Here is a 72,089-nt window from a genome sequence, read left to right as displayed (position 1 = left end):
GAATTTTCTGGTGCACCTTTAAAGTTGGAAACTGTTGGGCTAGGATGACTTTATGGCCTAAAAACTTGGGATTGATGGTCATATATATAATAGCTTACTCTGATGAACAAATATTTACTCTTAAGGAATTAATTATTAAAGATACTGCATAGATTTATCTTCTACCAGAATGTGTCTATTTTTTCTGGTGATTTTTAAATATGTAACCCCTCATTGGAAACTGCATGTATTGCAGAATTAAATAAAATACAAACAGTTGCTCTTTTGAAAGTCTCTGATACGGCATGTTCAGAATTTGAAAATGAGTAGTTGGTAGTCATAGGAATGTTGAAGAACATATATTCTGTCCTCTTAACAATTAGTCAGTTTTAAAGTTAGGAGTTCCATAGAATTGAACTGTTTTCTGTTTTAGTATGAGACAATACTAAAATAATATTTTTTTCAAAATAATGGCAAGTATATTGTGAAAATATTGTTTAGTTTGATAACATTCAAGTTGATGTCCCTCTGATAAAGAAAGTGGTAATTAATTAAAAATTAGCAGCCAAAATGTTCATTTATTAAAAAGGTAATACACATAGACTGTACCACTACAGTGAAATTATATTTTTTGAAGCTCATTTTTAATTCAATTTTATTGTCAAGTTGATGTATAGAAGGGGTTGCAGTAATTGTAAGGTAGTGAATACATAACATGTCGAACTTTTTACCTCCGCCCTAATTTTTCTCAGACTTTTCCCAATACCTTACAAGTGTTAATGTAAATTTCCAACATGTTGTTTTGTGAGTATTGCTATTGCATTGGTTTGCCCTTTGTCCTTTGTTTTGCATTTTTTGTTCTTCTTCCCTTGCCAAATTAAGATAAATTTATATACAATACGCAGGATACAAAAATCAAATACAACAAGGGATAAAACAGAGGGGAAAACACAAAAGAAAAACGAAATCATATAGTACATTAAAAAAAACAACCACAAAGGAAAGCCTCTGTTTCCATATCCAGGAGTTCATTTTGCTCAGCATCATCTTATATGGTCATATATACATAGCTATTGAGCCATTCTTCTCATCTGCTAGGACTATCCTAGATATTTCCTACTTATTACAAATGAGGAAAACCATGGAATCTGTTTCTTTGTGTATTGTTTATTTTACTTAATAGGATTTCTCCAAGTCTTTCCATTTCTTTATGAATTGGAAGCATAGAATTCCACCATGCATATATAAACCACATTTTGTCAATTTGTTCATCTACTAAGTGGCTTATTGGTTTAAAACCTGATTGCATGTATGTATCACTTAGGGTCATTCAAAAATGACAGTTGCCACCTCACCAGATATACTAAAATCATGCTTTCTAAGTAAGTTAGTATTTCATGGTGGTACAAGTGTTGAGCTATCTGGATGAATCTAATGTATATTTTGCACTGAATTAGGCAGGAAGATATCCAATATCACATAGGATAAAAATGGTAGTGACAAAATATTTCCCTTGAGAAAAATATTGGAGGCTGCCAGAAATATGAAGTAGTTCAGATAATTTTGAAGAATTTAGAAATGCCAGCCCACATATGTCTCTTTAAACAAAAATTATGTAAGTAGAAGTGCAAAAGAAGGGGAGGAGAATAAAATAACTGACAGCAGTACATTGTCCCAAGTTACAGTATAAAAAGACATAATCTATAACTTCCAAGTTAAATAGAGACCAATATAATACATCGCACTTAATTTAGATACATGCAAAATATTTACTTGGCTTTTTCCCACTTTAATGCTCCAAAGTAAATGAATACTTTAAGAAAATTATGTGATTGTCATTACTTCAACCTGAACACTGTGATGAGTCCTCTTTTTCTCACTTTGCTCTTGTAAAATACTCCCTAACTTGATGTTGTTGTGGCTGATAGGAGAGCCAAAGTTAGGAGCTTCTACTTGTATGATTATGCCAGAATGTTTTAAAGCAGTTTTTTTCCCAAGGTATCCACCTACATTATCTTTGAACACACCCTCACAGCAGAGAACATTATTTGAAATTGTTCTTCCTTGGCATTTCCGTGGTACTTTCTACTTTGTGCCTTTGTATTTTTTTTCATGTTCCTTTTGAGTTCACAGTTGCTTTATTTCCATTTCATCTATACAAACTGCTGAGAACATTGTTCAACTACCACTTCTTGTTTGCACATACCTAGTCTATGTATGAAGGTACTTTGTCCGTGTTAAGCAATAGGGTAGTACTCACTTTCTGAGGAGAAAAGTTCCACAATATAACCCTATGCCCACTTTAGAGCATGTAGAATTTAAAGCATTTTGAGACAAACAGTGATACGAGAATTGAAAGACTTCTTTGGGACATTTTCTTGGAGCTCATTAGTTTACCCAGGAGAAATATAAATATCCGCAAAATTTGGAGTGAATTACTAAGTATCCGTTTTAACACTAGATCCTAGATGTTGTGTTATTACAAGTCACCATTGTATTATTGTTACATCAGAATCCTTCCCTACTTGGAAATGTGTATGAGAAGATGAAAGAAAGGCATTAAAGCAAAATGCCATATCTATTTAGGCATTTCATTGTAGTGGTGAGAGTAATGTCTGAACTCTTCCATTCAATAATAGCTTGAAGTTTATAAGAGCACTTCTACATATAAGAATTTGTGGCAGGTTGATGGACAGTGTTATTACAACATGGAGATATCCTTAACAAGAACTTGAATTAAATAGAGCATATGGCAGTTATGATGTGTCATGGCTAATGAGGCATTAGAAAATGCCTTCTAAAGAAGAATCGATTGGAGGAGTCTTCAGTAACATCAGTGAAGCTGCATGGTCAACCTAATATGTGGTGTTAGTTTTCCTACATTTATAACGGATAGGCTGATAAGTTATCCAAACATATCTAAAGATATTTCAGTAAAATTCAAAACGGATGTGGATAAATGGTTAACTCATTAAAACTCTAGGACAAATGAGTATTCTCTGTGCTGTGGTGCAATCTGTAATCTCCTAGCTAAACAAAGTTTTGAAAAATATTCATAGAATACCTCTAAGTAAAGTTCATGAGAGTTACATCTGTATAATTCTTCTAAGGTCAGGATAAAAGCATTTGTTCCCAACATTTAAAATAAACGGGATCTGTTGACTTCATGGATCAAGAATTTTATGGCTTCACATTCATATCTAAAAATTTCACCAATATGACTTATATCTCTACCAGTTCACCAAAACACTGTTCTTATTGAACTTGTCTATGTGTTTTTAGTTTTCAAATCCAAATAGCATATTTCCTTCAATATCTCTGTAACAGTTTTTACCTTTTCTTCCTGCAAATTCTTTCCTTTCTTTACTTCTGTAAATCTGTGTTTATTACTTTCTTGTTTCCTTATTTATCTCTTTCTTCTAATCTTGTCCACACTGGTGCTCACATTGCTCAGAACTTCTTTTGCCTCTTCCCTTTAATAATGCCTGATTTTATTATTGTTTTTCATATTCATGGTTGTCGATAATTTGATGATGTCTAAACCGACCTATCTTTGCATCTGTTTAATATAAACTTTAGCACTATCAGAGTTTTTTTCCCTAAATCCATCGTTTCCACTTGTAATCCTTATCACCAAGAATATCACTAACAGAGTTGCCTGGCCAGAGATATAGAAGCACTTTAGATTTCTTCTTACCTTTCTACTCCACCCATTAGATAAGATGAATGATCAAGATTTTCATAGTTTCTGTGTATAATATCATTTCTATGTAATCCTTTGTTGCCCTGACACCAGCCTGTTTCATGTAAACATCACTGGTCACCTAGTCTTAAACAACCTTTTACAAAGTATGTTTTTTATCCCCATAGTCTTTTCATATTGGTTCTCTCCATCACCAAATTACTGTTCTATATGTACACAGAGTGAAGAGCTCAGACAAAAGTTCTAGTATTAGGGCAGGGAAGGTGGCTCAGTGGTAGAGTGCTTGCCTTGCAAGCCTAAGTCCCTGGGTTCGATTCCTCAGCACCACATAAGCAAAAAGAAAAAAAGACGGAAGTGGCGCTGTGGCTCAAGTGTTAGAGCACTAGCCTTGAGCTGAAGAGCTGAGGAACAGCATCCAGGCCCAGAGTTCAGGCCCCACAACAGGAACCGCCCCCCAAAAAATTCTAGTATTATTATTTACTCACTACATTGATGGTTGGCCTTATATTTCTCATCTGTAAATGGATGTAATTTACCAGTAATATTGAAGAATATATTTTTTTACTTCTAGAGCAAGAAAAAAGAAAAGTGAAGAGTCCTTACATTTTCCACCTTGTCTTACAAATAAGGAAAGAGTCAAATTCAATTTGCTGGTATAAAGTCACAAATTGTTTCATGCAGAAATAAAAATAAATTTTACCTCCTGGCTCTAAGGCCTGTGTCCTTTTAAGGCAACTGTAGATATGTAAGTGGTATTATGTAAATTGTGTCATGTGTTTACAGTTCTATTAAAGATCATACTCTTAATATAACATTGGAAAACATAGGTTATTGAATAGTATCTATATGAGAATATCATTTGAACTAATCACACTAAGTTGAAAACTACATGTTAGTCCATCAAAATGTGGAAATAAATGATTTTATGTATAAGAAAACAATAAGACCAAGAAAAGTGAGGATACATTAGAGAGACTGCAGGAATAACATTAGTGTTTTTACTGTCTACCTGTTTATGTGATTGTATTTCTTGATATTGAAACTCTACTCTGGTTATTCTTATTGTATGTAATCCAATGCTGTTTATTACTATGTATTCAGTGTAGGAAATCTAGTTTCAAAAATATCCAAATATTTTACTTTTCAATCACAACATTGTAATCATCAGGGTACACTGTGGTCATCAACATCTTCATAAAATTATTATTTGCAACATAAGTGCTAACTATTGAAAGTCTTATATGTCTATGATATTACTATTATTTGTTTTTTGATTAATAACTTTAATGTTACTAGTGTTATGCATCCATATTAAAATTTTGAACAAATAAAGAAAGAAAAAAAACCTGGGGCTGGGAAGGTGGCTAAGTGGTAGAGCACTTGCCTTGCATGCCTGAGGCCCTGGGTTCGATTCCTCAGCACCACATAAGCAAAAAGAAAAAAGCTGGAAGAGGCGCAGAGGCTCAAGTGGTACAGTGCTAGCCTTGAGCTGAAGAACTGAGGGAGAGCACCCAGGACCAGAGTTCAGGCCCCACGACCGGACCCCCCAGAAAGAAAGGAAGAAAGAAAGAAAGAAAGAAAAACCTGAACCATATCAGGTAGCTTGAATATGTGCTTATATCAAATTATGGAATAGATTTTTGAAGCATTGCAAATTCCTAACGAGTATGAATTAACTTCTTCTCTCCCTGTCATTACACAAAAATATTTAAGAGTTTGAACAGAATTTATTAAGTAATATAGTGTAAATGTTACTACAATATCATGTGCATATCTAAAATTTCCTTGAAAGTAATAAACTCTCTTTCTATTGAAATATTAGTTATTTTACTATAGGAAAATTTTAGAAAAATAGACTGTATATCTTTGAAAGGAAAAAGGTAAAAATTAGTAGCATAAAATTTTTAGAGGAAATTTGTGTTCAGAAAAAAAATATATATGTATATAAAAGTTATGTGGAGAAAGCCATACTTTTTAGAGAGAATTTGTCATCAGAAATACATACATATATCTAAATTTATGTGTAGAATGATGTACATTATCGTGAAACAAACATCTTAAAACATAATTAAAATTAAAAAAAAATACATCAAACCATGGTCTGGTAACTCACACCTATAATTCTAGCTACTTTGTAGGCTGAGATTTTGGAATTGTTTTCAAACTAGTCCAGACAGAAAAGTACTTGTTAGATTCTTATCTCAAATTAACCACTAAAAAACAGGAATTAGTTCTGTGCTTCAAGTTGTCGAGTGCTTTCCTTGAGCATAAAAAGGCTTAGGGACAATGCCCAGTACTCGCAAACAACACCCACAACAACAAAATATATCACATTAATTTCACAAAAGGATCTTTTAACTGCTGTGAACATTTCTTAGAAAAATTAATACATGCCCTTGGAAAATGTTAAGTAAAAATTACAGAATATTTATGTCTACGTTAAAGACATGACAATTTAGATTGTTTAAGATATTCAGGTAATGATTACGAATTAAGAATAATGATAAGTAGATAATATATTGGGACTGGTCATTTATTCTATTTTATGATAGAAATAAAATGATATTTGTAATGATTCTATAAAATTACCCTTCCTTGGTATTTGAATTATAATAAGTGATAAACATTTTTAAATGATTTCCATAGAAAGGATCATTTGCTGAATGGTATCAATTCTTTTGTAATTTCAAGACAATTAAGAAAATTATTCCAAGGATGGTTCACTGTAAGACTATTTTTGTTTCTTCTTCTAGTGTTCATATGTTCATAGAAATTAAAATTCCAAAAATACAATGGATGTTGGCATTCAGGAACATCTTCATAGACACTAATATTGGACTCACTTAAGTGGAATTGTTTTATTTCATTTGTTATTTTCATAAATAAATCAAGATGGTTGTATATTTTGTTTCTTTTCACTGCTAATGGCTCTTATCTTGAGAATACAGTTTTTCCTAGCAAAGTAGAGAAAAACAATGGATTAAGCAAGTAATATATGCCTTTCATAAAATTCAGATGCATAGATTTGTGTCTTCTGTCATTTGCTAAAAGTTTCTTCCAGATAATATTATCAGTTATAAGTGATATATAATACCTAGCTATTCCAGTTATCACATACACTTGTTGATTGAGCTATCTCTGTATACATTCAAAATAAACAAAAATCACATCTTTGTTTCAAAAACTGTTGTTGACAAAGTTTTTAGCCAACACCAAAAACATCTTTCTAGGTATTCTGCATATTATGTGAAGTATTTTTAAAAATAGTTTTTGTTGCTGACATGTAATTCACATGCAATATATTATTTCCTTTTATTGTATACATTTTAGTGCTTTGGAAATGAATCGTACAATCATAGGTTTTCCAAGCCTAATTTTCACAAACTTGCATTTCTTCAAATAGAAATGCTGTAAACATTAAAACAGACATTAAAATAGACATAATTATTTTATTTCCAGGTATATTTTAGATATGAGACCCTTGTCCATTGTATGGCTAATGAAGATCTCCCAATGTGTGGGCTTTCTGTTGATCTTGTTAGCTATATCCTTTGCCATGAAGAAGCTCAGCAATTTCATGCAATCCCATTTGTCCCACCTCTCTTTGATTTGTTGTGTTTCTAGGTTTCTATTAAGAAATTTTCGGCCTGTACCAAGGAGACCTATGGTTTCTCCTATTCCATCCTATAATGTTTTCAGAATGCCTGCTTTGACTCTGAGGTCTTTGATCCATTTGGAGTTAATTCTGGTGCAGGGTGATATATAAGAATCTAGCTTTAGTTTTCTCCAAGTAGTTAACCAATTTTGCCAGCACCATTTACTGAAGAGGCTGTCTTTCCTCTATTCTATTTTTTTAACTCCCTCATCAAAGATTAGATGGCTATATGTCTGTAGGTTCATTTCTGGGTTTTAAGTTCTATTCCATTGGTCCTGAGGTCTGTTCTTATGCCAGTACCAAGCTGTTTTGATTACTATGGCTTTGTAGTAGAGTTTGAAATTTGGTATTGATATTCCTCCAGCACTGTTTTTTTTCTGTTAAGGAATGTTTTTGATATTCAGGGTCTTTTATTGTTCCATATGAATTTTTGGATGGCCTCTCTTATTTCCTTGAAGAATGAGGTTGGAATATTGATAGGTATCGCATTGAACTTGTAGATAGCTTGGGAAGTATCGCCATCTTCAGGATTCTTATCCTTCCAATCCAGAAGCATGGGAGGTTTTTCCACTTTGTGCCCAATAAAAAAGTGGGCTAAAGACTTAAAGAGAAACTTCTCTGAATAGTAAAGAAGGATGGCCATTAGACACATGAAGAAATGCTCAACCTCCATAGCCATAAAATAACTGCAAATCAAAACAACATTGAGATACCACCTTACCCTAGTTAGAATGGCTATAATCAGGAACTTTAATAACAACAGATGCTAGAGGTGTTATCAACAGAAGGGAACCTTACTGCATTGTTGGTGGGCATGTAAACTTGTTTAACCATTTTGGAAAGTAGTATGGAGGTTCCTCAAAAGACTCCACATAGAGCTCCCCTATGATCTAGCAATCCCACTTTTGGGCACTTACCCAAATGATCACAAATAAGACTATATTAAAGCTACCAGCACAACTATATGTATTGCACCATTATTTACCTTAGCTAAGAAATGGAACCAACCCAAACATCTCTCAGTAGATGAATGGATCAAGAAAATGTGGTATATGTAAACAATGGAATTCTATGCCTCTATCAGAAAGAATGACATTGCCCCATTTGTTGGGAAATGGAAAAACTTGGAAAAATAAGCCAGGTCCAAAGAAACATAGGTCCTATGGTTTCCCTTATTTGCAATAACTAGTATACATGTGACACAAACATTAACTGTCACACAAGTTGATGTTAGGCGACATGGACCCCAAGATGAGGATTCAAATGTTTTATTTCTTTCTTGCGATTGTTTCTAACATATGTATAAGATGATTTCTTTGTTGCTTTGTATGTCCCTCCCACATGGTATAACCCCTGCTTTCACCGTATTTTATGTTGGTATAATTTGTAGAGGGGAAGGGAAAAACGAATTGTTTAAATAGGGATACAGGTGGACCCATTACAACAATGAGATGTATAAGTCGTTATGTCTATAAACGAACTTAACAACTCTGGTGGGGTGGTGGTGGTGATGGTGGTTTTGGTGGTAATGGTGGGGTTGGCGGGAAGGGGGTGGGGTTGGGGAAAGGGGAAGGGATGGGAAGGGGAAACAAAGGAGGAGGCAGCAATGCTTGAACAGAAATGTACTCATTATCTTGCCCATGAAATTGTAACCCCTTTGTATAGTATTTTCACAATAAACATAAATAAATAAAATAGATATGAAATTCACTTACAGGAATTTGTCCAGCATATATCCTCTATAGTGTGTCTTTTCAAATTTATTTTTGGGGATTATTTTCAGGGTCTCATATATACTGTTCCAGTGCACTGTCAATGACATACATTACCTGTCCAAACAAGTTATTTTTTTTTTTTTACTTCTCTTTAATACATACATAAATATCTAATGGCTGGATCATGTACAATTCTCTTTGAGGTTTTGAAGACTTGAAAACTTGCTTGCTAAAATGATTGCAGTATTGTACAAATAGATTCGCTTTGTGGAGCGTATCAATTTCTCCACAAATGCATTACTATATTTTGTGTCGTCTTTTCATATAATGGTCACATCAATGAATTTTCTTTTTATTTGTTCTTAGATATTAAAGAGGAGTTTATTTCATATGCTCTTCCTATTGACTATTAATTTACATATGTTCTTTAACGAAATATCCTATTCAGAAAAGAAATGTATATAGAATTAGGAGATATAGAAATACTTAAGGCTCAGGATAATTGTAGTATTAACATTGTAGCATTAACAAATGGAGAGGAGGCAGAGGGCATTTCCGTGTTTCTGAGTGACTGTGTGTGTATGCACAAGGGAGGGAGGGAGGAAACTCAAAGATCTCATGCGACAGAGCATGTAGGCCACCCGGGCCAATTCATGACATCGAGGTCTCTGTCTCTGTTTCTCTGTCTGTCTGTCTGTCTGTCTGTCTGTCTCTCTCTCTCTCTCTCTCTCTTGAGTTTGAATTCTCTCACCCACCCTCCCTCCCTCCCTTTCCTCTCTCTCCACTTAACCAGTCAATCCTGGGGCTTGAGCTACTGGTGCTCCAAAACACAAAGATCTCAATCTGAGCCTGCCTGCCTGCCTGCCTGCCTATGCATGGGCCCCATACCCCAACCAGGCACATCATCATCCCCACTCCACCCCACCCCTTCTCTGAAAAGAAGGCAGTCTCTCTCAAGGCCAGCCAGCCTGGGCCTGGAAAAGAAGGACTTAGGACCAGTTTTCTCAGTGCATGGTTTTTCATGCATTTCGTGAGAGAAAACTGGAATTCCCAAAACAACCATTAGATGGCGGGAGTTTGCCGTAGACAAGGTGGATGGGGTGGCAGGAGGAGCAAAACATAGGTCTGGTCAGTCAGTCAGTCAGTCAGTCCTCACCAACACGGTAGTGGGTAGTGAGAGTTCTAACAGACACATACATATATGTTATAATTCATTATTATCATCATTTGCTTTTCCTTTTTCCTTTTGGCCAGTCCCAGGGCTTGGGCTCCGGGCCTGAGCACTGTCCCTGAGTTTCTTTTTGCTCAAGGTGAGTGCCCCTTCTGGCTTTTTCTGTTTATGTGATACTGGGGAATTGAACCGAGGGCTTCAAGCACTTTAAGACATATTCCCAGCCCACCTCTGTGATTTTTTTTTCTTGTCACCATAATGAGTCTGCACCGGGTTCTGCCCGCCCAGAACCAGAGGTAAAGTACTGTCCTCTGGGAGCTTGTGTTCTTTCACTACACAGTACTAATTCAGCCTCCAGGAAATCTTCACTAGGGCATTTTCCTCCAAGTCCACCTCCACTTCTGGCGTTTTGGGTGACTCATCAAGATGCACAGTCTCAAAAGGACTTTCCTGCCCGGGCTGGCTTTGAACCATTATCCTCAGGTCTCAGCCTCCTCACTCAGCACCTCAGATGGATTATGGGCAGTGAGCCATTGCCACCAGCACCACCCGGCTGATTAGCCTTTGCCTGCGGTTTTTCTTTACCAACCAAGAAGGTTTTGTGCTCTACCTGTCTTATGGATAAGTTTGCTCTGTTTTTGGTCTTATTTTTGTCCTCATGGATATCCTTTCCCAAGGAAAAGTGGCCTAGGCTCATCTCAGCTTGGGGAGAGAGTTAATTCCTGAGGCCAGACAATCAATAGGAGGAACTTTCTGCCACAGTGTGGTGTGGTGTGGTGTAGCAGCTCCAATATCATAAGAAGGACTGCCACCTTGTGTGCAAGACACCCGGGGGGGGGGGACTGCAGGAGGGGGGCAGAGGCATTTTCTCCTTCTGGAAACCAGATGATGATTGAGTAAAATTAGCCATCCATCCTTGAGACATTCTCAAGGACGTGGGCTGGGAATGTGTCTGGGTGGTAGAGTGCTTCCCTAAAACCTCAGGCCTAAATGGCAGCAGCAGGGAAAGAGGCATCCATCTTGTTTACAGACTGAGTGTCAACGTTCAAAATGAGAAGACTCTAAACTGAGTCTTTGCATGTTCTTCAGCTCATGTGGGCGTTCATGTTCTGTGTGGGTTGACATGGGCTGGTAGGCAGACAGGGTGGGCGATTCATTGGAGATAAGAGTCTATTTCGGGGTCCTGGTTCCTACTCCCTCCTTCCTTTGGGGTCACTGAGGAAGAATTTGCCTCTGGCAGGTTCCAGGCTGGCAAGTAGAGTAAGCAGAGCCCCCTGGGCCTGAAATACAATTCTTCCAGGAGTCCACAAAGACAAGCAAGAAAGAGAGAGAGAGTGGGGGGAGGGGGAGACAGAGAGAGAGAGAGAGAGAGGGAGAGGGAGAGTGGGGAGAGAGGGAGAAAGACAGAGACAGAGACAGAGAGGCAGAGAGAAAGAGAGAGGGAAACAGAAACAGAAAGACAGAGACAGAGACCCAGCGACCGATGGAAAGACACACAGAGGAAGAGATGGAAAGGGATCGAGAGATGAGATCCACAAGTCCAACTAGGTCCCCTGAATCAACAATCAGACAGACAGACAGACAGACAGACACACACACACACACACACACACACACACAGACCAACCAACACACAGGCCCATTAGTGTGACTGATTAGATCACCTGAATAAACTATTCCTTCCCTGTGCTCATGTATTAAGGTAGACTATTGGTATGGAGTTCTTCTTGTCACCAAACACAGGTGAGGATTAGTGACTTAACATCGCACAACCATTCAAAGAATCTCAATTCGGTTAGAAGCTTGTTGGGTTTCACTTCTCAGGCTGCTACGTACTGTGGCTTCCATTTCCATTTTTGTCGGGCACGAGGGGATGCTGTCTCCCTTCCCTCTCTCTTTTGATTTTTACAAATTGTTAGGGAAATGGTGACATGCATAAGGGTTACAGTACGCCAGCCTGCACCTGTGGCTCATGCCTGTAATCCTAGCTGTTCAGGAGGCTGAGATCTGAGGATCACAGTTCAAAGCCAGCCAGGGCAGGAAAGTCACCAGACTCTTATCTCCAATAAGGCACTAGAAAATCGCATGTGGTGCTGTGGCTCAAGTGGTAGAGCACTGGCTTTGACCTGAAGAGCGTAGGGCCAGCTCCCAGGCCCAGAGTTTAAGTCCCACCACAGACAAAAGAAAAAAGAACTGTTACATTGCATAAGTGTGGTAAGAAGAGTAATTTTTTTGGGGGGGGGTCCAGTCGTGGGTCCTGAACTCTGGGCCTGGGCGCTGTCCCTTAGCTCTTCAGTTCAAGGCTAGCACTCTACCACTGGGGCCACAGCACCACTTTCGGCTTTCTTTCCTTTTGCTTATGTGATGCTGAGGAATCAAACCCAGGGACTCAGGCATGCAAGGCAAGCGCTCTACCACTGAGCCACCTTCCCAGCCCTACTTTTTTATTAATAAAATTTTTTTTTTGTCGTTCATGGGGACTGAACTCTGGGCTTGGGCGCTGTCCTTGTGCTCTTCAACTCAAGGCGAGCGTTCTACTGCTTGAACAACAGCACCACTTCCGGTTTTCTAGAGGTTTATTGGAGATAAGAGTCTCACAAACTTTCCTGCCTGGGCTGGTGTTGAACCGTGATCCTCAGTTCTCAGTCTCCTGAGTAGCTAGGATTATAGGCATGAGTCACTGGCACCCGGCTAATAAGTTGTTTTAATTTTGAAAATACGTATGGAGGGGTTACAATGACATGAGCAAGGAAATGAGTACATTTCTTATCAAGCATTGTTGCCTCCTCCTTTGTTTCCCCTTACCATCCCTGCCCTCCCATCTTCCCCCACCCCCAAAATAAGAGTACTTTTTTTTGTTGGACAGTTTCACCCCTTCCCTGGCTCTCTCACAGGTTTTCCCTCCCTCAAGTTGTGTTCCCCACCCACAGGTTGTGTCTTCACTTCCAACGTAGTGTCTAGTGAGTGCCACTGCTGTACTTCTTCACTCTTGGTCCCTCCATTTCTTGGCTCTCATGGAAATAGATGAAGGAAGAAACAAGGGGGAAAAAAGTAGAGAAAACAAAGCAACATCGACGATAACAAATACAAAGAAAGGGGAAGACTTCTTGTTATATGATCAGAGGTATAAAGGCATTGCACTTTGGTGAGCCTCGTGTCTTCAATTAAGCAACCCAAAAGACAGAAGTAGAGTTCTGGCTCAAATGGAAGAGTGCCAATCTTGAGCTCAAGAGCTAAGGGACAGCACTCAGGCTCTGAGTTCAAGCCCTAGGACTGGAGCGTACATGCACGCTTGCGTGCACACACATACACACACACACCACCACCACAACCACCACCCACACCCTGTACCCCTTGATCTTTGCTGCTGTTTCCTACCACACAGGCACAGGTATGCATGGCAACATGTAATCTACCTTTGCACTGCCACCACCACCACCACCAACTATAGCAACAGTCTTCCTAAGCTTCCCCTCTCCCCCCACCTCTGGTCCCTAGTTTAGATCGATGAACCAAAGTGTCCCCACAGCACGTTCATCTCTGGCAAATATCAGATAGGATTGCAGTGATGAGGAGAGAGGAGCGATCTCCATGGATTGACTGTAGGGCCCAGAGGACAAAATGCCAACCCAGGCCCATTCATAGGTCAAGCCGGGAAAATATTTTTTTCATTTTCCGACTCTCTCCACACCCCGTGATTTGTCTGTCTGTCTCTCTGTGTGATAGGGAATCTCTGGCCCGGGTGGGATGGGGTTTGCCATTCATGACCTGTGTGGGCAGGGATGCTGGGGCGTATGGGTGTGTGTACCTGGGAGGGGAGGTGTTCCTTCCTCACAAGACCTTCCTAAGTGTGGGTTCTGTTTTGATTGATCTTGAGTCTGACATTTTTTCCCTTGTTCTGGGGTGCAAACTATTGGACACTTCATGGAGTGACGGAGAGTGATTCGGGGCTGATGGAGGAGGCTGGCGAGGAGAATAGTGATGAAGTATTGCCAGCTCTCTTCTGAGGCTTTATTTACAATAAAACAGAAGAAAAAAAACAGCAAACAAGGAAATTTTCTTGAAGGCAGGGCCGAGTGGAGGGGGGAGGGGGGACCGCAGGGGGTGTGTCTTTACTTTTTGTTATTTTCTAGACATGGTTACCCCTTCTTTTGCTTGCTCCCCCAGTTTCTCCCTTCACATCCCTGCCCACCAGTTGCATAGGTGATTTTTCCACACAGTGCATGTCAAAAACCATATTGCTTTGGGTTGCCCTGCTTCCCTCCATTTCCGCCCCCCTTTCCCACCCTACCGAAAAGAAAAAGAAAAACCCAAAGTTCAAAACAAACGCTGCCGCCACCCCTGCCACAGCCAACTGTAGCAACAGACCTCCTAGGCTTCTGTATCCTGGAATTCATTTGGATATTACGTCTTACGAGCAAACTGTATCAGTTTATTTATGATTGTAATTTATAAACAGTAACACAAATGTCTTTACATCAGTATTATGAAAAAGGGTCCCATTGGCTGAAGTGGGTAAAAAAATGAGACTTGGGAATATTTCTGAAGGAGTGCCAAGAAAATGGAAAAAATGCAATGCGATAGTTTAGGGAGAGTTATAAATATCAATTGCTGCACTAGGTGCAATTTCATGCAAATGTCTTCATCCACTGAGGTAAACTTTTTATATACATATCAGAATAAAATTTCTTGAACTATATAGTTGTAAGTTCTGCTCCTGGAAGGCAAGAAGACTCCACCCTCTTCACAACAAAGTCTCCACCCAGTACTTGCATTACCTAGGCAACTGGCACAGCTGGAAGACATCACATCTTCATCCGCTGAGGTCACATCTGAATTTGATGTGGTTACACCTTTCTCCTCACTTACCCTAGATAAGGCCTAACCAAGGCCCAGATGCCTTTTCTTTTCTAGCTCTTTTCTCTCCCTTTCCCAGCTCTTTGCCAGCTCTCTTTCCCAGCTCTTTCCCAGCTCTCTTTTCCAGGTCTTTGCTAGCCACGTGGCGTGCCAACCTTATCTGGTTCCAGCAGGTGGTCTGAATAAACCTATCCCTTACCTGAATATCAAATGTATTTGTTATACCAGCATTCGGGGACCCCCAGAAGACCAGAGACCACGATCAATGTAAGCAACAAAGAACCAGTTTATTGCAAGCTCGAGCTTGGTCCTCTGTGCACATGGTAACTGGTGATGCTAAGAGGCCCTGAGGATAGAATCAGCACAGTTTTTATAGTATTGAACAAACAACTTTAAGGAACTTTTACATACCCAAAGAAACATAGGTCCCATGGTTTCCCTTATTTGCAATATCTAGTATAGGTATGAGTCAAGCGGAAAAAGTCAGATAATGTGATGTTAGGAAAACAAAACCTCAAATATGTATTTTAATGTTTTTGTTTCTTTCATGCATGTGTTTCTAATGCATTTATAAGATTATTTCTTTGTTGCTTTGTGTGTCCCTCCCCCACAGTGTAACCCCTGTTTTCACTATATTTGATGTCAGTATAACATGTGGAGGAGACGGGGACAAACAAGTCGTTTAAGGATTCAGGTGGACCTGTTGCAACAATGAAAAGTACAAAATGTCATGTCAAAACCAGCTTTACAATGTCGGTGGGGGGGGGGAGGGGGGGTATGATTGGGTGGGAGGGAGGGGGGAGGCTGGGAAGGGAGGTGAAGGGTAAACAAAGGAGGAGGATGCAATGCTTGGTAAGAAATGTATGCATTATCCTGCCCATGTAATTGTAACCCCTCTGTACTGTATGTTCTCAAATAAAATAAAATAAAATTTAAAAAAAAAAAAAAAAAAAAAAAAAAAAAGAAATTACATGACTGGTTAACATTTAAAGCAAGCTAATCTGGGCAAATATGATTGGTTGACCTTTACAGAAAAATGTCCTTGATCCATAGCTTGACCAAAAATGGTTACGAGTCACACCCGGATCAACAGAATGCATGGCATGTCTCGCCCTGGGCTCTGAAGTACCAGTTGGTCAGAAACTCTTAGTCCTAGGTGGCTGGGGGGTAACACCACTTGGGGGCTAACACCTGCCTTAAGCAAACGCCATCTATGGCTCCAAGAATTGTGCATGGCTTTCTGTCATAAAATCCTAGCATTGGGACTAAAGTGGATCACAAGTCAAGTCACAGAACTGAGATGGAGTGTTAAACAAAAATGGAGTTGCTTAGGTTTCTTAAAACATTATATTTCTTCCCTAGGGCCTTACTGCCCTGGCCTCCAGGAAGGGCATTGCAGCTGTGGGGAGAATTCTGAGGATTTTGCGCCCTTGGTCAAGGCTTTTACCAAGCATCTCTAGGCTCCCAGGCTGACATTCCAGTACTGATTAACTCAAACCAGTCACAGTTAAAATCATACAAAAACCATAAAATCATCTAGCTCAAAGCAATTCATACAGAAGCAAAAATGAGCAGTTAGTAATCATAACTTCTAATTTCTATTACATTAAGCATTAATCTTACTCCATGCCTTTTAATAAATTCATTCAGGTGGTACTTGCCTACTTTGATGAGGGCAGCCCAGTTTTCTGCCTCTTTCACTCCACTCCTCAAGGTTTTAGCAGATTTTTTAGCAAGCAAAGGTACAGAAGTGACAATGGATGTTAGGGGCTGTCTATATATTTTTATGTTCTTCACATGGTGCTGTTTTACTCGGCTACCTGTTTTTATAAACTTACCAATAGTCTTTTATTCACTTGATTTCCCTTAAGTAAATTAAAATAACTGGCTGGTGACAGGGTACATCTAGATATTTCTATCCGTCCCATAGAGATAATCTGTTACATTTTAGGACATGGTAGATTATATTTGCTATTTCCCCAAATAGACTTCACAAAATGAAGTAGGCCCTGAGAGGAGCCTGGTACAGGTTCTTTCCAGGCTTTGCCTTTGTTTTAGCGGTTTTAGGAAGAAAAAAAAACTAAACAAGGTTAACTCGACCTTGGTTCCATCCAGCCCAGTTCTTGGAATGGAAAGAATGCCTCTAGGTTCCCCTCCCCTTAACAACTTAACCCACCTTCATTGTTCTGTTAAGGTCTGAATGATTAAACTGATAGCCAGTAATCTGGCTCATACTCGCAAAATTCTGAGCTTATCATAAACTCCACCTTTTTCACCTGTTTATGTGAAACTCCACTAAACTCCTTTGTGTATGGTTACTGTAAGCTCCAACTTACCGTTGAATTCATGAGTCATTTAAACCAAAAGTTTAAACAGCCATTATGTGACAAAGTGTAACCTCATTGGCCACCTGCATGTGGTCTAGTATAATCTTTTCGGTGTGTGACAACCTCATTGGTCACCTGCATGAACAGGCTTGACCTTATGAATTTTGCCTTTAAAAACCTAAGTACGTGGGCTACTCAGGGTCGCAGTATCAGCACCCGAGCCTGTGCTGCGGCCCTGGCTAGTCAGTGTAGGAACCTTCTCAATAAAGTTGCTTCTTTATTAACAACTTTGTTGCGGTGGGCTCTGTCACTCCGGATGACTAGGTGGGCTGCCTGCGTGAGTAAGGGTCTTCCTACTACACAAAAGCCATCTGTGTCCCCAAAGATGTTTCTGGACCTCTCATCATGTGTGACTAAATAGGCCTCAGTGAATTAAGCTGAGAAAGCTGCAAAACAAAGCAGATCACTTCAGTTATGTAATATTAAGGGCATAAAAGTAGCTTTATACCACTGGATCTTTATTGAGAAGATAGAATAAAAAGAAGAGAAAAATATTTGAGGATGCAATATAAACCAATTGAAATGTATCCAACAGATGATCTGGCTTTTAAGTGGTTATTAGTGTGATCATAGACCATCATCCCAAGAAAGATCAATCGGTGTTTTCAGAAATATCCTAAACCAAATGTACTTGTAATAACGACCAATAGCATTTTTACAGATACATTTCTATCCTCCTAATTCCAACTTTAATCCTAACATGTCTAGTTATTATAGTACATTCACAGTTGTGCTACTTATAGATATTACGTCTTATGTCTTATCTGCAATATCTTAAATGTTCAGAGAAATTATACCTTCTGACAAAAGGAGAGTATATGTGTCACACACACACGGGACACACACACACTGTGTTTGCCCAGAGTGCTGTGTAGGTTACTATGTCCAGTTATAGTTTAGGTCTAGTATCCACATAGGAGAAAAAACACGTGCTGTTGGTCAGTCAGTCGGTCTGTTTGTCTTTCTGCCAGTCTGTCTTCCTCTGGCATCACCTGTTCTTGGTTCTTCTGGCCTCCACAACCCCCCAACCCCTGCCCCGCTCGTAGTCCATAGGTCTATTTCCCTGCAACTGACATAATCTTACTCCTATTCTTTTGAGAATGGATGAATAAACTTTTACCTTGTGGATATTATACACACACCGTAACGTGTGTGTGTGTTTGTGTGTGTGTGTTGATGGAATAGGGTATTTGCCATGCCTGACCCCCTGGCTCTGCCTGTCTACCTGTCTGTGAAGAGATGTGTGTCCTGGCACACTTCTGCCTGCATATGTTCCCATTGCAAACCCCAAAGAGAAGTATGCCTGGTCTGCGGGTTCTAACCATGCATCACCACCGGGAGATAGGATTGCCCCTCTGATCCCTCCACTATGTTTGGAACAGGGCCCCTATTCTTTCCCTGTCTTTCCTTCTGGGGTTTCCTACTTGCCCCCCCTCCACACACTGTGCACTACCCTGCTCAAGTCCTGGTCCACCACAGTCATGTGAGTGATGATGCCTCTACCCTCCAACATACGTGTCTAGGGTTTAGATTCCTCACCTCATGCCCTGAACTGCTCCAGAGAGAGTGGAAAAGCCTATTAGAAAAGGCTAGCTGTCTGGACAGATTTGAGGAGGAAAGATCAGAAGGTCGTTCCGTCTGGTGCCCGGGATAAGTGTCCCACGGGTGCCACCTCCCCTTCCTTTCTCACCCAGGGGCTCTTGTTTGACTTTCCTGTCATTTATTGATGTGTGAGTGGACTCACACTTCCCATTGCACTGTCACCATAGTTTTCCAGACCTGTGTGTGTGACGTACCTAACATCTCTGTGTTAGAAGAAACCTCTCTCTGGCCTTCCCCCTCCCCTTTCCCTGTGAGGGGTGGAGTGGGGACAGTGTGTTGTGCAGGCAGGTGAGGCATGCAGCCTCCTCTGGACTAGCTGTGTTTGAGCTCCTGGCTCATGAATTTCACAAGTGAGCAGGGTTCCTCCCAGCTTGTCTCTTCCTGGACCTGACCCATCTTTGGCAGTGTTTTCTCATTTCCATCAGGGGAAAAAGAAAAGAAAACAAACAACCAAAAAAAAAAAAAAAGAAGAAAGGGTAGGCAGACAGTGGGACAAGCTCTCACTTGCGCTTTTCTGGAAATGTTGGGGTGGGGGAGGGGAGAGGCGCCATGTGTGGCAGAGGTCATGAGGGCAGGCTGGCCGACTTTGCCGCCCCTGTCTGCTTGGGACCTATTCCGGGTTACCAGTTTATCGGCAGTTTTCTCAGGTTCAGAGTGCTTTGTTCGTGCAAATTCCATCTTGGTTTCACTTTTTTATTTTTATTTTTTAATTTATTTTGCTTCGTTCATTACTCATGAACGGTGTCTGTCCTGGCTACGTTTATCCCAGGCTGGCCCTCTCAGAAGCTGCGTTCCTGGGCCACTGCCTCCCAAGTGCCATGTGGCTGTCTTCTCCATACCCTTGGTGTGATTAATGTGGAGATGTTGCGATCTCCTTCAGGCCCAGGCATAGGTTGTGCCAGGTGAGGGACGGACATTCATTGCGAATGGGACCACTCTTCTCGTTCTGCCCGCGGGCCCCTGCCCTCACCGTCCCACCATGCCTGTCGTGTGCAGGAGGCAGGGGTGCAGCAACCAGGTCTGGCTGGTCTCTCCCCGCCCTTGCCATGAGGTCGAGGACTTGTACTTGCTGGAGTAGGGGGGTGCCCTGATCTTGCCCCTCTCTTCCCATGACTTGTTATCAGCACAGGGATTGGCTCTCTCCACGGAAAGGGAGGTCAGTGTGAAAAGCCACACCTTGCTCTGCCTTCTTGAGGTGCTCCCAGAACACTCCTGGTTGGTTTGTTCTCTGAGGTGCAGAGTGCTTAGGATCCCACCTTGGCCGGTGGGGGGAGGGAGGGGAGGAGAAGGCGGGAGACAAGGGCATGGGGGAGAGTGCAACACGCAGCAGGGAAATCCTTACAGATGACTGCCTACCCTGCACCCAAGTGACCCTGCCGGCCTTCACTTTCATTGTGCCATGGCGGCTTTGGCGCAAACCAATGACTTGAGCGCATGGGTTAGACTCCTTGGTCCATGTTTAAGGATGGTTCAGGTGGTTAGCCAACATTGCCGCTGACCCCATGCACTTGCTTGTTACGGTATAGTGGTGTAGTAGCTGAGGTCTGTCATGTCTACTCAAGAAGCTGAGATCTGACCATATGGCTTCAAAACCATCCCAGACACAAATGGTCTCATGAGACTTTTATCTCCTATTCACCACTTAGAAAATAGAAGTATAAGCTGGGTACTGCTGACTCACACCTTTCATCCAAAGTACTCAGGATGCTGAGAGCTGAGGATCACGGTCCAAAGCCAGCCTAGGCAGGAAATTCCTTGAGATGCTTCTGTTCAGTGGCCCACTAAAAAACTCAAAGTGTGCTGTGGCTCAAGTGGTAGAAGAATTGGCTTTAGCTGAAGAGCTCAAGGACAGCGCCCAAGACTAGACTTCAATTCTTCCAACTTCCAAGAAAAGAAAGAAAGAAACCTGAAGTGGAGTGCTGGGAATGTGTCTTAGGGGTAGAATACTTTGCATGTATGAATCCCTGGGTTTGATTCCTTAGTAACACATCACTAGAAAAAAGCCTGAAGTGGCTGTGTGGCTTAAGTGGTAGAGGACTATCCTTGTATAGGAAAATCTCAGGTACAGTGCTCAGGTCCTGGATTCAAGCTACAGGACAAGTGTATAAACACAAATACATGTGCACACACACATACACATAAACACACACACACACACACACACACACACACACACACACACACAACAGATACTAGAAATGAAGCTGTAACAGCAAATGGTTCAACACTGAGCTTGTACTCTGAGCTCATGGTCAGCAGCCAGGTCCTGTGTTCAACCCCGAAACCTAGCCACCCAGGGCCCGACTAGGAGAGGTCAAAAGTTCAAAACCTGATGAACTTCACCAGCCCTAGATGGCAGGAAGCATTGTGATATTACACATGTGCTTAGATTTAGCAAGCTTCCAGAAACCTAGGGAGATACCTCAAGGGTAGCACTCTGCCCTTGAGCAATAGCCCCACTCATGGGGATTTTGTATTCCTGTGATCCCTCAGAAATAAGAGTGTGGTGGACTTTCCTGTCCTGGCTGAATTCAAACTGGCATTCTCTACCTATCAACCTCCTGAAGAGTTAAGATTACAGGCAGGATCCACTGACACCTGGCTTTCTTTTCTTCTTGTTCTTTTTTCAATGTGGCAAACTGAAATCTTCACAGTGTCATTCTAATGGTTTGCATTTGCAAGGCCTGGAGTTCAAATGCCAGGACTACCACCTACAAATGGAGGGAGATCATGAGAAAATCATTCCTATCCATGGGAATGCTTAATGGAATGTTATAAAAGTAACAATTAAATTTGCAGTTAGTTCATGATTCTCTTATAGAATGCCACCCAAAAAGTATTGGATTATGTCTTTCATTCTAGCACCATGGTATGATTCTCCTAATTAAGGAATACTGACTCTTTTTACACCAATGCTTTAATAAGTATTAAACCATGATACTTCATTAAATGGAGACCTAATTTAATAACTAATAATTCATAATATATATAATTTAATATCCTCACATTGTCTCTCTCTCTCATATATAGCAAACTACACATCTATCTATCTATCTATCTATCTATCTATCTATCTATCTATCTATCTATCTATCTATCTATCTGCCACTACTATTGCCAGATTGTAGGTCCTCAGCACTGGCTGGCTGCTCAGTTTGCCAAAGGCTTTTGTTCCACAACTGAACCATTCATGAATTGGGCATTGTGGGCTGTGAGTTCAAATCCCAGCATAGTCAAAAGATTATATGTGGAGTCAGAAGCCAATTTTGACCCATTTTTTTTCCTTCTTGGTGAAAGTCCTGGGTCTCAGTATGATGTAGAATCCATATGCAAATAAATCCATGTGATAAGACGTGATGAATGAAATAAATATTATATATGTAAAATACTAAATAAAATAAATAATAAATGAATAATGGTAATAAATATCATATGGATTAAACCCAGGTAAGTAAATAGATCTCATGTATGAATATTAATTTTTCCAGTTCTGGGGCTTGAATTCAGGCCCTGGAAACTGGTCTGGAATTCTTGTCTTCAAAGACGGTGTTTCCCCTCCCCCACAGTTCCACAGAATTACCCAGACCCTGAGTTCAAATCCCAAGCTGCCAGAAAAATGGTGCAAATTCCAAACCAGGGTCTTAATTTTTTTTTATACCAGGAACATGCACTGTCTTGAAAGCATGCTCTGTGCTATGACATCATTCTATTCAAAGCAAATTTCTTAGCAGGGTGCCTTTCTTCATAATGACTCTGGATGTTCACTGATAGAAATACATACATACATACACAGACACACGGGGTTACTGGCTCTTTTTTTTTTTTTGGTGCAGGCCCTGAGGTTTGAACTATGAGTCTAGACATTGTCCTTGAGCTCCTTTTGCACAAGGAAGCACTTTATTATGCCTTAATCCATGATACATCATTAAATGGAGGCATAATTTAATACCTAATAATTATCAGGAATATATTAGATGTAATTTAATAATGTATAGACATCTCACATTCTATAAATGCATTTATATATTTAAATATACAGTAGATATACATCTCTCTCTCTCTCTCTCTCTATATATATATATATATATATTTGCAACAATTTATACATGTATTTATATATTGGCCATTCCTGGGGCTAGAACTCAGGTCCTGGGAACTGCTTGGCAATGAATTTGTTTGAGGCTGCTCTGCTTACACTGACCCCTTGGTGAATTGGGCATTCCAGGCCCTGAGTTCAAATCCCAGCATTGCTGAAGGCAATACATGAGGAAAGAAACCAATGTTGACCTGTTTTCCTCTCTGTGGAAATATTGTGTCCTAGGTACAATATGTAATATCTATGCAAATACATATATTATATACATTATACATGTATATAAATATTATTTTTGCCAGTTCTGGGGCTAGAATTCACACCCTGGGAAATGCTCCTGAATTTTTTTCTTCCAGGAGGTTAGCTTCCACTTCACCCAGAGCACAATAGAGTTACCCAATTCATGAGTTCAAATACCAGGTATGGCAGAAAAAATGGCCCAAATTCCTAGCCAGTATCTTAACTTTTTTGGGGGGCAGGCACGGGGCTTGAACTCAGGTCATCACAGCTTTGTTTCAACCTTGATTACCCTAGGCTGGGGTGCAGCTTTTACACCCACAGATGATCCAGCTATCCTAGTACACAATTTCAACTCCCAGCTCTGGCAAAAAAAAACAAACCAACCAAGATGGTGGAGGAAAAACCTGGAAGTTTTACACAACTGTTTTACATTTGTTTGCTTTGTACTGTGACCATACTGGGTCTCAATGACTAGGCTTAAAAATTGTACGTGACCTTTCATGGCCGAAGGCTCTCGGGCTATCAGTGAAGCCTGAGCCCAACCCAGACACCTAGGCCCTGAGTTCGATGCTGCGACTGCCACCTACACACGGCTGAAGATTCTAGAGAACTCGTTCCTATCTATAGGAACACTAATAGAATGTTTGACAAGTACCAACTGAATTACTAATTAGCTAGTCATTCTAGTATAAGATTGTATGCAATAAATATAGGTCATTGATGAATACTTTATTAAGTCTCGTACCGTGATTAATTAATAGGCACATAATTTTAGACCAAATAATTGGTAGTAATAGAATATATAAAAATAAGATATAGACATCACTCTTTATATAGAGTTATATAGTAGAATCTACATGAACGTCTATCAGTCTCTATAAATTTATTCATAGATGCATAGTCATATGTTTATATATTGGCCACACCTATGGCTTGATTTCAAGTCCTCAAACACAAGTCCCCCACATTTGCCCGACAACTTAATTTGCATCAGATTGGTTTGCTAACATTGACCTATTCATGAAGTGGGCCTTCTAGGCCTGGAGTTCAAATCACAGAACTGCCAAAATCTTAATCCTGGTGGAAGAAGCCAATTGTCCCACTTGTTTTCCTTATCAGCGAAAGTCCTGGGTCTCAGAATTGATGTATAATACGTTGGCAAATCTATATCCTATGTAATAGAATGTAAAAAATGTTATACATGTAATCATACTCTCTATATAATCAATAAATGAAACACAAAATAAAATGAATAACTACAGTAACTGCAATATGCAGTAATCATGTGTATATAAATATAAATCATGTATTTAAAATGTATACGAATATTATTTTTTCGAGTGCTAGAGCTTGAATTCAGCCCCTGGGAAAAAGCCTGATTTTCTTGTCTTCCAGCACGGTGAGCTTCCCCTTCCCCCACAGTGCTGCAGTTTTACCCGGACCCTGAGTTCAAATCCCAGGCCTGGTAGAAAAAATGGCGTGAATCCCAAGCCAAGGAGCCTCATTGGTTTTTAAACATTTTGAATGTATGTATGTATGTATGTATGAATTTATTTTTATTTTGTCAAGAACAGGGCTTGAGCTCAGGTCATTGCAACTCTGCTTCAGTTTTGATCATGCTAGGCTGTGGTGCAGCCACTGAGCCCACAGCTGAACCTGGGTTCCTTGGCCCCAAAGACTGACCGGAATAAAAATAAATAAAAAGACACAGATAAAAATCTGGCTACCTGCAGATGGATGTCGGTTTTACATTTGTTTTCTTTTCAAGGTGACCATCCTTGGTCTGAATGACACGACTGAAAACTGTTGGTAACCTGTCAATGGTGAAGGCTGATGGCTTCCAGGGAATCCACAGGCCAAAACGGCAACCTAGGCCCTGTGTTCAAAGCCCAGTCCTGACCCCTACCAATGGAGGGAGATGCTAAGAGTCTCGTTCCTATTCATAGGAATAAGGATAGAAGTATATGAATATCAAGGTTGAATTAGTTGTTCCTGTGTGATTCTACTATAAAATTAGAGATTGAATTTAGGAGGCCGATGGATTTTAATGAATATTTTTGGACACATTAAACAAATATTATTAATTACATGGACACAATAGTTTGGACAGTGGTTGATTTAATTAATAATTCATTAAGGATGAAAACAATAATGTTAATTACATGGAGGAGGCAGAATAAATACCCAAGAATTGGTAGGAATGTAGCCTATATAACTGCATAATGTATAGATATCTCTGGCACTCTATAAAGATCTGTATTTATTTGTGTACTACCATCTGCATGTCAATCTGTTCTTGTTTTGTCAACCCCTATGGCTCGTTGTCAGGTGTGGGAAATGCTTGTCAACTCCATATGCCCCAGGCTGGCATGCTGACACTCACCCACTCATGAATTGGGCCTTGTAAGATGTGAGTTCAGATGCCAGCACTCACAAAAATTGAATCGTGCAGTAAGAAGCCCATGGTGACACGTGTTTTCCTTTTCTGTGAATGTCCTGGGTGTCAGGTATGAAGTTTCATACATAGGCAAATCTATATCCTACGTAATAAATGTAGTAAATATTCCATGTGTAATAGCAGTCAATAAAATAAGTGGTAAATGATAAAACAAAAAATAAAATGAATAACTACACTAAGTGCAATTTGAAGTCAACATACGGGGCAGGCTCAACCTCAAGGCCTGTGCACTGCATGACAGCTGAATTGGCTAGAAGCTGCTGTGCTGGCTGTCACCCATTCATTAATTGAGCCTTCTAGGCCCTGAGTTTAGATCCTAACACTGCCAAAAATGTAATCGTGGAGTGAGAAGCCAAGCGTGACACATGTTTTCCTTTTCTGTGAAAGTGCTCAGTGTCAGGTAGGATATATAATTCAAGTGCAAACCTATATGCTATGTAATAGGATTTTATAAAGGTAAGAAATGTAATAGGTGGAAGAATTGTCACTACAATCAATGATAAACAGATTGAATTAGTAGTGAAGCATTCTAGCGTAAAATTAGATGCAATAAATATAGGATGTTCATTAAGTTTAATTAATATTTTATTAAGCATTAAGAGAATAAAAAGTACGTGGAGACATAATTAAATACCTAATAATTGGTAGTAACACATGATGCATAATTTAATAATATATACACATTGGTCTCATTCTATGAAATATATAATTATATGTATGGATATATGTACATATATGATAAACAATAACAGGATATTGAGTAATTATTAATGCTTTATTAATAGTTAACTGGGACACATCAATAAATGGAGACATAATTTAATAACTATAGTTGGTAGTAATATTATCTATATTTTAATAATATGCAGACATCTCTTTTTGTGTATATAATATTTATATACAGCAATCTCTCTCTATTTTTACCTCATTCACTCCTGTGGATCGGTGGTTGAGTGCTCGCCTAGTAAGCATGAAACCCTGGGTTAGATAACTTAGTGCCACATAAACAGAAATCCCGGAAATTCTGCTGTCTTTCAATCAATTGAGTGTTAGCCTTGAACACAAACACTTAGGGACAGTGTCTAAGCTCTTATTCAAGCCCCATGAATGCCGCCAAAAAAAGGGAGGATGTTCTAACTGCAATTATAGAAGTACTGAACTTCAAATACCTCATTACAGAGCAAGCTAGGAGTCTGATGCTGATAGCTGACACCTAACCAGACTTAGCCAGATGTAAACTACTGCAACCCAGCTCCACGAGTTATTTATGTCATCCTGGCTTACACCCGGCATCCTAGCTTCTCAGGGGCTTTAAAACCCAGTCCTGGCAGGAAGTTTGTTAGACTCTTTGAAATGTGGCTCCAATGGTAGAGCTCTAGCCTTAAGCAAATGTTATTAGAACAATATCCCCATGCTTTGAGTTCAAACCCCATGGCCAACCCCTCCTCCCCAAAAACAAACCCCACTAAACCATTAGATGTGAACTTTAATGGTTTGTAAAATTTACTTCAAAGAATGATACTGATTAAAGCACCCTAATTCTAATGACAGCTTGTGGAATAGAGCTATGTGCTGAGTCCTCCATAGGGTGCTCCATTCTGATTACTGCACAGGTTGCTATGTGCTGAGTCCTTCACAGGTTGCAGTGTGCTGAGTCCTGTACTGGGTGCTGGGTGCTGAGTCTTTCACAGGATGCTCTGTGCTGAGTCATGTAAAGAGTGCCATGTGCTGTGTACTTACCGATTGCATTCATATATCTTGTCCTTGTAAGAGCTCCACAACTGAGATGATTATGCAGACAAGAATATTGAGGCCTTTTGGGCATTTACACAAAAGTTTACAAACAAGACCACACTAAAGCTACCAGCACAACTATGTTTATTGCAGCAGTATTTACCATAGCTAAGATATGGAACCAACTCAAATGCCCCTCAGTAGATGAAAGGATCAAGAAAATGCAGTATATATACACAATGGAATTCTATGTTTCCATCAGAAAGAATGACATTTCCCCATTTGTTAGGAAATGGAAAGGCTTGGAAAAAATTATATTATGTGAAGTAAGCCAAGCCCAAAGAAACATAGTTCCCATGGTTTCCCTTATTTGCAATATCTAGTATATGTATGAATCAAGCAGAAAAGGTCAGATAATGTGATGTTAGGAAAATGAACCCTTAGATATGTATTTTAATGCTTTGTTATTTCATGCATTTTTTTCTAATGCACTTATAAGATTATCTCTTTGTTGCTTTGTATGTCCCTCTCCCACAGTATAACCCCTGCTTTCACTATATTTGATGTCAGTGTAATTTGTGGAGGAGATGGGGAAAACAAGTCGTTTAAGGATACAGGTGGACCCGTTGTAACTATGAGAAGTACAAGTTGTCATGTCGAAAACGAACTTTACAACTTTGGTGCGGGGGGGGGGGGGGACGGGGGGGGGACTGGGTGGGGGAGCGGGGGCAGGCTGGGAAGGGATGTGAAGGGTAAACAAAGGAAGAGGCTGCAATGCTTGATAAGAAATGTACTCATTATCTTGCCTATGTAATTGTAACCCCTCTGTAAAGTATGTTCACAAAAAATAAAAATTAAACAACAACAACAAAAAGAATATTGAAGCTCAGATAGGTCCCCATAGCAGGGATGAAATTATGTATTACTGAAAACTAGTGAGTTGTCTCCTGTAGACAATTGTTTTGTTTTGTTTCTTCTCAGTCATCAACCTTGAACTCGAGGCCTAGGCTCTGACCTTACCTCTTGGGCTCATGGCTAGCACTCAGTCATGTGGAGCCATGGACGCCCTTGCAGCTGAGGCCATGACCAAGGGGTTGGTAGTTGAGGTCTGTCATCCTGCCTTTTCAGGATGCTGAGATCTGAGGATCTGGGTTCCAAACTATCCCAGACACAAAAGGTCCCATGAGACTATTATCTCCAATAAACCACCAAGAACCTGAGGTTGAAGTTTGGTGCTTGTGGCTTATGCTGGTCATCCTGGCTACTCAGGAGGATGAGATCTGAGAATCATGGTTCAAAGGTACCCTGGGCAGGGAAGTCCTTGAGTCACTTAGCTCTAATAGACCACCAGAAAACCTGAAGTGGCACTGTGGCTCAAGTGGCGAGCACAAGACTTGAGCTGAAGAGCTCAGGGACAGCACCCAGGCCCAGACTTCAACTCCTACAACCGACAACAACAATAAAAAAAGACAGAAATGAGCTAACAAACCTCATGTAGAGGGCTGGGAATGTGCCTTAGGGGTAGAGTGCTGTGCATCTATGAAACCCTGGGCTTGATTTCTCAGGACCACATCACTAGAAAAAAGCCTGAAGTGGCTCTGTGGCTCAAGTAGGAGAGAGCTATCTTTCCACAAGAGAAACTAGGAACAGTGCTATATAAACTGATCTAATAATTATGAGTGTTTTGTGTCTCCAATATTAAGTATCTAGAACACATTAGTAGCATCTTCATGTTTCCATTTTTCTCTAGTACCTGTAGAGATTTAGACTAAGGGTTTGTGTGGAGGGGCTCCTCGGGGAATAACTGAGGAATGCCACTTGAACCCTTCGCAGGAGATCACCATTCAAAGCCAGCCGAGCAGGAAAGTCTGTGAGACTCTTATCTCCAATAAACCACCAGAGAACCAGAAGAGGAGCAGTGGTCCAGAGGGTAGAGCTCCAGCTTTGAGAGAGAAAGCTGAGCAGGAGATCCAAGCCACACCAGGCAGGAAAGCCTGGGAGTTGCTCTTGTCCAATTAATGACCAGATGGCTGTAAGTGGAGCTGTGGTGATGGTAGAGCCTCACCCTTGAGCAAAATAGCTCAGGAATACATCGGGCTCTGAGGTTAAGCCCTGGGATGGCCACAAAAATATTCAAAAAGAGAATGCCAGGTTTATGTATCAATGTCCTACCTAGTTGTGAGGGGTAGCAAAGATGGCCCTGAGAGGAAGTTGAGTGGGCAGAGCCGGATTTGTTCAGGTTCAGTGTGTAAACAACTCTTGGAAGCTTAGGTGCATATTAAGGTGTGGCCTTTCAGTGATTGGTTGATCCCATTTCCTCTCCTCCCACGCAGTCTTTTGCTTTAAAAAGGGGATGCTCCCTGTTAATAAACGAGTTCCTGCTTGGTTTGACTCCCCACTGCGTCTGATTATCTCCTGGGCTAAGGAAGGCTGGGGAACCGGCAAGCGGCCGCACTTCACAATTACCTCTCCTCGGACCCCATCCGTCCAAAGACAGACGAAGACCCATCATCTGGTGCCCAACGTGGGGCACGAAAGGAAAAGATACCGGCCGAGGCTAAGCAGTCTTTCGGGGTAAGTGAAACCCTAAATATGGGTAATGTTATATCACAGAAGAAGATAGGAGGAGGAGGAAACATTAGGCCTAGAAAGAGTACAGGAAGACTTGGAAAGTGAAAAGGAAAAGGAAAAGGTCAAACTCAACCGGGAACGCACTATCTGTGCATGCAGGGGCAAAGGCAGCTACTCAGGTGCCCCGGACAGTCCTAGGCCCCCTCCCCATTCCCCCGATTGGAAGGGAGGTACTGCGTCCTATGAGACCTGCGAGAGGGACTTCCAAGTCCCAGACCCCTACCAACTGGAGGGGCTGAGGGCTGGGGAAGTAACCTACTCGGAGACCTCCTCTGGAAAGGAAGGGCCACCCAAGAGCCCAGACTCTAGGCCACATGATCCGCTTCCCCAAGCGTATCCGGTCACTTTGGCATCAGGGGCTAACAGGCCCTTGGAATGGTATCCATGGGAAGCTAAGGATCTTAAAGAGCTCCGCCAGGCGGTGGTGGAGGATGGCCCAAACTCTCCCTGGGCCCAGACCCTATTACCGGACATTGCCTATCATCCGTGTGTCCCTAAGGACTGGATGGATGTGGCCAAAGCTGTTCTTACTAGTGCTCAGTTTATTAAATGGTGTGCCTTCTTTAAGGAGGAATGCAGAGTGTGAGCGGAGACTAACCGGCAGGCTCAACCCGCAATACCTATTACTTATACCATGTTAGCAGGGACGGGAGAAGCCTATTCTACCGGCGTCCAACAGGCCGCAATACCTGGCCGTACTGTGACCAGGTAAGGCAGGCAGGACTTGCTGCGTGGTACAAACTAGATGATGGGCCTACTGAGTCCCCCATGGCAGGAGTGAGACAAAAACTGGGTGAGCCTCTACCTGATTTCATAAACGGAGTCCAACAGAGTGTTCACCGCAAGCTGCCGGCAGGGAACCTCTGAGATCAGTTTGTAAAGCTGCTGCTCTGGGAAGGGATGAATGCAGACCACCAAATGGCCTGCGCGGGACTGAGAGAGAGTTCCCTGAGCAGATGGGTGGTGGCCTCACAGGATGTGGGAACACAACAGCTCCAGTCCCAATCACTAGCTTTAGCTTTACAGTCTCAGACATCTACATTGACTGAGGCTATTACTGAGCCGCTGACAGCCCAGGGCTGAGGAACTCCAAGACCAATGGGGAGAGGGACTTGTTTTAAATGCGGGCAGGAGGGGCACTTTAAGAGGGACTCTACATGACAATCCCCCGCCAACTGGCCCTGGGGGGCCAAACTGCCCCCTACACCCTGCCACAGGTGCAGGAAGGGATATCATTGGAAAAAGGATTGCCGATCCAAGTTTGATTTAGATGGGAAACCTTTAAACTAGGAGAGGGGCATCCTCCAGCCACGTTAACTCAAGGAGGAACCTCCTCTGCTGTGAGGCCCAGGCAGCTTCGTGGCAGGACGGCTCAGGTCCATTGGACAGTCTCCCTGGTAGAAGGACTCCACCCTAAAATGAGTATCCTCATAGGCGGAAAGAGGTTTCACTGCTTAATTGACACCAGGGCAGACCAAACCATACTCAGGGAGGAGGAAGTACCCTTGGACTGGAAGCTTGCACCTGGGCCCCCAATATTGGGGGTAGGGGGTAACTCCCCATCCAAAGAAACGGCTACCCTTATGACATGGACTAGCCCAGATGGAGAACAGGGAAAGATACTCCCTTTAGTGGCAAAGAACCTCACTGCCAATTTACTAGGGCAAGACATGCTAAGACAAATGGTTGCTGTGGTCACTACAGACCATCGAGCATGCTATGATGATATCCTGGATGGGGAAGAAGCACAAAGGTGTAATCAGGATCCAGAGGGAGTTAAGGAAAGGGATTTTTTTAACTTTCATAATCACAGAGAAGAACAAAAGGGACCCGCTCAGGTGCACCCCCAATCCTAAAGGCCACTGCCCTCCAAGTACCTCCCATTAGGTGGAAGCCGGGAAGCCCCATCTGGGTAGAGCAGTGGCCATTGACCAAACCTAAACTTGTAGCCCTCCACCTTCTGGTGGAGGAACAGATAAACCTTGGGCATATTCGCCCTTCTATAAGTCCTTGGAACACACCGTTATTTGTTATTCAAAAAACCTCTGGGACCTGGCATATGCTCCTATGTAAGGTAAATGCAAGGATGGAGCTAGTAGGAATGCCCCTAAGAGGCATGCCCTGGACTCCTGCTATACCTTCAGAATATACCTTGGTTGTGATTGATATTAAAGACTGTTTTTTTTTTCTATCCCCCTGCATCTAGATTACTGCGAGAAGTTTGCTTTCTGTATACCTTCTCTTAATTTTTCCCAGCCTGATCGGAGGTTTGAATGGATGGTGCTGCCACAGGGAATGGCCAATAGCCCGTCCTTTTGCCAACAATACCTGACCACACTTTTAGGGCCTGTGCTGGGTTCAGATACCACCCTTGCCAATGTCTACATGGATGATATAATTCTGGGGCACCAAGACCCAAGCTGCCTGGAGGGCCTTCTGGCCCAGGTTCTCGGCATATTAAAAAAAAGGGGGTTTTACCATAGCGCTTAATAAAATTCAAAAGGTAGCCCCTTTTAAGGTGCTCGGGACCCACCTTACCTTGACTCAGGCCAGCCCCCTTAAGCCTTTGCTGGATATTCCAGCCTCTCTAACCTTAACCCAACTTCAGAGTCTTTTAGGGGAAATCAATTGGCTGTTGCCATGGGTTTCTGTCCCTAAAGATAGTCTTGTGCCCTTATTTGCCCTGCTAAAAGACAGGACACCACAAGAAGTTATTACAATTACAGACAGCCATAGGGCAATATTTTTGCAGTTCCAAAAAGCAATGGATGAAGTTTCTCTAAAGAGTATTCTAATTGTGAGCCCATTTCTCTTTGGTTGTTTGCAGGTGTCAAGTTAATTTCTGCAGTTTTAACTCAAAATGGGGAGCCATTAGAGTGGGTTCACACTCCGCTGGGTGGCATGCCTCGGGCGTACTCTCAAGCAGACCAACTCACGGATGTTATTGTCAAGGGAAGGACCCAAGCCCAAAGGTTTTATGGCTTGACCCTCACTCCATTGTTTTTCCTTTTTGGATGGCAGATGTTAAGTGGCTCTCTCAGCCAACGCTCGTCTTGCTCTCTCCTTGGAGGGGTTTCTAGGCCAAATTGAATGCCATTATGGGCAATCCAAATGGACTGTCATGTTATGGAGACTTTCCTTCAAAATGCCATCTCTATTTTCTTCTACACCTATTCCTGACGCCCTCCATGTTTTCACTGATGGAAGTAAAGCAGGCTCTGCGTATGCAGCCTTTGAGGAGCAACAAAAGACCCCAAGCCAACAAAGATTTCAACCTTGTCAAGGGTCAGGACAATATAAAGAAATGCTGGCCGTAATTATGGTCTTTCAGGACATTCAAAAACCCTTTAATTTGTATTCGGATAGCCTATATATGATTAACGTGCTCCCTCATATTCCCCAGGCACATATCAAGCTGGATGAAAACCCTATTTCCCCTCTTATGGTTACCCTTAAGGGCCTATTAGAAGGGCTGGAAGCCCTTCATATTCAACATTTGAGAGGGCATTAAAAACTTCCTAGATTTTTTTCCCTAGGCAATAAGTGTGTGGACCAGTTAGCTACTGGCCCGCAAGCATTAACGTTACAAGAGGCTACCTGTTTGCATGACTTAACCCACATTTATTGGAGAGGTCTTCAGCATAGATTTCCTCAGATTCCTGTAAAGGACCTCAAAAGGGTGGTACATACCTGTAAAACATGCCAGCCCTTCTTAAAAGTACCCCCTTTACAACCACCAGGGGTAAATCCCAGAGGCCTTAAACCTAATGTCCTCTGGAAAACAGATATTACTCATTTCCTAGCCTTTGGTAAGTTTAAATACATCTTTGTCTCTATAGATACCTACTCAGGAGCATGCTGGGCCACAACACATACAGGAGAAAGGACTAAACATTCACAAGCACATTTTCTTCATTGCTTTGCCACCTTGGGTCTACCAGCACAAGTTAAAACCGATAATGGACCCTGTTTTGTTAGTAAAGCAATGTCAGAGTTTTTTGACAGATGGCATATTAATCATACTACAGGAATTCCCTATAATCCCCAAGGCCAAGAAATTATAGAAAGAAATCATCAATGTCTTAAGGAGCAATTATTAAAACAAAAAAAGAGGGAGTTAGCCTCCATATACAGTTACAGATAGCTTTATTTACCATTAACATTTTAAATTTGTCAAAAGGGGCAACTGAATCCAGATTTCAGAAGCACTGGAGACAACTAAACCCTAAGCCCCAAGTGAAAGTCAGGTGGAAGGACCCCCTGACACAACAATGGAGAGGACCTGACCCCCTAGTTACTATGGGCAGGGGATTTGGATGCTTTTTTCCCATAGGGGAGACAGCTCCCATTTGGATTCCTGCCAGGAACCTTAAGTTTTTACCCATTTCCTCTATACAGGAGGATGCCCAAGGATAAACTAACCATCCCCAAGGGCAACCAGCCCTTGAGAAGCTCTTGTGTTCTTTAACAATTGCAGATGGTGATAATCAAGCTGATGGCTGTCCTGACCCTCCCAGTCCCTGCAATGGCTACGGAATCCACATCAACCTCAACGGGTGACCTGGGCAGTGATCAGCACTGGCCATATGGAAATCATCAATAGCACCACAAGAGAAACTGCCCTTTCGACCTGGTGGCCTGACCTTCGTTTTGATCACCACCCTATGTCATTACTTATGGACTGTTTAAAACATATTTTTTAGGAGCTATCTATTTTAATGTTACCTGCTCTAATTGTTCTTTTACTAATTGCTTGTGCAACTACCTTTTGTTATGTGTCCTATAAATATGTCTAAAACCTGCTCTAGAACAAGCCCCACCTCTGGACTCTAAAGTGGTAAAGACTGCTATCCCATCCCTAAAGTTAAAGGGCTGACATTGCTTGACCTGGGAATGCTTTTGCTGATGCTTTTTCTATGCCTTCCTTGCATTATACGTGCAATGCAAAACTCTTATGAGCCAGCCAGTTACATAAGATCAAGCTCCAAGTAAATAAATTTCCCCGAGAGGAACCGCAGCCAGAGACGGGTAAGAGGGGGTGCCAGTCTTACCAACCTAAGACAGGGCCTTCAGCTTTGCTCTGAAGAAGTTCCCGATGACGGGTAAGACAGACAAGGCGATCTACCCAACCTAAGACAGGTGGGTTCTCTTCTTTAGACAAAGACGACAGGGTGTTGGGAGCTGACAGTAAAGCTTAAAGGTCATCTTGACCCCTGTGCTCGCTTGTAGGCACGTACAAGGAACTGGCTTACTTGAAAGACATCAGGTGCCCAGGATTGCTTTGCTATTTCTACAGTTTGTTTGAAATTTTACTGCTTGGGACATTTCTAGCTGTGGTGGGGCTAATGTTTATTATTGTGCTAGGTGGGGATGAGAGGTAACTGGGAGAGGCTCTTATGCATAAGGGCCCTCCTTCTCCCCAGCCTTGCCTCCAACCCCCTGCATGGCCAAATGTAATCCTGTTAAAATAACCTTTACAGAGGAGGGGAAAAAGATAACTAACTGGGAGGTGGATCTGCCATTAAAACAAAAAGGGTGAATATGTGGGGGGTAGCAAAGATGGCCCTGAGAGGAAGTTGAGTGGGCAGAGCCGGAATTGTTCAGGTTCAGTGTGTAAACAACTCATGGAAGCTTAGGTGCATGTTAAGGTGTGGCCTTTCAGTGATTGGTTGATCCCATTTCCTCTCCTCCCATGCAGTCTTTTGCTTTAAAAAAGGGATGCTCCCTGTTGATAAACGAGTTCCTGCTTGGTTTGACTCCCTGCTGCATCTGATTATCTCCTGGGCTAAGGAAGGGTGGGGAACGGGCGACCAGCCACACTTCGTACTTACCTCTCCTCGGACCCTGTCCGTCCAAAGACGGACGAAGACCCAACACCTAGTTATGTGTTTATGTATATTATCTCCCCAAGTGCAAACAGACGTATGCAATGCTTCTGCTTTTATTTACAGGTTTATTTTTCAGATTTGCTAGTTGGGCATACTGCATCATTCTCTTCATTTCAGGCCCATCACTTTTCTCTTCCAGGTTTCCAGGCCTGTGTCCCTAAATGATGCACACTTAAGCTCTCAGCAGCCTTCATTTATATTTCATTATGAGGCCAAAGCAGAAACAGTCACAAATCAGGCAGGAAAGAGAAAATGAGGGTTCGGAGAAGTAACCGGTGTTCAGAAACTTAAACTTGGGAAAATAAAATGGTAGCATTACTTATGCAAAAACTACCTTTAAGAGTAAGATGAAGGGGCAGGGAATGTGGATTAGTGACAGAGTGCTTGCCTAGCATTCAGGAAGCCCTGGGTTCGATTCCTGAGGAGCACATACACAGACAAAGCCAGATTTGGTGCTGTGGCTCAAGTAGCAGAGTGCTAGAGACAGTGCCCAGGGTATGAGTTCAACCCAACAACTGGCAAAGATATAGCTAGGTAAGTAGGTATGTAGGTAGGTAGGGGTAGGTAGGTAGACAGATAGATGATAGAAACATGATAGACGAGTCAGGTCTTGGGTATCAGAAGGAAAGAAGGGAACACTTCCCAGTCATGAGGTCTTCTGCATTGTGCAAGGACACCAGCATCGCCTTCACACAACCACAGAACAGGAAGACTGTCTGTCTCAACTCTCAGGCAGCAAAGAGCTCCAGAGTATAGAGGGCATAGCCAGGTTCTAACTCAGGTGCTCGGAAACAGAACAGAAATGGCTCTGCTTCTCCTTGGACTGGGGATTTGCAATAATGATGTGGAGAATGAAGGAAGGAGAATGGACTGGTAGAGATAGAAGAAGGGCCTTCAAACCTGACAGATGGAGAGTCAAAACCCCACTCCCTAAGACCACAGAGCAGGGTTTTTCTACTCTGTTACTCCTCTCTCCCCCACTTAACTGGCTCTCTATTGGTAACCTAAAGATAGCTTGAGGCTCCCTTCCCCTGAGGGAGGAAGGTTAATTAGTCAATGTTTGAAGAGGCTGAGAAAAGCCTGACCATGGTGTAACTCTAATAAATGTTTCAGGTTTCCCTCCATTGCTGGCTGTGCCTGGAATGAATGAAGTGGTTTTGCAGCTCACTTCCCTGATGAGAGTGTACGTTCTGCCTCCTACTCCTGCAGGTCTAGGTCTCTGCCCCTAGCCTGGCTTTTGAAACTGTTTTCTTTCCTTCAAATACAGGGTTACACTGGAGTTCTTCCTGCTAACAGGGCTAGGGCTTGGATCCTGAGAACTTCATTTGAACCCAGGATGTGTCAATAATATTTCTTTCCATCTTCTAAAGCTTGAGAACTCTATGAACATTTAGAGTGCAAGTAACATCTCATCACCAAGAGAAACACAGGAAGCTCTTGAACATCTGACCTTTCAGAAGTGGAAGTCAGAGTGTGATAGACTTTCCTGCCCTGGCTGACTTCACCCTGTGATCCTAACACCTCAGCCTCCTGAGCAGGGGTGATGGGCATGAACTATTGGTTCTCTACTAGGTTCAGAACTGTAATGACATTGACAATACAAGTCAACTACTTATCATAAAGGGCTTGGGGAGCATATTAAGCCTTTCAACAGTGGACCTTTCAGAACCCTGTAGGACACAAAGTTATAATGTTAGAGTCTGAGAGTCTGGGCATATGGATGTGATACACTTGAACTTTGAGCTCTGATTCCAACTCTGGGGTACACCAGCGTTCATTTTCCAGAAAATGTTCTCATAATTAGCATATAGGAAAAGTACTTTGATTAGCCTTCACTCTTTTAACAGTTGTGTGTCTCAAACCGAAGCCTGGGCATTGTCCCTGAGCCCTTCACTTCAAGGCAAACACTTTACCACTTGAGCCACAATGCCACATGTGGTCTTTTGGTGGTTCATTGGAGGTAAGAGTCTAACAGGCTTTCCTCTCCTAGGCTGTCTTCAAACTGTGGTCTTCAGATCTCAGCCTCCTGAGAAGCTAGGTTTCCTGGTGTGACCCACCGGCATTTGCATCTGGCCTATTGTTTTTGACAGACCTGGGACTTAAACTTAGGGCCTTGGTACTGTCTCTGAGTTCCTTTTTCTCAAGCCTAGTGCTTTACCACTTGAGCCTCTCCACATCTTCTGGCTTTTTCTGAGTATGTGGCACTGAGCTTTCAAATCCTGGCATTCATGCATGCCGAGCATGATCTCTACCAGTAAGCTACATTCCTAGCCCCAACCTCACAATTTTATTCCTCAACTTGCTTATCCTCAAGAAAAGGTTTCTGTGTATAAATCATCTAAAGAAATCCCTATAGGAAGTTGTCCAAAGGTAAATAAGACAAAGCACATACTGTGGACATACTCTAAACATGTGATGTCTGTGACAAATGCCTCTACTTAATTAAGTACCATGTTTCAACACTTAATAAAGTATTAATGAAAAATGAGTCAATGTCCTAAATTATTGTGTATAATTATATAATAGATGTACAAAACATAATAAATATTATGTGTATAATAATAAATACAATAAACAATAAAATGAATAAAATAAAAATAAAGTGAATACAAAATCAATAATAATAATAATATGAAATAAATGTACAGACGTACATATATATTACACATGTATATACATATTTTTCCATTGCAGGCTCTGGGAACTCTAACTTGAATTTATTTTCCTTAAGGACAGTGAGCTTCACGTTCACAAATGGTAAAAGAGTTGCCCGAACAGTGTGCTCAAATTCCATCAATGGCAAAAATACTGGCCCCAGTTCCAAGTCAATGATTTAATATTTGTTTTGGAAATTGTTATGTTTATTCAGTTCCATACTGACCATTATAAAAAACATCAGTGTAGAATTTTTTACAGCTCTTCAGACATCCTTCCCTTACCCCCACAGTGCTTATCTGAGCAATATATTATTTCTTGTACATTTTTTATTGTAAAAATATTGTACAGAGGGGTCACAGTTACATGAGCACAGTAATGAGTACATTTCCTGAGCATTGTTGCCTCCTCCTTTTTTTCCCCCCCTTCCTTCCCATATCCACGACAACCTTTCCCTGTCAAGGTCAGTGACTTTATTTATTTCTGGCTTGGCATGGGGTTTGAAATCAAGAAGTGGCAACTCTGCACCTTCCCTCATATTGGTATAGATTTACCAAGACACTGAGTTCAAATCCCAGTCTAGGAAAGAAAACTGGTAGAAATTCCAATCCAAGGAGCTTTATTTTTTTATTGTTAATTAATTAATTAATTTTGCCAACCACAGGGCTTGATCTCAGGTCATGGCAACTCTGCCTCAGCTTCGATCTCCCTAGGCTGGAGTTCAGCTTCAGGACCCATAGCGAATCCTGGGACCCTAGGCCCAGAGGGCTTGCAGGAAGAAAAAAAGTGGGACAGCACAAAAAGTGGTGAACTGCAGAGGGCTGGAGGCTTTTACAATTTTTTTCTTTTTACGGTGACCATCTGGATCTGAATGACACGGTTGCAAAGTGGACCTGACCTGCCATTGCTGATGGCTGGCAGGCTGTCAGGGAAGCCATAAACCAACAGGTCAACATAGGCCCTGGGTTCAAATCCTGATCCTTACACCTACCAATTGCAGGAGATCACAAAAGACTTGTTCCTATGCATAAGAATACCGATTGAAAGAGTAGTTCATGCATTTGTCTACTCTAAAATTGGATGCAATAATCCTAGGATGCTGATTGATCTTAATTAATAGTTTATTGAGCATGAAAAGAATAATGTTATTTCAATATCGATATAATAAATACCTAAGAGTTGGAAGGAACGTAGCAGATGCCATTCAATCATAGATAGACGGCACTGGCATTCTTTACCAATATATATATTTATTTCTATACCACCATTTGCCTATCCATGTATTGCTGTTTTGGCCAAACTTGGGGCTTGATCTCAGCGCCTGGGAGCCACCTGACTGCTTCATTGGCTAGAGGCTGTTGTGCTCCTACTCACCCATTCATGAATTGGGCCTGCTAGACCCTGAGTTCAGATCCCATCACTGCCAAAAAATTTAATCTTGGAATAAGAAGCCTAGTGTGACACATGTTTTCCTTTTCTGGGAGAGTCCTGGGTGTGAGGCATGATGGAGAACACATCTACAAATCTAGATGCTATGTGACAGGAGGTAAACAATGTAGTAAATGGTATAGGTGTCATCAGAATCAATAAAATAATTGATAAATAAAAATAAAACATGAAATAAAATGAACAACCACACCAAGCATACTATGTACTGAACATCTGTATGGAAGTATAAATCCTACCACACCAAACACGATATGTCCTGAACATCTGTATGGAAGTATAAATCTTATCTTTAAAATGTATTTAAGGAGTATGTTTTCCATGCCTGAGGCTTGAATTCAGCCCCTCTATGAGAAGGCAATGGCTGGAAATCCTGAGATACTGGTTTCTGGACCAGGAAAAGTCATAGAATGGCATTGATCTCATCCTTGAATGAGTAGTTCGTGCATGATATAAGTAGGAAATGGTAGGCAAGACTCATGTGGTATCGCTTATTTGTAAAGAAGTGTTGATTAAGTGTGGCAATAATCATCACAGTCATGAAACGGAGGCATCTGGAAAGATCCAAGAATCAGTAAACACATTGGAGATTGGATTTTATCACAGGTTACCATCTCTCCTAATCTATACAAATATGTACTTATTTGCTTACTACCTTCAACTTATGAATGGATGACTGCTGTGTGCCCACCCCTGGCGCCACACTTGGGGGCTCCATCTCAGGTACTGGGAAAGGCCTTGCTCCTTAGTGGCTCACAGGCTGGTGTGCTCACATGGACCTATACGTCAATGGGGCCTGGTAGGTCCCGAGTTCAGATCCCAGCCCTGCCAAAAAATTCATCCTGATGTCAGAAGCCAATCGTTGCATCTGTTTTCCAGTGCAAGTCCTGGGTGTCAGCTAGGATGGAGAATGCATGGGCCACCCTGTGGCCATGGGAATAGATTGTTATCCATGTCAGCCCAGTTATACCTGTCATCATATACTCAAGAAAATATATAAAACTTTCATGAATACCATACAAAACAGAATAACTACACTAAATGCACAATGCAGTCCGCACACAGATGAATGTACATCCTATGTTTAAATGATGCATTCAGGACTATTTTGATCTCCCTGGGGCTCAATCTCTGTTCCTGGGAATGACCCAGCTCGTTAGTGGCTAACAGGCTGGTGTGCTCATATGTACTCATTGGGCAGTTGGGCCTCCTAGGCCCAAAGTTTGAATCCCAGCACTTCCAAAAATTCACCCGGATGTGAGAAGCCAGTTGTTGCACCTGTTTTCCTGTGCTATACAAGTACTGGGTCTCAGCTAGGATGGAGAATGCATAGGCAACTGTATGCTCATGGGAATAGGTTGTCATCTAGGTCACCATAGTTATATCTGTTATCCTATGCTCAAGAAAATACACAACACATCAATGAATAAGACACAAAATAAAGAGAATGACTACACAGAACACAAGATGCTGCCCACCCATGTATATAAACATAGATCATCTCTTTAAATGATGAATTTATGACTATATTGGCCCCAACCAGGGCTCTGTCTCAGGTCCTGGGAATGGCCTAGCTCCTTAGTGTCTTACAGGCTGGTGTGTTCCCCATGATTCATTTACCAATTGGGTCTGCTAGGCCTTGAGTTCCAATCCCAGAACTGCCAAAAGATTCACCTTGATGTGAGAAGCCAATCAATCCACCTGTTTTCCTGTCTTGTGAAAGTCCTGGGTATCAGCGAGGATGGAGAATTCTACATAGGCAACTCTATAGCCATGGGAATAAGTTGTCATTCATGTCAGCACAGTTATAGCAATCACCATATTCAATAAAATACACAATATATCCATGAATAAGATACAAAATAAAAAGAATAACTATACTGAATGCAAGATGCATAACACAACTGTAGGTAAAGAGAGATCCTATGTTTTAAAAAGGTGGGCTTGCTATTTTGTCCTGTAAGTTAGGTATATCAGAAACCATTCTAGGGAACTATTTTTGGTTATTGAAGAACTAGTTATCAACTATGATTATTCCTCATTGCCTTTAGTATTCTAAATCTCTTAAGCTAGTTCTTATTCTCTGTGTGAGAAATGTGTCGCCTTCTATGCGGTTCTTTCATACCTGATCTTCGTTGCTTTCTAAAAATCTGTCTTTCTCTATTTGTCTATGAACATTTCCTGATACTAAATACACCTACACAGATAGAAAAGGATGCTAATGTAAGGGTCCCATAGCTCATGAGTCATTAATGTAACAAAATGGCAAAGGAGGACATATTACTACCTCAATTATTCTGAAAAGCTTCAATGTCACATCATTTTATATAGATTTCCATTCTTTGTCTACTTCGTGTCAAAAACTGCACTGAATGCAAATATGAGCCAAGTATTGGTGGCTCATGCATGTAATCATAGCTACTCAGGAGGTTGAGACCAGAGGATTGTGGTTCAAAGCCAGCCTGGTCAGGAAAGTCCATGACACCCTTATCTTCAATTAGCCACCAGAAACCCAGAAGTGGTGCCATAGCTAAAGTGGTAGAGTACTCAACTTGAGCTGAAGAGCTGAGGGACAGTGCCCAGGATCAGAGTTCAAGCCCCACAACCAACAAAAAAGTGTAAACATGACTTCATTTCCAAAAAGGAATGATGAAGTCACTAGTAATCTTCGAAAGCAGAGAAAATAATTCTAAACTGATTCAGTGCACTTTTGTTGGGTTAATTTATGGCTTCTTTGCTGGACATATTCTCTTCTTTTAAAAATTGTCAAATATTAGTTTTATGATAAGTTTCATCTAATATTTCTTGGTTCAAAAGAGAATTCCATACAATTGATGGCATTGGGATTTATTACTATCTTAGTTCAAAGCAAACTCAGGCAGGAGAGTCTGTCAAACCCTTATGTGTAATTAAACACCAAAAAACCAGAAGTGGATTTTTGGCTCAAGCAGTAGAGTATTTAGATTTTAGCAGGTGGGCAGGAAAGACAACTGTACAGCGACAGGGTCCAGCCTCTGAGTTCAAGCCCCAGAACCAGCACAAACTAAACAAACAAGCAAACAAATCAAACTCCAGGAATTTCTTGGGACCCTCCTAAAAGGAGCACTTGTCTGAGAAGAGGCTGCTTTTGCTGATCATACTCATACTCCTCTGTTTTTGGAATCCTTATTGCTATGGAAAACTCAGGACCAGAACAAAGAAATGGATAACAGACTTCTGCAATAGGAAAATCATCTCAGGAGAGATGCAATAGACACATAAAAATCTCCATGTCTTTGTTAAAACACTTTGTAGAACACTGTTAAAACAAAGTTATTTCCTTTTGTTCTATGCTGGCCTTGAAATGGCACGTTGTTTTCTTTTGTAACACTCTCAACTAGAAGTTTACAGACAAGTTTTACAGGAGTAAAGAATACACTCAAAAAAGTCAGGGACAGAGTATCCTTCAAGCCTTAGATTATTTTCTTGTACGGTAAGAAGGAAAGCAAAAGTTAACTTGAACTTTGTCATTCCTCTATGTTCAATTCCTCTCCTGGTTTCAGTTTCCACATCCAGTAATAGTTACTTCCACTTACTTCCAGTAACAATCTATGGTGCTGCTCCAGATAAAATGAATGCTTTCTGGTTTCATTGAAATAGCATAAGGACACCTTTGTACATGAGGTAAAACGTGTTTCAGAGACAACTTAGGAAAGAGAAAATATGAAATTTAAATTGCTTATAAATACATTATCCATGAGTACATTGAATTCAAACTTCTTAAGTGCTCTGTAAATTAAGGTGAATGTTAAATGGGAAGAAGGTTCTCAGATCATTTTTTTGTGAGTGAATCTGCTGTGCACTACTTCCCAAGTGTACATGAGTTAACAGGAAGAGAAACAATTGTCATAATAGGAGATAGAGAAGTTCTGTATTTAAGTATAAGGTTTCAATACAATATAGAAGACTTTCAAATAAGACAACATTGAAACAATAAAGCCAAGTCCAATATGGAGATGTATGGGAGTGACATAGAGCATGGACTTAAATGGAAAAAATAGTCCATCTTGAGAGAACAGGGATTATACTATCAATGAACCTGGTGGCTAAGACCACATTTCTTTTTCTTTCCTTTTCTTATGTTCTTTTTTGTTGTTTTGGCACTTGAACTCAGACTGGATGCTGTCCCTCTGCTACTCAGCTCAAGGCTAGTGCTCTACCACTTGAGCCACAATGCTAATTCCAGTATTCTGTTAGTTGTTGGAGAAAAGAGTCTCCAGGATTTTCCTACTCGGGCTGGCTTTGAACCCCAATTCTGAGGTCTCACAACCACTCGGCTTACGATCACATTTCTAACAGTGTTCACTCAGGATATGTAATGTGTATGTTCATCCATTTTTATACGAATGCTTGAGTTAAAAATCTGGGCTACAGGTTAGACTTTACACTCACAAAAATGTTTGTAGTTTAAAAGTTGATACTCCTGGAAAAATAAAACCTAAGAATGTAAAGGAGTCTGGGAAGTTCAGTTTGCATCCAGCTTGGGCAGAACAGGCTTTGAGACACTACCTATAATTAACCAGCCAAAAGCTGGAATACCTGTCATGAGCAAGTTTGCTGAATAAGAGCTTGAGGCCTTTGCATACACACATAAAACCACATACATACACATAGAGGCACTTATATGTGCAAACAAATACACAAATGAAACAACTCTCAGAATATGTAGAAACGTTAGAAAACAATAGAAAATATGTCCTGAGTAAGACTAGAATCAAGTCATAATATTTAATATTAGAAAACTCTCAAGTGAAGTTTCTTAAAAAAAGTTGAGAATATTACATAGGTAGGGACCAGAGATAGTAAGAGAGTCAAGTAATCATTATTAATGGGATCGGATCCATGGAGGAATGAATAAGAGACCCCTGCACGTGCATCTGAAAATGTTCATATCCTGTGTCAAATTTTAGAACATCTTTGAAAATAGTACATAAACAATCTGAGCAGTCAGTTTAGTGGAGAAGATCATCGCAGAAGTTCTGAATTGCTACTGTGTTTCTAGAATAAATAAACCAACAAACTATGACAGGACAATGTGATACAAGCCTGGAATTCTAGCACTCAGACTAAGACAGGAGGTTAGAGAGTGGAATTACATAGCGATACCTTCCCCGGACCCGATAGTATAATTTTGTTTTGATAAAACAAACCAAACAACAAGAAAGGAATACACAGATGGAATTTTGGGCTAATTTTGTCACTACTTTTGAGAAGTCAAGTTTCCTATTGAAATGCAACTCATATATAATCCTCAGTTGTGTTTTAAATGTTCTCTTCATTACAGAACATTCATAGATGCAAAATGGCTCGATTCTTATCGAAAAATTTGAAAAAGTAAGTAAGCATCATTCTGTTGGATTCCAAAGAAATGATGAAGGATTACAAAAGCTTAAGCCTGGAGAAATAGCAAAGTTCGTCTAATGTAGAATTTTGTAGACCTTGCTAAATTAGAATTTAGATTTAAAATAAATACTTTGGTTTTCTTTGTAATTCCATATTCTATAGGATACTACAAAATTCTTTTTAAGTAGAGGGTTTAATTGACAAATTCACAAATGATTTTGGCATTCTATTTCCCTTGAATATTCTTTTAAAAGAGTTATAATTAGAACTTAATAGATAATTCCAACAGTTCATGTACACCATGATAATGTGAATAATCTAGACGGAGTTGCCAACAAATTTATAAATTTCTAAAAATTTATAAATTTAGATAAACAGCAATTTTTTGAGGGTTTGGTATAAAATGGTATGAAGAGAGTAATTGTATGACATCTTCTTTCTTCTATCTATATGTAACACAGGAAGCGATTTCCTCAATTACATGCCTCTGTATACATTGAGAGAAAAGCTAGGTTTGGAGTTTGTTTTCTTTGTTTTTATTGGTTTTTCCTAGAGTTTGAACCCTAGGCCTGGACACTGTCTCTGAGCCTGTTTATGCTCAAGGCTCGAGCCCTACACTTCAACCTCAGTGACATTTGTGTCTGGCTGTTGCTGAAAAGTTTATTGGAGATAAGATTCTAAGATACCTTCCTGGGTGGGCTTTGAACTGTAATCTTCCGATATTAGCATCCTGAATATCTAAGATAGTTAAAGTATAAATATACATAATATTTGCAAGTATTCTGATCTCAAGAATAGCAGTTGGGGAGAAATTCATGCGGTTTTTTGTGGTGTTCTTTCCAGAACAAGGAGCGCATCATTAGCAGTGGTGTACTATTTTATCATATAGAGTAAGCTATTCGTGATGTGAATTAAGGAATTTTAAGGTGCACCTTACAAGTTGGAAACTGTTCTAGGGTCTAGGGTGATTTTATGGCATAAATCTTGGGATTGATGGTCATAGAAATAATAGTTTACTCTGATGAACAATTGGCTACGCTTGAAGAAGTAATTATCACAGATGCTGCATAGTTTTTTTGTTTTTGTTTTTGTTTTTTTTTGGACACTGTCACCCCTTGCCTCTATTTTCTTTTTTTTAAATTTTATTTTATTTTATTTGAGAACATACTGTACGGAGGGGTTACAATTACATGGGCAGGATAATGCATACATTTCTTACCAAGCATTGCAGCCTCCTCCTTTGTTTACCCTTCACCTCCCTTCCCAGCCTCCCCCCTCCCCCGCACCCAATCCTTCCCCCCCTCCCCCCCACACCGACATTGTAAAGCTCGTTTTTGACATGACATTTTGTACTTCTCATTGTTGCAACAGGTCCACCTGAATCCTTAAACGACTTGTTTTTCCCCATCTCCTCCACAAGTTAAACTGACATCAAATATAGTGAAAGCGGGGGTTACACTGTGGGGGAGGGACATACAAAGCAACAAAGAAATAATCTTATAAATGCATTAGAAACACATGCATGAAAGAAAAAAACATTAAAATACATATTTAAGGTTTCATTTTCCTAACATCACATTATCTGACCTTTTCCGCTTGACTCATATATATACTAGGTATTGCAAATAAGGGAAACCATGGGACCTATGTTTCTTTGGGCCTGGCTTACTTCACTTAATATAATTTTTTCCAAGCCTTTCCATTTCCTAACAAATGGGGAAATGTCATTCTTTCTGATGGAGGCATAGAATTCCATTGTGTATATATACCACATTTTCTTGATCCATTCATCTACTGAGGGGCATCTGGGTTGGTTCCATAACTTAGCTATGGTAAATAATGCTTCAATAAACATAGTTGTGCTGGTCGCTTTAGTGTGGTCTTGTTTGTAAACATTTGGGTAAATGCCCAAAAGTGGGATTGCTGGGTCATAGGGGAGTTCTATGTGAAGTCTTTTGAGGAACCTCCATACTGCTTTCCAAAGTGGTTGAACAAGTTTACATTCCCACCAACAATGAAGTAAGGTTCCTTTCTGTCCACATCCCCTCCAGATGCTTCATAGTTTTATCCTCTACCAGAATGTGGCAATTTTTCTGCTGATTTCTCAATCTATAACACCCCATTGGAAACTGCATCTATTGCAGAATTTCATAACATGCAAACAGGTACTGTTTTGAATCTCTCAAGTATAGAATGTTGAGAAGTTAAAAATGAGTAGTTATTAGTGATGGGAATTTTGAATAACACATATATTCTGTCCTCTTAAAAACTTATTTACTTTTAAAAGTTATGGGTTTCCATAGAATTAAACTATTTTCGGTTTTAGTATGAGAAAGTAATAAATTTATTCTTTTTTCAAAATATTGGCAATATATTGTTAAAATATTGTCTAGTTGGATAACATTCAAGTTGATGAACCTCTAATAAAGAAGGGGTAATTAATTCAAGTTAGATGCCAAATACTATTGATTTTTAAAAAGTTACAACAAAGAGAATAATATTTACTATACCAATACAGTGAAATTATATTTTATGCAGATTATTTTTTAAATTTTATTATCAAAGTGAGATTTAATGATAGCAAAGGACTACTAATACATGTTTACTTCTCATTAAGCACTTTCAATCATAGAAACTACATGAAGCCAATAGACATGCCTACTTTTGTAGATGAAAACAAGTGTCTTTAAAAAAACAGGAATTTAAGTAGTCATGCAAAGGACTCTATTTTACTACTGCATTGTACATTTTTTTCCTAATGTTGGGTAACAATAAATAATGAATCTATTAAAAAGCTCTTGAAGCTCATACGTCCAATTGTGAGTTCTCTTATACTATATCATGGTATTTTTTTGTGTATTGTCTTAAGAAGAAATTTAAATTACTAACTTGAAGTTTTGACAGGACAATTTCATCACTGTACAACTTGTTACTATACTCTCAGTTTTAAATTACTATTTAATTATGCGCATTAGATAAGTATAGAGGAAGAAGTAGAAGCCACACTGGTGGCTCATGTCATTAATCCTAGCTAATCAGAAAGATGAAGTCTGAGGATTGTGGTTTGAAACCAAACCAAACAACAAAAATAGTCCATTAGATTCTGATTTGAAAGAAAACAACAAAAGCTAGAGATGGAACTGTGGTACAAGCAGTAAAATGCTAGCCTTCAGAAAACCAAAACAAAAAGATAACAAATTCTGGGACAGAGCCCTATTATTAGCACCAAACAAATGAATGAATGAATTAGTTAATTAATTAATTAAAAATAAATTAAGTGGTCACATGTTGATAGGCATGGTGAATAGATTGTGCATTATTTGGTAGTAAGGCAAATAATCATTTGTACTAATCACTAATATTTAATTTGAACGTTTTTGTACAATAAACCCTGAATTTAGCATGCATGTATATGTGTGTGTACATGTGTGCACATGTGTGTATGTGTATAGGTGTGCATGTGCTGTTGCAATGTTGCTTGCCCATATCGACAGGGTGAGGTTGAAAAGAGCTAACTGTGTTGCAATGTTTTTATTTATCACTGTTCTGTCATGTCATTTCAGTTGGACAACCTTTCTGTACATTTTATTTGTCAAATAATAATATCATCAGAATCAAAGCATTTACAACATTAAGATAGATAAAAGAGACTGCTTACAGCTCTTTTATATGTTAGGTGAGGAGATACAGACATAATTAGGTGCTAAGTTATTGCTGTAAGATGACTGTCAGTACAAAATATGTATTTGATCTCTTAAATTGGTTATAATTTTAAGATATGCTCATGGAGTGAGTTTGCCCGACTTGAGCAAACAGGTATTACTCTCTGGTTATTCCATGAAACACAAGGTGGATAAACTCTTTCTTGCTTTCTGTTGAAAATAACTGTCTTTGTAAGATCATATCTATTCTCACTAAGAGATAATCAACCCAATAATTTTACGTTTGAATATCTCATTATAATAACTGCAAATAAGTATTGTGGATATGCTTGTTAGATATTACTTTCAAAAACAAACAAACAAACAAAAAAAGCTTATTTCGTCTCCAGAGTGTGAATGTATTAGAAGTTGTTTTGAACATGCAAAGGGATGTTCACTAATGGTTCTTTTGTGGGAGTAACTACAGGAACTTAACAAATAAGGCTTTTTCAATATCTTTTCCAATGTAAATAACATCACAGAGTGAGTCTTGCAATTTCTGAAAAGCCTTTGAATATTTTAGTATTATTTCAGCTCATTGACTATAGAGCTAAAGACATTTCTGAAATAAATATTGTTAAGGTCTGAAAATGTGAGTGGGTATATAGGCTTTTATATGCATCATTTTATGAAAATCAAGTTTTTATAAAACTAAATGAAATAGAATAAAAGAACACAAGTGAATTTGTTAAGCTAATTAATTATTAATATAACTTTGTTTTCTATTAACACAGTTTTTTGAATGAAGATGATGCAGTTAAATTATTTCCGTTGTGTCTCTTTACTTCAGTTACTTTTAGAATCTTTAGTTATAAGAGTGAATTTGTAGTATAAATAAAGGTTTTAAAATGATTAGGAAAAAAATAAAAAATAATAAAATGATTAGGAATAATCTTGTGTTTTGTGTCCTACTCCAAAGAAAATGAGTTATTTTCACGTGTAAATAATTTATAATTGAATCTTCAGTATCATAAGAATTTTTTTTAAATGCAGTAGTATTGATGACTTTTTAAACCAATTGTATTCACAAGTTGGAGAGTCTTTAATTCATACTTAGGTCTTGGTGTCTATGATTTTTAACCTCTCGTTCCTAATATTAATTGTAGGTCACACTGCATTTTTGGTATATGAAAGGTAAAATGTTTATCTGGAGTCAAAGGTGATTTTTATATCATTCTTGCTTTAATAGTATTTTAAAGTAGTACATTTCTCTCAAAATTTTGGTCATAAAAAGCAATCAAAATACTTCTCATAGTAAACAACTTACGTGAGCTACAATGTGGAAATGATTGGTCCATAAGACATGCAGTCTGTTTCCATCCGGAATTAGGCAGGTCATTCTTTCAGTAAGACTGTGTTAAACAGAGATGGGGTCCCCAAACAGTGCAGTGTTGAGTCATGGGATAGAATATTATTTCTACTATTTTGAGCTAGAAATCAAGAATGTTATACTTTTGCAGTTCCTTTCACCAGGGAGGTATAAATTGATTATGAACTTGGAGCTTTCATATTAAAGCTACCTATTTTCTAACAAAGATAAAGTGAAATATTATTAGAGTGTACACAATAATTCTGGGAAAATTTCCTAGAATTAGTAGACTAAGTGCTGGTATATTAGTCATAAAATAAAATGAGGTATTTTGATACAGTGGGAGATGGGCCACAGGCTAACTCTTACCATGTGTGCAATGTGGTACTAGTAATTCCAACTCTGAAGACTTCCATATCATCATCTGAGAATTAAAAATAGAAGTAGTTCCACTTTATGGGATTATTGTGAGGATTAAATTAGATACCATAGGTAAAGTACTTGGAAAAACAATCAGTCAGCATTTGATACTTTCTACCTGTTATTTTATCATGTGATGAATTCTAACATTTTTACTGTGATTTTTATATTGTGTCTATTTAGAATATACAATGTGATGTATTGCTATTCATTGCACTGGTCACTTTTCTGTTATTATGAGGAAAATACCTGCAAAGAATATTTCTGAGGAGGAAACTATTATATTGACTCATGGTTTAAGAGAACGCAGTTTAAGTTTAGATGTCTCCATTGTTTTTAATTATATTTTATTAAATAGTTGCTCAAAAGAATTTCCATTCCACAAATCAGTTTATAAGTACAATGGATCTTTACATAACTTTCCACAACCTTCTAAACCTCACCTCACTTTTATTTTTTCTACTTACACACTATCTGCATTGAATATTATGCCTTCACTCTCTTCCTCCATAACTCTCTTTATTCCTTCCCTTTTACTTCCACTCACATCTTCCAAGTGATAGTTTCCTGGTATTCATTTTGTTGGATTAAAAGTTCAATTTTATAAGAAATTACTCCTTTTAAATACTCCTCTGCAAATAGCATGCTTTGGTTAATACTATTATGTAATTGTAAACACTCTGTAGGTATTTTCACAATAAAAATATTCTCAGTTGTATGGTCAATAGATTTTGAAAAGGATTCTATTTTTAAAAATACTTCACATAATATGCAGAATACCTAGAAAGATGTTTTTGGTGTTGGCTAAAAACTTTGTCAACAACAGTTTTTGAAACAAAGATGTGATTTTTGTTTATTTTGAATGTATACAGAGATAGCTCAATCAACAAGTGTATGTGATAACTGGAATAGCTAGGTATTATATATCACTTATAACTGATAATATTATCTGGAAGAAACTTTTAGCAAATGACAGAAGACACAAATCTATGCATCTGAATTTTATGAAAGGCATATATTACTTGCTTAATCCATTGTTTTTCTCTACTTTGCTAGGAAAAACTGTATTCTCAAGATAAGAGCCATTAGCAGTGAAAAGAAACAAAATATACAACCATCTTGATTTATTTATGAAAATAACAAATGAAATAAAACAATTCCACTTAAGTGAGTCCAATATTAGTGTCTATGAAGATGTTCCTGAATGCCAACATCCATTGTATTTTTGGAATTTTAATTTCTATGAACATATGAACACTAGAAGAAGAAACAAAAATAGTCTTACAGTGAACCATCCTTGGAATAATTTTCTTAATTGTCTTGAAATTACAAAAGAATTGATACCATTCAGCAAATGATCCTTTCTATGGAAATCATTTAAAAATGTTTATCACTTATTATAATTCAAATACCAAGGAAGGGTAATTTTATAGAATCATTACAAATATCATTTTATTTCTATCATAAAATAGAATAAATGACCAGTCCCAATATATTATCTACTTATCATTATTCTTAATTCGTAATCATTACCTGAATATCTTAAACAATCTAAATTGTCATGTCTTTAACGTAGACATAAATATTCTGTAATTTTTACTTAACATTTTCCAAGGGCATGTATTAATTTTTCTAAGAAATGTTCACAGCAGTTAAAAGATCCTTTTGTGAAATTAATGTGATATATTTTGTTGTTGTGGGTGTTGTTTGCGAGTACTGGGCATTGTCCCTAAGCCTTTTTATGCTCAAGGAAAGCACTCGACAACTTGAAGCACAGAACTAATTCCTGTTTTTTAGTGGTTAATTTGAGATAAGAATCTAACAAGTACTTTTCTGTCTGGACTAGTTTGAAAACAATTCCAAAATCTCAGCCTACAAAGTAGCTAGAATTATAGGTGTGAGTTACCAGACCATGGTTTGATGTATTTTTTTTTAATTTTAATTATGTTTTAAGATGTTTGTTTCACGATAATGTACATCATTCTACACATAAATTTAGATATATGTATGTATTTCTGATGACAAATTCTCTCTAAAAAGTATGGCTTTCTCCACATAACTTTTATATACATATATATTTTTTTTCTGAACACAAATTTCCTCTAAAAATTTTATGCTACTAATTTTTACCTTTTTCCTTTCAAAGATATACAGTCTATTTTTCTAAAATTTTCCTATAGTAAAATAACTAATATTTCAATAGAAAGAGAGTTTATTACTTTCAAGGAAATTTTAGATATGCACATGATATTGTAGTAACATTTACACTATATTACTTAATAAATTCTGTTCAAACTCTTAAATATTTTTGTGTAATGACAGGGAGAGAAGAAGTTAATTCATACTCGTTAGGAATTTGCAATGCTTCAAAAATCTATTCCATAATTTGATATAAGCACATATTCAAGCTACCTGATATGGTTCAGGTTTTTCTTTCTTTCTTTCTTTCTTCCTTTCTTTCTGGGGGGTCCGGTCGTGGGGCCTGAACTCTGGTCCTGGGTGCTCTCCCTCAGTTCTTCAGCTCAAGGCTAGCACTGTACCACTTGAGCCTCTGCGCCTCTTCCAGCTTTTTTCTTTTTGCTTATGTGGTGCTGAGGAATCGAACCCAGGGCCTCAGGCATGCAAGGCAAGTGCTCTACCACTTAGCCACCTTCCCAGCCCCAGGTTTTTTTTTCTTTCTTTATTTGTTCAAAATTTTAATATGGATGCATAACACTAGTAACATTAAAGTTATTAATCAAAAAACAAATAATAGTAATATCATAGACATATAAGACTTTCAATAGTTAGCACTTATGTTGCAAATAATAATTTTATGAAGATGTTGATGACCACAGTGTACCCTGATGATTACAATGTTGTGATTGAAAAGTAAAATATTTGGATATTTTTGAAACTAGATTTCCTACACTGAATACATAGTAATAAACAGCATTGGATTACATACAATAAGAATAACCAGAGTAGAGTTTCAATATCAAGAAATACAATCACATAAACAGGTAGACAGTAAAAACACTAATGTTATTCCTGCAGTCTCTCTAATGTATCCTCACTTTTCTTGGTCTTATTGTTTTCTTATACATAAAATCATTTATTTCCACATTTTGATGGACTAACATGTAGTTTTCAACTTAGTGTGATTAGTTCAAATGATATTCTCATATAGATACTATTCAATAACCTATGTTTTCCAATGTTATATTAAGAGTATGATCTTTAATAGAACTGTAAACACATGACACAATTTACATAATACCACTTACATATCTACAGTTGCCTTAAAAGGACACAGGCCTTAGAGCCAGGAGGTAAAATTTATTTTTATTTCTGCATGAAACAATTTGTGACTTTATACCAGCAAATTGAATTTGACTCTTTCCTTATTTGTAAGACAAGGTGGAAAATGTAAGGACTCTTCACTTTTCTTTTTTCTTGCTCTAGAAGTAAAAAAATATATTCTTCAATATTACTGGTAAATTACATCCATTTACAGATGAGAAATATAAGGCCAACCATCAATGTAGTGAGTAAATAATAATACTAGAATTTTTTGGGGGGCGGTTCCTGTTGTGGGGCCTGAACTCTGGGCCTGGATGCTGTTCCTCAGCTCTTCAGCTCAAGGCTAGTGCTCTAACACTTGAGCCACAGCGCCACTTCCGTCTTTTTTTCTTTTTGCTTATGTGGTGCTGAGGAATCGAACCCAGGGACTTAGGCTTGCAAGGCAAGCACTCTACCACTGAGCCACCTTCCCTGCCCTAATACTAGAACTTTTGTCTGAGCTCTTCACTCTGTGTACATATAGAACAGTAATTTGGTGATGGAGAGAACCAATATGAAAAGACTATGGGGATAAAAAACATACTTTGTAAAAGGTTGTTTAAGACTAGGTGACCAGTGATGTTTACATGAAACAGGCTGGTGTCAGGGCAACAAAGGATTACATAGAAATGATATTATACACAGAAACTATGAAAATCTTGATCATTCATCTTATCTAATGGGTGGAGTAGAAAGGTAAGAAGAAATCTAAAGTGCTTCTATATCTCTGGCCAGGCAACTCTGTTAGTGATATTCTTGGTGATAAGGATTACAAGTGGAAACGATGGATTTAGGGAAAAAAACTCTGATAGTGCTAAAGTTTATATTAAACAGATGCAAAGATAGGTCGGTTTAGACATCATCAAATTATCGACAACCATGAATATGAAAAACAATAATAAAATCAGGCATTATTAAAGGGAAGAGGCAAAAGAAGTTCTGAGCAATGTGAGCACCAGTGTGGACAAGATTAGAAGAAAGAGATAAATAAGGAAACAAGAAAGTAATAAACACAGATTTACAGAAGTAAAGAAAGGAAAGAATTTGCAGGAAGAAAAGGTAAAAACTGTTACAGAGATATTGAAGGAAATATGCTATTTGGATTTGAAAACTAAAAACACATAGACAAGTTCAATAAGAACAGTGTTTTGGTGAACTGGTAGAGATATAAGTCATATTGGTGAAATTTTTAGATATGAATGTGAAGCCATAAAATTCTTGATCCATGAAGTCAACAGATCCCGTTTATTTTAAATGTTGGGAACAAATGCTTTTATCCTGACCTTAGAAGAATTATACAGATGTAACTCTCATGAACTTTACTTAGAGGTATTCTATGAATATTTTTCAAAACTTTGTTTAGCTAGGAGATTACAGATTGCACCACAGCACAGAGAATACTCATTTGTCCTAGAGTTTTAATGAGTTAACCATTTATCCACATCCGTTTTGAATTTTACTGAAATATCTTTAGATATGTTTGGATAACTTATCAGCCTATCCGTTATAAATGTAGGAAAACTAACACCACATATTAGGTTGACCATGCAGCTTCACTGATGTTACTGAAGACTCCTCCAATCGATTCTTCTTTAGAAGGCATTTTCTAATGCCTCATTAGCCATGACACATCATAACTGCCATATGCTCTATTTAATTCAAGTTCTTGTTAAGGATATCTCCATGTTGTAATAACACTGTCCATCAACCTGCCACAAATTCTTATATGTAGAAGTGCTCTTATAAACTTCAAGCTATTATTGAATGGAAGAGTTCAGACATTACTCTCACCACTACAATGAAATGCCTAAATAGATATGGCATTTTGCTTTAATGCCTTTCTTTCATCTTCTCATACACATTTCCAAGTAGGGAAGGATTCTGATGTAACAATAATACAATGGTGACTTGTAATAACACAACATCTAGGATCTAGTGTTAAAACGGATACTTAGTAATTCACTCCAAATTTTGCGGATATTTATATTTCTCCTGGGTAAACTAATGAGCTCCAAGAAAATGTCCCAAAGAAGTCTTTCAATTCTCGTATCACTGTTTGTCTCAAAATGCTTTAAATTCTACATGCTCTAAAGTGGGCATAGGGTTATATTGTGGAACTTTTCTCCTCAGAAAGTGAGTACTACCCTATTGCTTAACACGGACAAAGTACCTTCATACATAGACTAGGTATGTGCAAACAAGAAGTGGTAGTTGAACAATGTTCTCAGCAGTTTGTATAGATGAAATGGAAATAAAGCAACTGTGAACTCAAAAGGAACATGAAAAAAAATACAAAGGCACAAAGTAGAAAGTACCACGGAAATGCCAAGGAAGAACAATTTCAAATAATGTTCTCTGCTGTGAGGGTGTGTTCAAAGATAATGTAGGTGGATACCTTGGGAAAAAAACTGCTTTAAAACATTCTGGCATAATCATACAAGTAGAAGCTCCTAACTTTGGCTCTCCTATCAGCCACAACAACATCAAGTTAGGGAGTATTTTACAAGAGCAAAGTGAGAAAAAGAGGACTCATCACAGTGTTCAGGTTGAAGTAATGACAATCACATAATTTTCTTAAAGTATTCATTTACTTTGGAGCATTAAAGTGGGAAAAAGCCAAGTAAATATTTTGCATGTATCTAAATTAAGTGCGATGTATTATATTGGTCTCTATTTAACTTGGAAGTTATAGATTATGTCTTTTTATACTGTAACTTGGGACAATGTACTGCTGTCAGTTATTTTATTCTCCTCCCCTTCTTTTGCACTTCTACTTACATAATTTTTGTTTAAAGAGACATATGTGGGCTGGCATTTCTAAATTCTTCAAAATTATCTGAACTACTTCATATTTCTGGCAGCCTCCAATATTTTTCTCAAGGGAAATATTTTGTCACTACCATTTTTATCCTATGTGATATTGGATATCTTCCTGCCTAATTCAGTGCAAAATATACATTAGATTCATCCAGATAGCTCAACACTTGTACCACCATGAAATACTAACTTACTTAGAAAGCATGATTTTAGTATATCTGGTGAGGTGGCAACTGTCATTTTTGAATGACCCTAAGTGATACATACATGCAATCAGGTTTTAAACCAATAAGCCACTTAGTAGATGAACAAATTGACAAAATGTGGTTTATATATGCATGGTGGAATTCTATGCTTCCAATTCATAAAGAAATGGAAAGACTTGGAGAAATCCTATTAAGTAAAATAAACAATACACAAAGAAACAGATTCCATGGTTTTCCTCATTTGTAATAAGTAGGAAATATCTAGGATAGTCCTAGCAGATGAGAAGAATGGCTCAATAGCTATGTATATATGACCATATAAGATGATGCTGAGCAAAATGAACTCCTGGATATGGAAACAGAGGCTTTCCTTTGTGGTTGTTTTTTTTAATGTACTATATGATTTCGTTTTTCTTTTGTGTTTTCCCCTCTGTTTTATCCCTTGTTGTATTTGATTTTTGTATCCTGCGTATTGTATATAAATTTATCTTAATTTGGCAAGGGAAGAAGAACAAAAAATGCAAAACAAAGGACAAAGGGCAAACCAATGCAATAGCAATACTCACAAAACAACATGTTGGAAATTTACATTAACACTTGTAAGGTATTGGGAAAAGTCTGAGAAAAATTAGGGCGGAGGTAAAAAGTTCGACATGTTATGTATTCACTACCTTACAATTACTGCAACCCCTTCTATACATCAACTTGACAATAAAATTGAATTAAAAATGAGCTTCAAAAAATATAATTTCACTGTAGTGGTACAGTCTATGTGTATTACCTTTTTAATAAATGAACATTTTGGCTGCTAATTTTTAATTAATTACCACTTTCTTTATCAGAGGGACATCAACTTGAATGTTATCAAACTAAACAATATTTTCACAATATACTTGCCATTATTTTGAAAAAAATATTATTTTAGTATTGTCTCATACTAAAACAGAAAACAGTTCAATTCTATGGAACTCCTAACTTTAAAACTGACTAATTGTTAAGAGGACAGAATATATGTTCTTCAACATTCCTATGACTACCAACTACTCATTTTCAAATTCTGAACATGCCGTATCAGAGACTTTCAAAAGAGCAACTGTTTGTATTTTATTTAATTCTGCAATACATGCAGTTTCCAATGAGGGGTTACATATTTAAAAATCACCAGAAAAAATAGACACATTCTGGTAGAAGATAAATCTATGCAGTATCTTTAATAATTAATTCCTTAAGAGTAAATATTTGTTCATCAGAGTAAGCTATTATATATATGACCATCAATCCCAAGTTTTTAGGCCATAAAGTCATCCTAGCCCAACAGTTTCCAACTTTAAAGGTGCACCAGAAAATTCCCTAAAATCACCTCATGGCTAGCTTATCACTATTGTGAAAAAATCCTACACCTCTGCTAATGTGATGTCCTCTTTGATCTGGAAAGAACACCACAATAAACTGAGCTGCATCATTTTCTCCCAGTGGTATTCTTGAGATCAGACCACTTGCAAATATTATTTATTTTTATTTTATTATATTATATATATTAATCTCTGATAGATATTCAGGAGATCTGAATATCTGAATATTAAGATCTGAAGATTATGTTTCAAAGCCCACCCAGAAAGTAAGGTTCCTTACATTCTTATCTCCAATAAACTGCCCACGAAAAGCCAGACACAAGTGGCATTGAGGTTCAAGTGGTAGAGCAGTAGCCTTGAACAAAAACAGGCACAGGGACAGTGTCCAGGCCCAGAGGTTAAGCCCTAGGACAAACCAAACAACAAAAACAAAATAAAAACAAACCCCAACCCTAACATTTTTCTCATTGAGAGGCACGTAATTAAAGAAATTTCTTAATGTGATAGGAATAGATAGAAGAGCCAAGATATCACACAATTACTCTCTCCATACCATGTTACAACTAAGCCTCAAAATATTGCTTTTTCCAAATTTATAAAATAATATCATCCATTTGTTGACAACTCTGTCTAGAGTATTCACATTATTTTAAACATGAATTCTTAGAATTATCTATTAGCTAAGTTCTAATCATACCTCACTTGAAAGAATATTTTAGGCAAATAGAATGCCATAATCATTTGTAAATTTGTCAATTAAACCCTATACTTAAAAAGAATTTTGTAGTATCCTATAGAATATGAAATTACAAACAAAACCAAAATATTTATTTTAAATCTAAATTCTAATTTATCAAGGTCTACAAAGTCCTACATTAGATGAATATTGAAATTTCTCCAGGCTTAAATTTTTGTAATTTTGATCATTTCTTTGGAATCCAACAGTATGATGCTTACTTTTTCAAATTTTTGGTTGGAATCATGAGCCATTTTGCATCTAGGAATGTTCTGTAATGAATAGGGTATTAAAAACACAACTATTATTTCTAAGAATTTTTATTTTTTAGTTTTTCATGTCTCCATTCTATGCCTCCCCTCCTCTCATCCTATCCTTTTCTTCTCTCAATATCATATTTAATCTTACATAATTTTTTCCCATTTTTCGTTCTTTTTTATTTTAATCACTCTCCTATCATTCTGTCCAATCCATTTCCCTCTTTGAGTTTAGGACTTGGTTAAATTCATTCTCCTTTGACCTCCCCATATCTCTCTAATTCTATTTTTCCCCACATTTTTCCCTAAAGCTAATAATTTCTGGTTTTCCAAATTCTTCTTTGCTGTTCTTAGTCCATTAATCCATAGTTGTTTGATGTTTAATAGATTGTATCTGTTGAATTAGATTGTTTCTTCAGCCTTTTGACAGTGCATCTATAGGACTTTGGTTGATCCTTGCCTTAAAATAGTGTTCTTGCACAAAACTGGTGACATGCATTTCAATAGGAAGCTTGACTTCTCAAAACATAATGACAAAAGTAGCCCAAACTTCAAACTGTGTAGCCCTTTCTTGTTGTTTGTATGTTTCATTGAGACAAAATTATACTACCTAGTCCAGGAAAGTTATCACTATGTAATTCCACTCTCTAAACTCCTGTCTTAGTCTGAGTGCTATAATTCCAGGCTTGTGTCACATTGCCCTGCCACAGTTTGTTGGTTTATTTAGTCTAGAAACACACTAGCAATTCTGAACTTCTCCGAAGATATTATCCACTAGACTGACTGCACAGACTGTTTATGTACAATTTTCAAAGATGTTCTAACATTTGACACAGGATAAGAACATTTCCAGATGCACCTGCACGGGTTCTCTGATTAATTCCTCCATGGATCTGATACCTTTAATAATGATTACTTGATTCTCTTTCTATCTCTGGTCTCTACCTATGTAATAGTCTTAAACTTTTTTGAAGAAAGTTCACTTGAGGACTTACTAATATTAAAAAATATCACTTGATTCTATTCTTACTCAGGACATATTTTCTATTGTTTTCTTATTTTTGTACATATTTTGAGAGTTGTTTCATTTGTGCATGTGTGTTTGCACATATACGTGCCTCTGTGTGTATGTAAATGTTTGTATGTATGTACGCAAAAGCCTCAAGCTCTTATTCAGCAATCTTGCTCATGACTAGTATTCCATCACTTGAGCCATTCTTCCAATCCAGCTTTTGGCTGGTTAATTATAGATAGTGTCTCAAACACTGTTCTTCCCAGGCTGGATGCAAACTGAACTTCCCAGACTCCTTTACCTCCTTAGTTTTTATTTTTCAGCAGTATAAACTTTAAAACTAGAAATATTTTTTTCAGTGTGAAGACTTAGCTCTAGCCGAGATTTTTAAATCAAGAATTCTTATAAAGTTCAGTCAACATACACAGTACATATCCTGAGTGTACTCTCTTAGAAATGTGATCTTAAACCGTGTGCTGGTGTCTCACGCCTATTATCCTAGCTACTCATGAGGCTGTGATCTGAGGATTGCAGTTCAAATCTAGCACGCGTAGGAGTGTTTCTGAGGCACTTATCTCCAATTAACCACCAGAAGACTGGTAGTGGTGCTGTGGTTCAAGTGGTAGAGCAATAGCCTTGAGCTGAAGAGCCGAGGGACATCGCCCAGGCCCAGAGTTCAAGCCCCCCCCCCACTACCATAAAAAGAAAGAAAGAAAAGAAAGAAAAGTAAATGGCCTTTTTTTTTCATTTAAGTCCATGCCCTTATATTAAGTTGCTTTGGAACAAGAATTATTCTTCCATTCCACGTTTTACAAATTTGCTTCATTAGCTACCATGATTTAGATCTAGAAGATGAAAAAGAATGGCCTCATCCTTCATGTTCCACTTAGTAGTAATGCTTTCTGTATATCACTCCCATAGTTCTAAATACTGGCATTGGCTTTATTGTTTCAAAGTTGTCTTCTATAGTATATAGAACCTTTACACTTAAACACAGAACTTTTCTTTCTCCTATTATTCCTATTGTTTCTTCTACTGTTAACTTAGGTACACTTGGGAAATAATGCAGAACAAACACACACTCACAAAAATACAAAAACAAACAAACAAACAACAACAACAACAAAAATTTCTGAGAAACTACTTCCCACTTAAAATTGGCCTTAATTTACAGGAAACTTATGAAATTTGAAGTTAAAGTACTCCTGGATAATGTTTTTTTTTTCATTTTTTATTGTAAAAATAGTGTACAGAGGGGTTAGGGTTACGTAAGTAATGAGAATATTTCCTATAGAGAATTGTTATCTCCTTTTTTGTTTTCCTCTGCCATCCCTTTCTTCCCCATCTCTCCAACTCCTACTTCCCCTCCCCAATTTGTAAAGTTCATTTTCTATCTAGTGTCTTGTTCATCTAATTGTTACAATAGGTCAAGGATACAGTATTTTGTTATTTCCCTTCCCTTCCCCACATTAGAAAAATGTATGTACAAGATGCAGGGCACCAACATCAAATTCAGAGAAAACCGGGGTTATATCGTTGGGAAAGAGCATAGAAGAGAAACAAAAAAAATCACATAGTACATTTTAGATACATTTAAAACAATAGCAAGAAAGAAAAAAGTTGTGTAACTATATTGGGGTTCATTTCACTTAACTTCATCTTATATGGCCATATGTACATGAATAGTATTTTTGTAAGCCATTTAAATTCCCTATTTTGTCTTTACTAAGTTGTTTCTGAAACACATGTTACCTCATGTCCAAAGACGTTTTTGTGCTATTTCAATGAAGCCAGAAAACATTCATTGTACCTCGAACAGCACCATAGATTGTTACTGGAAGTAAGTGGAAGGAACTGTTATTGCAAGTGGAAACTGAACCCAAGAGAGGAATTGAACATAGAGAAATGACAAAGTTCAAGTTAATTTGTGCTGTACTTTTTTACTCTACAAGAAAAAAACCCAAGGCTTGAAGGAAACCCTGTCCCTGACTTGTTCTAGTGGTTTACTTACTTATATAAAACTGTACCATGAAGCCACATTCCTAAAGCCCTAAATTACTTTCTTAAGATGGCATTACTTTTTCATTCTGTTACTATGTATTATAATTTTGGCCAGGTGGTAGAAAAGGAAGTGGAAAACAATACTAAGTCCAGTAAGGCTGACATTCCTATCACATCACTAAGGAAATACAGTGTTAAGACCTGCAGGACTCGTAGGGCTGTTATATGTGAAATTATTATGTGAAACACCATTAACAGTTATCTCTGACATCCATAACCTTCTGCTTCAAATTTCAAGGTCAAGAGCCAAATATCTAAGCCTTTTTATTATTTGGGTATGTTTCCTAGGAAGTAAGAAGGAGGATGTGGAAGGTGATGGTGGAAATATATATATATATATATATATATATATATAGGCTCACTGTCCACATTTTCTACATTTTTAAAAATTGCTAGTGATGAATTTCCATTTACATCTAATTGACTAAGCTATCTGCACAAGATACCGATAAATGAATATTTATTCTGGTGGATAGTCACATATATTAACAAATTCCATTTCCGAAAAAAAAAAATACTAGGTAAGAAAGTATAAAGTATTGTCTATAAAATGATTTCTTCTCCAAGCAGAACAAAATGTTGTATTGAAATAATTACTCTAAGTTTTGTTGAGACTTTATGCTGTATCAGTACCAAAATGTTCTCTAATTCCTTGGATTTGCCTGATTTTTTAAAATAGGTTTAAAAATAAATAGTAATTTTTAATTTTTTAAAAAATAAGTTAAAATAAATAGTAATGTGTTGTTTGCTTATGGCAGGCATGAAACAAGACTGCATTAACATTGTGTGTAAGTTGAGGGGCTACATTTTATCAGAATCTAAACAGAATGAAAAATAGATGATTTTAAGACAAATAGCTTATGTGTTGTTCAAATTTAATGAAAGAATTATACAGGGTATAGTAGAAAGAATGCTATACACTCAATGTGTTATGAAGCAAAATACCTTCCCAAAATATCTATCATTCCCAAATATCGAATTCCTCAAATGTAGATTTAGATTATATATATGTAAAATAATAACCTTTCAACACCTAAGGAATGCAAGTTTGAATAATTATCAGATGGGGGAACTATACTCAAATGGGTACTTAAAAGTCCCACCTGTAGTTCGAAAGGGACATGATTAGGCAATTTCCATCAGAAAGATGTAAAGATGGTACATTTGAAGATAAAGCAAAAGACAATAACCCAGATTCTGAAGTTTCTGGAAAGCAGAACAGGAAGTAAATGCCTTTTCCACTAGAATCATCTGAAAAGTATTTTAGCTCTGTCGGTGGCTCGATTTTAATCTAGTGAGACTTCTTTTAGATTTCTGTCCTTTAGAACTGTAAAATGATTAATATGGATTATACAAGCCACTTAACTTGTGGAAATTTGTTACAGCACATTTGGTAGCACATTTAGTTTAGTAAACTTATTCAACCTCAGCCTTTTCCTGATGCAACTACGGGGACAACACATGTTCTTGTTTCTGACAATAAGAAAAAGTTGCCACCAGCTTTGGACACATTTATGATGTATATACTACTAAGGGCCTTGCATTAATGAAGTCTTGAAATTCTAAACAATGTCTAAGTAAGAAGCTCCCTATGTTTATTTTCACATTTGAGAATCACTAAGTACCAAAGTTATGTAGAAGGCTAGAGTAAGAATATGGAAATGAAATCTATCTCCTAATATTATAAAGATAATTTATGCCATTTTGAGTTACACTTTCTAAAGTAATAAAAAAATAAGGTAAAACAGAAACAGAAACTCAATTTTCTATCCTTCCTAACTTTCCAACAGGAATTAGAGAATCCAGTAAAGATATAGCAATCCCAGGATGGTATAGGATCACTAGATGGTGGAAAAGATGACAAAAATGGATCCCCTGAAACAATGGGAAACAAAATCTACACGTACAGATTGTGATATAGCTAGAAAATAGTTTCCACTATGCTAAGACTTTGATATTTTAGTTTTGTTTACAAAGCAAGATTCCTCTCAGGAAATGACTCTTTATCAATACTCAAGGGTTTGCAGCTTATAACCCAGCAACAAGCAATGCTTCTAAATGTAAAAAAGCATGATACTAAGAGTAACCAAGTCTACTTCCGTTGTTATAGCTGATAAATAAGAATGATCTTGAGGAATAGTCAAACAATCTTGAACTTTTTCATACCTTTCTTCTTCTCCAACATGAGAAGTCCTAGGCAAGATACGTAAAACATTAATAAAGTTCTTTTATATTTTTTATTGTTCACACTAAAGCAAATGAACTTTTCCTCTTTGCAAGCCTGACTTTGAAAGAGTCAGACCCTCACAACTTTATAAACAAAAGTTTACTCCTTTTGTATAGGTGTTTTCCTGACTTTGGGTGTTGCTCTCTATTATTTTGGCAACTCCATAGAAAAACAAGATAAATCCATTATGCTAATATTGGATTGCTCAAAGTCAAGCTGTCTTCAAACAAACTTTTCTGTTCCTTTCTTACTGCTAATTAAGGTTTAATTATTGCTCTTTAAGTGATAACAAAACATGATACTTTAACGTATATTCTCATTGAAACAGGGGAAAACAGTAAATTCTGTGATTGCTTTTTTAGTTGATTTCAAGTATTTTCCTTTGCTGTTTTCATTATTGCTATTGATCCTGTCTTCTAATCAGGAACACAGGGTTAAAGTAAGAGATCTTCTTAAGATATAGGATGTTAGGTAGAAAAAATAGATGTATAATTAAAGATTTTCATCTCTTAAGAGACTGAAAAGCTATTACTGGCATGGTTAAGATGACTTGAATGTTTTGGTTTTTAAACTAAGTGAAATGCATGTAAATTGTTACAGTTGTTCCAAACAATGACTATGACTTATACTTTTCTGCTCCAATGAGATGAAAACTCTGACAAGGTTGGAGGGCATATCAGTTTTCTGGTAGAAGAGTTAATGTTAGAAAGCCAAGGGCGATTACTAAAAGAGCACTGCCTATCACGAATAAGTTCATTATACTCAGTACATATAAGTATATAAACATACAAAAATGAATTGAGTGAGAAATATGTGATTTACACAATTGATTAAATGACAACTAAAACCAGAAAACACTTCTCTGAATTTATATAAACTAGTATAACTAGTGAGGATATAAATAATTTTAGAATATATATTTTAACATTTATGTCAAAATATTTGTTTATTTATAACTGTTTATTTTTACTTGTTGTCAATCTTGGGGCTTGAAATCTCGGACTGGACACTATCCCTCAGCTCTTCAGCTCAAGACTGGTGCTCCACCACTTAAGCCACTGCCAGTTTTCTGGTGGCTCATTGGAGATCAGAGTCTCATGGACTTACCAGCCTAGGCTTGCTTTGAACCATCATTCTCAGCTCTCAGACTCCTTAGTAGCTAGGGTTACAAGTATGAACCACTGGCACCTCGCTACATAATTATTTTTTATACATTTATGAAGTATTGAGTGGTAATCACATTCATTTATATGTTGTGTAATGATCAAGATATATATATATATATATATATATATATATATATATATATATATCCACTAATTTCTATATGTAACATTTCTTTTTAGTGAGACTTTTCAAAATCTTATCTTTTGGCTGTGATGAAATATCTATTCTAACTATAAGCATTTTGCTTCTAGTTGTATAATATATTTATTTTTAGTCACGGAAGTCTGCTAATTAAACTTATATAAAACATGAATTTTAACGTGAAAGAAATTCATAATTCCTTTACTTGCTTTAGAAAAACACTTATGCCTTTTGTTTTCAATTTATTTCTGTGGGAATGTGTAAAATTCATTGATTTAACTGTTAAAATTAATAACAGTTACATTATTTCAAATTGATTCAAACTTGTATTTGAATGACACTTAACACAAATATACTTCCACTTTCTTCTACCACATAATTAAAATAATAGTAAAGCAAAGATTGGTGTTATCCATTCATGCGGAGAATCCTAGAAACTCAGGAGGCTAAGACCTGAAGATTTTGTTCAATAGCAGTCTAAACAGATAGAAATGTGAAAACTTATTTCCAATTGTCCAGCAAGAATGATAAGGTGAGGATGTGACTCAAGGAATAGAGTGTCATCAGCCATTAGCAAAAATTCAAGGGAGACCAATAAACATTGAGTTCAGGCCCTAAAAATGGCTCATACAGTCAAGACAACACCAAAAAAGTAATATGAACAGCAATAATGAAGACAAAATAGTAGAAAAGGTCATGAGGAATGTTGTGTAAACATCTGGAAGACAGAAATCATTTGACAGGATTTTGATTCATGAGACCGAAAAGTCGCAGTGTCATTTGTACAATCTCATTGTACTCATTGTGTTGAAACCTAGCTACTGGGTAACTCTTGAAAGAGTAGATTGGATTACCTGAAATAGCAGACATTGCCTGTAACTATGCACCATCCCACTCTGCAAAAATCTAAAATTGAGCTTGTTAATTTAAATAAAACCTCATGTTAGAAACTGTATGGTTCACATAGACAAGGGTCCTTATTTTGAGTCTTCAGACCAGTGCTTTTATTTATAACCACTCCTGCTTTACACCCATTCCCTTGAGCATCTAAATCTTACTAAGCTGCAGCAAGCCAAGGCTTTGAACTAGACCCCCTTGCCTTAATCCCTCCTTTTCTCCAGCTACAACTCATTTCACCTGCTATCTATGTCTTAGCATTAGTTGTTTTTGTTCAAATCCCCACGGGAAAACTCTTATATTCGTATAATCCCACTATAAATAACCTAAGTAGAAAAGGGAATAATAAGTGTTTAGCACTATCTGAGGGTCTCATCTGGAGGTTTGCTCCCTAATAAATCTGATCTACACTCTCTGTTTTTTCTCCATGGCTTTTGAGTCTGAAAAATGATTGGTTTAGTTTGATATAATCCCATTTATCCAGACTTACTTTGGAAGTTTTGACCAGTGCCAAGCAGCCCTCGTGTTTCCCTTAACTCTTCCTATAACATTCTCAAGTTATCTGGACTTACATTGAGGTCTTCTATCCATTTGGAATCTATTCTGGTGCAGAGGGATATATAAAGATGTAACTTTAGTTTTCTGTGTACAGCCAATTCTACCAGTACAGTTTTTTGAAGAGGTTGTTTTTCTTCCATCCCGTGTTTCTGGCTTCCTTATAAAAGATTATGTGCCTATAGGAGTGGATTCGTTTCTGGGTCTTCAATTCTGTTGCTTTCAATGGAAATTCTTTGCTTTCAATGGAAAGAAAGGCATTACACCATTCCTGAGGAAATGGAAAGACTGGAAATTAGTCAGAGCCAATTCATTATATGCTGCATGGTTTTCCTCATTTGTAATAACTAAATATGTCCGTAAATCTACAAATTAATCCAATAGATAGTAAAGGACCAATAATTACACTTGGACATGATTAACTAACAGCACTCTAAGCATTCACATGGCAAGAACAAGGGATGCTATTCTTATAAGAGATTATCAAAATGGCTCAAAAGCTATGTGCCTATGACCATATAAACTGCTGCTTGTTGCAATGTACTCTAAGCATCAGCAATACATGTGAAATACATACATCTGTATATAATTTTAATAGATGTCATGAAAGGAACAGACTTTCCTGTAATCTCAAAAGCAAAATTTTTAGTTTAGAAGATAAAATTGAGGAAAGTTTTCAACACATAAACTAGAATACATAGGGGAAAATGTGGGAGAGAAAAGATAAGATGAAAAGTAGAGTAGCTATCTATTGAAGAATTCATAAACAATTTCCAAAACTATACAAGGGAGTTGGGGTACAGCTCAGTTGTAGGACTAGACTAAAATATACAAAGCCATTGGTTCAATCTCCAAGAAGGCCTAATAATAATTAATAGTAGTAATAATATAATTACTTGAAATAAGTGCTTTTAGAGAGGACTGAATCCTAAAACAATAAACAAAATACTCTCAGTTCTTGTATCCAATGACATGAAACTACAATAATGAAGGGAAAATAGTTTTCCTTTTCTATCTTTCCCTTTCCTTTTCTGTTTTCTTCTTTTCTTTTTTTCCTTTGGCACTACTGGCACATGAAGTTGCTAAGGCTCTGACCACCTTAGATTATTTTTCAGAGGAGATCTTACTTTTTGGCCAAACCTTCCTCGAGCAATAATCTCTTACTGATAGTTTCCACAAACGTGAGATAACAGGGAAATTACACTATATCTAGTTTTTTTTGTTTTTGTAGCCTCTCAAGAATTTTTTGTCAGATCTGGCCCTGGATATCGGACTTCTAATCTCTGCCTTCTAATTAGCAAGGTATATTTGATCTAAAGCTTGGACCCAGATTATTTTTCAATGGAAACATCCAATATTGACTTCTGTTTTCTAGAAATCATTAAATTCAGTTGAGGTTAGTATGTACCTTTATGATATTATCAGAAGAACACAGAGAATTCCCTTGAATATTTTTCCAATTTATTTAAGTATTTCTAGTATGACATCACAAATAGGAAATTAATATTTCACAAGTACCTTTTTTATTGTGAAAATACTGTAGAGAGGGATTAACTTACACGGGCAAGACAATGATTACATTTCTGACCAAGCATTGTAGCCTCCTATTTTGTATACCCCTCCCATCCCTTCCCATTTCTCCCCCACCTTCCTATCCAATCTCTCGGTCCCCTGACCAAATTTGTAAAGTTTGTTTTTTGACATAATGACTTGTATATCTCATTGTTGCAATGGGTCCGCCTGTATCCCTATTTAAACGATTTTTTTTCCCTTCCCCTCCACAAATTATACCAACATCAAATACAGTGTAAGCAGGGGTTATACCGTGAGAGAGGGACTCTAACAGATGTTGGAGGGGATGTGGACAGAAGGGAACCTTACTGAATTATTTGTGGGAGTGTAAACTTGTTCAACCACTTTCAAAAGCAGTGTGGACGTTCCTCAAAAGACTCCACATGGAGCTCCCATAAGATCCAGCATTCTCACTTTTGGACATTTACCCAAATGATCACAAACAAGTCCACACTAAAGCTCCCAGCATGACTATGTTTACTGCAGCACTATTTACCATAGCTAAGATATAGAACCAACCCAGATTCCCCTCAGTAGATGAATAAATCAAGAAAATGTGGTATATATACACAATGGAATTCTATGCTTCCATCAGAAATAATGACAGTGCCCCATTTATTAGGAAATAAAAGGCTTGGGAAAAAATTATATTAAGTGAAATAAGCCAGGCCCAAAGAAACATAGGTCCCATGGTTTCCCTTATTTGCAATAACTAGTATATATCTGAGTCAAGCAGAAAAGATCAGATAAGTTGATGTTAGGGAAATGAACCCCAAGATAAGTATGAAAATGTTTTTTTCTTGCTGTTTGTCTATGCTTAAGTAAGCAGAAGAGCTACTTCCTCTGCTCTCAGGAGTCTGTGACATGTGCTTTCCACATGCACAAACACAATCCTCAGATAATCCTGAGGCCGGAACCTGCATCATTCTGCCCCTCCAACACAGACCCTGAGTCTTCACAGGGGTATTCTTGTGTGTTTGGTTGTCTACGGGCAGAGGCCTTCTAGCTGGGCTTCAGGCACAGAGCTGATACTTCCTGTCTGTTGGTTGCAGAGTGTAAGCTTTTCTTCCTGGCCAGGTTTTGAATTGAGATCCTTTCATCTTAAGATTCTAAGTAACTAGGATAAGAAACATGAACCACCACCAACTGGCTTGTTTTAGAAGCATTGGTTTTCATTCATTGCTTATTTTCCTGGAAGGTTGATCTAGACAGGTTGCTTGTACCTCATGATAAGGTGATTTGAATAATACCCTTTGCCTCTGGCATTTCTGAAACTCATTTTCTTAGTTGTAGGCAAATGAATTTGTTCTAAAGCCAATAGCATTTTCCTTCTGAGATGTTAGGTAGTTATTTAAATCTCGTATCCTTTCATTTTGCAAAGCAATAAGGATGTTTTTGTAAAACCCTACTTCTTGAGAGTATTATAGTTAGAAGTTATCATGTGCACACTTTCATATAGTCTCTCCTTTTATAAACTTATAAGATTGGGTGGAAGAATGATGTTGAATTATTTTGATAACCACTCTAGAGTTTTTAAGCTTTAATGCTTATTAACTCAAAGGGGGATTAAAAACATTCAGAATAATGGAATATGGCTACTACTTATTTGATGTATGTGGAAAGATGATCAGAATTCGTATGATTAATATATCTTCAAATTTCTAGTGGTAGACTGCTATGCTGCCTGGGAGGAGATATTGTTGATGCCAGGGCTTTGAAAGCTGGTAACCAAGCAAAATATCCGGGGAGAGCATTTATTAAGGATATAATTTCCAAGGCTCATAGAAAATATATTGAACTAGGATGCTAAGTGATGAATGACTGAGCACCAAATTTTGTTTATTTGCTTCTTTGTTCTGTGATATCCTAGGATTTGGACCTAGGTCCTGGGTGCTGTCCTTTAGTTTTTGTCTCAAGGCTAGTGCCCTACCAGTTGCAACACAGCTTCATATCCATATATTTGGTGGTTAATTGGAGATCAGTCTTACCAGATTTTGTCTTGGGGCTTGCTTCCAACATGATCCTCAGATATTAACCTCCTGAGTATGTAGGATTCTAGTTGTGAGCCACCAGAGCCCAAGTAGAATCACATTTTAAAAGTATTCTTTAGGTGAATCAGATGTGTCTGACTATTATTTTAGCACTTTGGTTCCAGGGGGTCATGTCAGATTTAGATGAAAATAAGAACTTTTCTTCTAGTAATCTGCAGTAAGCAATATCTATCTAATTTATTCCTATCTTCATTTCTGACCTTTTTCTTCATTGTACCTTTCCATTCTTACTTCACAAGCAAGCATGTCCGTGCTGTTTTCCTTTTCTGAAACAAGTCAGTTCCATTCCGATCAATAGGGGATGTACTTGCTGTTCTTACTGCCTGGAGTACCTGCTCCTACATAATTGCCTGGATGATGGCTCTCATAACAACTATCTCCTCTTCAGGGCAATCTCTTCCAATCCCCATTGTAAAGTTGTTGCTACAAAACCACCAATGTCATGTCTCTGATTTATAGAAATTATCATTATGATTTCTGGTTTTCTTTTCAGCATGAAATTGGCGAGGAGAGAACTGCATTCATTTCTGTTTCTCCAACACCTGTAATAGTGTCTAGTCCTTGGTGCTCAGAAACCTTACATGGAGATCAGCCTTCTCAAGCACAATTTATCCTAGGTCCTGGTCAGGACAGCTCTTCAAGCTGAAGTCTGGTGGCTAGTAGTCATTCCTCTCATTCTTTGTGCCTTTTG

This window comes from Dipodomys spectabilis, unplaced genomic scaffold (assembly GCF_019054845.1).
Source record: "Dipodomys spectabilis isolate Male_0828 unplaced genomic scaffold, ASM1905484v1 ptg000121l, whole genome shotgun sequence".
Taxonomy (NCBI): domain Eukaryota; kingdom Metazoa; phylum Chordata; class Mammalia; order Rodentia; family Heteromyidae; genus Dipodomys; species Dipodomys spectabilis.
Note: the sequence above shows the minus strand (reverse complement) of the source record.